General features: G+C 53.1%; 2 protein-coding genes across 2 annotated transcripts; both read left to right on the forward strand.

Moving 5' to 3' along the window:
* The first annotated feature begins 319 nt into the window (after nt 1-319).
* LOC127558301 (leucine-rich repeat-containing protein 15-like) lies at nt 320-2,255 on the forward strand. The gene has a single exon (XM_051991601.1). The coding sequence runs from the start codon at nt 411-413 to the stop codon at nt 2,169-2,171; it is 1,761 nt and encodes a 586-aa protein (XP_051847561.1). The 5' UTR covers nt 320-410; the 3' UTR covers nt 2,172-2,255.
* A 4,220-nt stretch (nt 2,256-6,475) lies between these two features.
* On the forward strand, nt 6,476-14,531 carry CPN2 (carboxypeptidase N subunit 2). The gene has a single exon (XM_051991600.1). It carries the CDS (start codon nt 9,589-9,591, stop codon nt 11,356-11,358), a length of 1,770 nt encoding a protein of 589 aa, XP_051847560.1. The 5' UTR covers nt 6,476-9,588; the 3' UTR covers nt 11,359-14,531.
* The last annotated feature ends 55,553 nt before the right edge of the window (nt 14,532-70,084 follow it).

The raw sequence follows: 70,084 nt of genomic DNA on the forward strand, positions 1-70,084 counted from the left end.
TTTTTCTGACTGTCTTGTGTACTTGAGAACTTTAGAATTGGGAAGCCGTGGGGATGAGGATGGGGAGTGGGAACATGCCTTTGAAAGCCCATCTGGCCTTGGGGGATGCTGATCTGGCCTTGGGGGTGCTGATCTGGCCTTGGGGGATGCTGATTGGCCTTGGGGGTGCCCATCTGGCCTTGGGGGATGCTGATTTGGCCTTGGGGGTGCCCATCTGGCCTTGGGGGTGCTGATTTGGCCTTGGGGGTGCTCATCTGGCCTTGGGGGGTGCTGATTTGGCCTTGGGGGGGTGCTCATCTGGCCTTGGGGGATGCGGACCAGTCGCTCTGCTCTGCAATAACGTTTCGGTGTCTCTCGTTTCTCCTCCCCCTTCCCCATTTCTCCCCCATCACCCTGCCCCTGCAGGTGCTATGGAGCTGAAGGGCTGTGTGCTCTTCCTGGCCGTGGGCCTCCAGGCCCTGGGTCTCGCCTCCTCGTGCCCCAGCGAGTGCACGTGCTCTAAGGCGTCCCAAGTGGAGTGCGTGGGAGGGCGCATCCTGGTAGTGCCCAGCCCTCTGCCCTGGGATTCGATGAGCCTGCAGATACTCAACACCCACATCCGAGAGCTGAACGCGCAGCCCTTCCTCAACGTGACGGCGCTCATAGCTCTCCGCATAGAGAAGAACGAGCTGTCGCAGATCGCGCCCGGGGCCTTCAGCCACCTGGGCAACTTGCGCTACCTGAGCCTGGCCAACAACCGGCTGCAGACGCTGCCCGGCGGCCTGTTCCAAGGCCTCAACAACCTCGAGTCGCTGCTGCTGTCGGGCAACCAGCTGCTGCACGTCAGCCCGGCGCACTTCGCGCCCTTCAGCAACCTGAAGGAGCTGCAGCTGCACGGGAACCGGCTGGAGAGCATCCCCGACGGCTGCTTCGACGGCCTCCCGGGCCTCGTCAAGCTCAACCTGGGCCAGAACAACCTGGGCCGCCTGTCGCCGCACCTCTTCCAGAGGCTGGGCCAGCTGCAGGTGCTGCGGCTCTCCGAGAACCAGCTGTCCGAGATCCCGTCGGGCACCTTCGACGGCCTGGGCAGCCTGCAGGAGCTGGCTCTGCAGCAGAACCAGCTGCGCCACCTGGCGCCCGGCCTCTTCCAGGGCAACGGGCAGCTGGAGAGGCTCTACCTGTCCAACAACCAGCTGGCCACGCTGCCGCGGGGCCTCTTCCTCAACCTGCCGCGCCTCAACCGGCTCACGCTGTTCGCCAACGGGCTGCGGGAGCTGCCCGCCGGCCTGTTCGGCCACATGCCCTACCTGCGGGAGCTCTGGCTCTACGACAACCAGCTGCAGCACCTCCCCGACGGGATCTTCGAGCCGCTGAGCCATCTGCAGGTCCTGGTGCTGAGCCGCAACCAGCTGCAGTCCATCGCCCCCGGCGCCTTCCGCGGCCTGAGCGCGCTGCGCGAGCTGTCGCTGCACAGCAACGCGCTGCAGAACCTCGACGGCCAGGTCTTCCGGGCCCTGGTGAGCCTGCAGAACGTGTCCCTGCAGAACAACCGGCTCCGCTTCCTGCCCGGCAACCTCTTCGCCGGCGTCAATGGCCTCACCACCCTGCAGCTGCAGAACAACCAGCTGGAGACCCTGCCCGTGGGCATCTTCGATCACCTGGGACAACTCTGCGACGTCCGGCTCCAGGACAACCCGTGGCGCTGCGACGCCGGCATCGAACCCCTGCGCGCCTGGCTCCTGGCCAACAGCGCCAGGCTGGGCGGCTCGGACCTGCTCCCGCTCTGCTCCAGCCCGGCCGAGCTCCGGGGCCAGGCCATCATCGTGGTCAACGTCAACGCGCAGAGCTCCAGCCCGAGCTACCCCAACACGCCCCAGTACCCGGACACGCCCCGGTACCCGGACACGCCCCAGTACCCGGACACGTCTCGGTACCCCGACACCACCTCGGTCTCCTACACCACCGAGTTCACCACGGTCGAGGAGGACCAGACCGACCTGACCACCATCGGGGACGTGGCCGACCGCGAAGGGTGGGGCATGACCAGCGCGCAGAGCGGTCTGGCCATCGCGGCCATCGTCATCGGCTGCATCGCCCTGGCCTGCTCCTTGGCGGCCTGCATCTGCTGCTGCTGCTGCAAGAAGCGCAGCCACGCCGTGCTCATGCAGATGAAGGGGCCCAACGAGTGCTGAGGCGGCCGGGACGCCGGGAAGGGCTCCGGCCGGAGGAGGCCCCGAAGGCAGCGCCAGCACCCCGGCCCGCTGGCCCGCCTCTCACGCCAACTTTCTCGCTCTCTCTCTCTGGAGAGCGAGCGGCTTCTTCCTTGGCCGCCAAAGTGGGGCGTGCTTTAAAACTGGGCTTTTCCTCTGCACGCGGGAGACAACGCTGGGTGGGGGGGCGGGGCGAGGCTTTCCTGTTTTGCTTTTTTTTTTCTTTCCTAAGGGGCTGAAGCAGCTCCGGGGGATGGGGCTTTCCCTCGGGCAAATTCCCTCAGACGTGCGGCTCCCCCAGAGAAAGCAGAGTCACGCGTGGAAGCTCCCTCCTCCAACCTCCAGCGGCTAAATTAAGAATGACTTTCCAGAGCACTGGCTAGGAACTCCTCCCAGCCCACTCAGCGAAGAGAGTCCTCTAATGGGGCTCCCCTCTGGCTCCTCCCCCATTCCCAGCCCCAAGCAGCAAATCTGCCTTCTGAGGTGGTGGCTGTGACTTGGCTCCGCCCTTCGCATCCCACCCTCCCGCACCCTCCCGAGATGGAGCGGGACAGGAGCACCGGGCTCCGCTCAGCGGCTGGAAGGCGCTTTCAGAAATCCCTCATGAGTTCTGTGCCCAATTCCGAACTGGGGATGATATAAAGACAGAGAGAAAACCTCTTTAGTCCCTTAGCAGGCCGAGCACCAGAATCAAGTAGCTGGCTGGCAAAATTAGCCAAAAATAGGCTAGTGCTGAGAGCAAGACCCCGCCATCTGGCTCCTTGGGCAATCCAGCTCCTTGCGCATCTGGCTCCTCCCGCCCTCCGCTTGGGTATTACTTGAGCGGGCCATTGGGACGAAAGTTTTGAGTTCTGCCGGGACTCCTGACCTAGAGTTCATTTGCCTTTCATGGCACAGTCAGCGTTTGCTCCTTAGACAAGTCCCTGAGTGGAGCGTGTGGCGCCATGGGAGCCGTTCAGCAGCTCCTCCCTTAGAAGGGTGCAGAGAAGGAAAGATGGAAAAAAACAAACTGAGAAGAATTTCTAGGGCTAGAACCGTGAGCAGTTTGGAGGCCAGAATTTTAAAACAACAAAGCAAGAAAGACCACATTTTAAATCTTTAAAACCCAGACCAAAAATTCTGATTTTGGGGGAAATGAAACCATCAAACGCTCGGGTTCTTTAAAAGTAGAAATCAGCACATTGGTGCCTGAAGGAGCCGGCACCAGTGGGAGGGAGTTCTCAGCCTCTCTTCAGCCTCTGAGCTGGGGAGTGGCAGTGCCAGGGAGTCTGGGGCGCCATTGCTAGGCCTGATTCCCTGAGGAGAGGCACCATAGTACACAGAGAAAACCGAGCAACCAAACTCTGCCTTTGGCGTCAGAGCATCTGGGATGGGATCCAGTCTGTGTTACTCACTGGCTCCCCGGGGGATTGTGGGCAAGCCCCTTGACTTCTCTAGGGCCGGAGTCTGCCCTCCTGGGCCCGGAGGGGCTGAGATACCTGCCAGTCCTGAATCCTAGGGCCTCCTTTTCCTTTGCAGGCACCTCCCCTGAGGTGCTGGCGGGGCCTCCAATGCCAGGTGTGGAGATGGGTGAGACGGGGACTGGCCCCTTGGGATTGCCTTTCATCTCCTGCCCACATCCTTCTCTTTGATATTCTGTCTCACTCCCCTTCTAGAGAAGAGGCATATCCAGCCATCCCGTGTTCAACGTTCATTTCTAGCTTGGGGGAAATAAAATTGTTTAGAGATGAGATTCTGTAGCTCAGCTGCCAATCCTGCGGTTTGCAGCCTCCTCTGGGCCAAGGCTGAACCCAGCAGCTAATTGACAACTTTGCCTGCGTTGCCGCCAGTTATGGCGGCTGACCCAAAGAAAGGGCTCGGCTTGGGTCTGCTATGACCTCACCTCCAACCTATTTGTGCGAGCTCGCTGGCACACGTGGCACGAGGACGGCCCTGCCCCCTGCGGCTTCAGCCTTTCTCTCTGAAGTAGGTCCCGGTGGCAAACAGGCGAGAGGAACGGAGGTCCAGATAGCAATCGATTGCTTTAGTGCCTGCTGGGTCGCGGGAACTTGGCTAGGTGGTAGAGAAGGCTAAAGGGCATGGCCCCTGTCCTCAGGGAGCTTACCTCTGATCGGGGAGACCCGGAAGTAGGACCACGCTCCTCCATTTGGCCAGTCCTGGTGCTGCGTCCAGGGCCTGCCTTAGGCCCACCCCTTCTTTGGTGGGTGGTGATTCTCTGCCCTCCACCTCCTCCTGGCTTTTGCGGGAGCTGGTTGCTCGGGACTCCCGGCACTCCAGACCTGGAGAAGCCACCCGGGAGGCCTTCTAGTCCAGACTCTTCATTATACAGATCTGGAAACTGAGGCCCGAGTTAATAAATGCCCAAAGTCATCCAGGTAGCAAGGAGCAGTCGGATCTGGGCACAACTTTCCTGTCCACACTGCTGCTGCTCTGCCAAAACCAAAGAAAAGTGGGAACATCCTCCTCCGCTTGGGGCAGGTTTCCCTTCTGAGACTGATTGATCAGGGAGTGGGAATGGTTTCTGAGAGCACTTCGAGATGAAGGCGGGGAGGAAACCGAGGTCCTGCTGTCGCACAGATGGCAGGGAGAAGAGCAAGATCCACCTAGTGGTACCCAGGTCACACACGGGCTTACCAATGTTTATTTGCTCTTGGGTCCCTGGTTGCTTGGCTACTTCCATGAAATGCTCCCCTTGCAACAGTTTCCTCCTCGAAAGGCCAGGACCGGGGGACCAGAGCCCCTTCAGGGCATGAGGGCTTGGCAGGACCTGGGGCGCTCCCTGAATTGGCTGCAGCTCATGGGGTGAGGAAGGAAGGGGACTAGCTCCATTAGCTCCAATACTGGCAAAGCGTGTCAATGTCTCCAGCCTCACATGAATCCGAGTGAGGGGGCCCGCCCACCTGCTGGCTGGGGCAGCCTGACAGAGCAGCCTGCGGGAAGCGGGGTTGGGTGGGGGGCATCTCTCCCGACCCTGCACCTGATCCCCCTCTCTCCGAAACAGCCAGTGGGATCTGAGTCCCCCATGTCACCCAGGTGATCGAAGACCCCAGGTCACTGAGCCTGCCGCCTCTGGAATGACTCGTTCTGTCCTGGAACAGCTGAGCCCCGTTTTCTAGAGAATCCCGTGTTCTCCGTACTCATTCTTTTGTGAGACTCCGGAATCCTGGCCCAGCTCTCCAGCTCTCTGCACCCGCATGGACAGTTTTATGAGTTCCTGGGGCCTTCATCAGTCTGGGCCCTCTCCCGGCTGGACTCGGCCTGAGATCAGCCGGGCCTTCGGGAGCCCGGGACAGGCCACAGCCAGGCTTAGGGCTTTGAGGTGTCCTGTGTCGGGCAGTAGGGCCCCCTAGAGTTTAAGATCCAGAATCCAGCGCCCCCCTTACCACAATGAGGTCACATTGTCAACAGAGTTCATGTGCTTTGGAGGAAAGAACTTGAATCAGCCCCGCTCCACTTGCTTCTTCATGGGCCTGAAAAGGTTTTGAAAGCTTTTGAGACATGGGTGGTCAGGGTCTTCTTCAGAGCTCCCCAGGAGACTGGGAAGACTTGTCCTTGACCCTCAAGGATACAGCATAAGGCTTGGCAGGGCCTCGGGGGGTCGGAGTTGGGGGGTGGCTGGAGCCACTTAAGAAGAGAGACCCCGAACTCTATGAGCCCATTTTCCTGGGGGAGCCCGAGCTGGGCAGGGGGGAGGGACGGCTTGGGAAGCAGTGGGCAGAGCCGGCCAGCTGTTTCCCAGGATTCTGCCTGTCGGGAGGAAAGGCCCAGGCTTCACGGCTTGCCGGCCCTCCGACTCGCTCCTCAGCCCGGTCGGCTGCAGAAACCTCCCCTGGCTCTCGCTCGCTGCAGCCCCAGGTCCTGGGGGGAGTCACCGGCTGGGGTCCTGGAGGGCAGGGCTGGGGTCGCATCTTTTGCTAGCTTCTCCTGGTGTCAGACGCGGTGTGGTAGTGACATAATAAAGGATATACCCGGAACGGAGTCGCTTGTTCATTTGGGGTTGGGTTCTCACGCACAAAGAACCTCGGGCCAGGTCGCGTGAGCTGGAAGGGTCCGCGGCTCCTGGAAAACTTGGGGGGTGGCGGGCACACAGAGGCAGGAAGAATCAGAATGGAGGCTCTGAGGAGGCCGTCCACCTCCTCATGTTACTGGGGCAGAAGTTCTGTTTCCCAGCCTGGACCCCATTCTGGACCCAAGGCTAGAGGCCCCCACATCGTCTCCTGGGTCAGTCCCTCCTAGGGGCAGCCTTTCGCCACCCCTGGGAAGCACTTTACCCCACGGTCTCATTTCCTCCTCCCAACATCCCTGGGGGGCGGGGGCTGTTGTCATTCTGCAATAAGTGTCTGTGCCCGTATTGGAGCCAGGGCCTCCCTGATCCCAGGCCCGGAGCTCTACCCACTGCACCACCAAGTCGCCTTTGGCTGCTGAAGCTTCTGGCTTAAAGTTCCAAGAGGGAAGCCAGAGAAGGCTCACGTTTCTGCATTTACTTTAATGAAAAATGGGAAGAAGTCGGCGGGGCAGCCTCGGGCCCCTGGAAATAAGCACTGTGGGGGCCTTCTCTCCCGGTGAGACGGACGGCCACGGAGCAGCCCCCGGCCGGGGAGTGGGGCGTTCCTGGGGTGGGAGGGCTGCTCGTCCCGTTGGTGTCCTCAGGCTCTCAGTTGGACAGACAGGTGCCCTTCGCCATCAGCAGGACCCGTGGCCACTCCCCCAGAGGATGCTGGTAAATGCTGGGAAGGACCTCCAGGCTGCGGGGGGAGGGCGTCCGAGGGGACTGCTTTTCCCGGAGCTCCGATAAGAGCTGTTTGCTTTTCATTGACCTCTATGTACTTAAGCCTATTGATTCTTTGGTCCTTTTGACCAAGGTCATGCAGGGGACTGGTGACTGTGCAATGGAGGGAGGGCACGGTGGGAGGGGCTGGATTGTCTGGGGGGCAACAAAGCAGAGCAATGAACAATCCCCCCAAGCATTCCGGGTCCTGCCTGCTGGGTCCTGTGAGCCCCTGACCCAGCCATTAGTCAGGCAGTACGCACTCATTAAGCACCTACTGTGTGCCAAGCACTACAGGGTGGACGGTGGAGGAGTCACAATAAGGCTGTGCCCCTGGAGCTCTGCCTACTCAGTCCCGGGGGGAGGCGTCTGCCAAGTGGCCGGGTCTTCACTGGAAGCTGGCTCCTGACATCACAGAGGAGGGAAAATGGTCCATTTATGGCCAAGCCCAGAAGGTTGGGAGCTGGGGCTGGGCTGGGGTCCTTGCTGGGCCCGGCCGCTCTTTCTCGGCCCTCAGGGTCCCTGGCAGGGGCCTCCCCGATCCAGGTCCTGTTCTGTGCTTGGGACATTGGGCGGCCCTGTCCCAGAATGACCAAGGCCTGGCTGGCCTAAGGGCCGTGCATTGGGGGAGGTGGTGCTGGGGCACACGCAGCCACCCTCCCCCCTGCTCCTTCCTTCCTCCGCCCAGCTGAGCCCTGAGCCTTCCAGGGGGGCAGGGCTCCAGACGGTGCCGGGGAAAGAGGGACAGGGCACTAAGTGGGGAGGGGTCCCCATCTTCTGCCCGCCCACCTCTGGCCCTCTTTACTGGGCTTCTTTATGGCAAGCTCAGGGAGTCGGAAGGCTGCACTCTGGGCCAGGCTGTCCCACTGTGTGCTTTCTGGGTGATCGTGGGCACCCTCTGGGCCCTGCTATCCGTGCAGTCCCCCTGGGCTCTTTCTCCTTCACTGAGCCTTTTAGAACTTTCCCGAAGGACTCAGCCAGGAGGAACAAGGCAGTAGAGCCTGGTGGGGCCCAGGCAGGGTTCAGGAGGACGGGGCCCGTCCCTCCCACCCTCCCCATCCTGATTCCCTGCAGACGCCTCTGTGAGGATGAATGGGAGAGGATGGTTTTCCTGTTCTGGGGAGCATGGGGGGGAGGTGAGCCCAGAGCCCTCATTACCCAGAGTGCTGTGGGGGCAGCAGGTTCACTGGCCTGGATCCCTCCCCTCATGGATGAGCTCCAGGGCCCTGGAGGGAGCTTCCGGAGGGCACAGGGTGGCACCCGAGGCTCAGGACCAGGAATCATTGACCCATGGCTCTTGGCTCGGGGGCTGGTAAACACTGACCATCTGACCCACGGGCAGCCCCATCCCCCTGGTCACAAGGAAGAGGAGCTCAGTGGCGCTGCTCCTTCCCACACGGTAGGTCCACCTCTCCTTGCCGGTCCTGTCCCGTCTGCTCCTGCCGAGTCCTGACCGATGAGTGTGCACAAAGGCTGTGTCCCGGAGCTCCCCGGGCCCATGCCGAGTACAGGGTGCTGGGGGGGAGAGCTAGCGGGCCGGAGGCCGAGGGGCTCGGGAAGGGAAGGATCGGGGAGCTGCCGGCCTCCGTGAGTGGGAATCACCGCTGTGGCTGCTGAGGTGCGGGGCCCCCGAGAGGAGGATCCCAGGGGCACAAGGGGAGGGCACAGACAAAGTCCTGGGGACAGGCTGCTACGTGAACTAGAGTTCTTCCAGTGTCGGCCCCCAGGACTGGTTCTCACTGAATTTCTTTCTAGGAAACTCAAAACCTTCGCCAGGTAACTCTCACCCTTCCCCTTTTCTTTTTCTAGCTTGACAGGAAGGGAAACTGAGGCCCAAAGAGGGCTCATGTAGCGAGGGAATGTTTTGGCAGCCAACATCCTTTTACCTTCCCGCCTTTTCTCTTCCCTCCTCCTCCCCAAGTTGGCAGGCGGTCCGGTCTAGGGCAGCCACATCCTGGCCTTTCCAACAGATTTCCACCTTGGTCATGTTGTACAAGATCCGACCAAAGCGGGAAGCACACGAGGAAAACAAATCAATGAAACAAACCCAAAAAGTGAAAATCCCCGAGTTTGGTCCGCGCCCAGGCTCCCCGGCTCCCAGGCTCCCCGGCTCCCAGGCTCCCAGGCTCCCCGGCTCTCCGGCTCCCCGGCTCCCGGGCTCCCCGGCTCCCAGGCTCCCCGGCTCCCCGGCTCTCCGGCTCCCAGGCTCCCCGGCTCCCAGGCTCCCCGGCTCCCAGGCTCCCAGGCTCCCCGGCTCTCCGGCTCCCCGGCTCCCAGGCTCCCCGGCTCCCAGGCTCCCAGGCTCCCCGGCTCTCCCCGGGTGCGGACGGCATTTCCCGTCCCGACATGAGACGGTGGTTGGAAAGCCTTAGCTCAGTGCCCGGCGCACAGTAGGTGCTCACTCCCGGACCTCTTCTCCTTGGGCCGGGAGGACTGGGGAAGGAGAACTTTGGGTCCTCAGGAAGGAGCCGCCTCCCAGCCGTGACTTTCGCAGCCCTTGCTAATCTTTCACCCGGGAGGTCTCAGAACGGGACAGTTTGGAGCTAGGCCGGGGCGTCAGCAGCATTAGGAATCCCTCACTAGGTCCCAAGCCCCTCGTTGGGCAATGGAGCCCCAAAGAAAGAGAGGCGGATGGTGAGGTTGGGGCGGGCCCTGCGGACGGCCCCGCCGCCCTTGGGATTGGGCCAGCCGCGCAGTCAGGAGGCGGGCCCCCGGACCTGGCCAATCCGCGGCTTGTCTTCCTTCCCCAGCAGGAGGATGCTCCCGGGAGACTACCTGCCGCGCCTCGCCCTGCTGCTGCTCGCGGCCAGGCTGCCGCAGGCCTGCCCCGTGGGGTGCGACTGCTTTAAGGGGGAGCTGGTGTGCGCCTCTGAGGACCTGGCGGACGTGCCGCCGGACATCCCCGAGAACGCCACGGAAATCATCTTCGTGGAGACCCCGCTGCCGACCCTCCGGCCCCGGGCCTTCGCCAACGCCAGCTGCTTGTCCAAGGTGGTCTTCCTCAACTGCGGGCTCCGATCTCTGCAGGCGGAGGCCTTCGGGGGGCTGCCGGCTCTCGAGGACCTGGAGGTCACGGGCAGCCCCCTGGGGGGTCTTCCGGGCGAGGCCTTCAGGAACCTGAGCGGCCTCCGCAAACTCACGCTCAACTTCAACCGTCTCCAAGTGCTGCCGGAAGAGCTCTTCCGGGGCCTGGACTCCTTGGAGGCCCTTCACCTGCAGGGGAACCAGCTGCAGAGGCTGCCCGCGGCCATCTTCCAGCCCCTGGGGGCTCTGCGCCTCCTGAACCTGGCCCAGAACCTCCTGGGCCAGATCTCGGAGCGGCTCCTGGCCCCCCTGGCCAGCCTCCAGACCCTGAAGCTGAGTGACAACGCCCTGGCCACGCTGCCGCCTCGGGCCTTCTGGGGCCTGGGCGGCCTCCGGGAGCTCTTTCTGGACGGGAACGCGCTGACGGAGCTTCCCGAAGGGCTGTTCTCGGGGCTGGGTGCCCTGGAGAAGCTCTGGCTCCAGCACAACGCCATCGGCCACCTGCCGGCGGCCATCTTCTCCCCGCTGGCCAACCTGACCTTCCTGAACCTGCAGGGGAACAGGCTCCGGGCGCTCCCCGACGGCCTCTTCCGCCAGACCCCCAGCCTGACCAGGCTGTCGCTAGCCGGGAACGGGCTGGAGAACATCTCCGGGGACGCCTTCGCAAACACCCCCAAGCTCAGCGTCCTCACTCTGTCCCACAACGGGCTGGCCGGCCTCCCGCCTGGGCTCTTTGACCACGTCCCCGGACTGGCCAAGCTCTACCTGGCCGGCAACAACCTGACGGCCCTGGATGGGCGGCTCTTCCGGAACCTGAGCGAGCTGGAGCTGTTGAGCCTGGCCAACAACCTGCTGACCTCGCTGCCCCAGGGCATTTTCGAGGAGAACTTCAAGCTGTTCAACCTGGGCCTACATGGCAACCCCTGGCGCTGCGACTGTCATCTGTCCTACCTGCTGGACTGGCTGCGGGAGTATAGTGACCGCCACTTCAACCTGCAGACCTACTGCGCCAGCCCCCAGTACTTAGCGGGCCAGCTGCTGCCCGCGCTGGAGGCCGAGCAGCTGGTTTGCCCGGTGCCCCCGGGGCCCCACGGGGGCCGGGCCTTCCTGGAGGCCGCGGAGGAGCCCAGCAGCGGCTGGGACTTGGTGGAGGAGGCCCGAGCCCCCGCCCGCTGCACCTACAGCAGCTCGGACGGGACCGTGGTGCTGGCCTGTGACCGGGAGGTCTGCCGCTGGCTCCGGGTCCAGCTGTCTCCCAGGCAGACCTCCACCAGCCCGGATCTGACGCTCAATTCCACGCGGGAATGGGTTTTGGAATCGAGCTGTGGCTCCGTGAGCGTGACTCTCTCCATTAATGCCCTGGGGGGAGGGGGCTAGAGCCAGGATAGACAAGGTCCCGCTCTGGGGCCTCTCTTCGGGGGCCAAGGGGGGCTCCGGAACAGACTCGGAGGGGATCTCGCCTGGCCGCAGGGTCAGCCCAAGGATTTCTCCCGCCCTTGGGTGCTCCCCTCGAGGCTCTTCCCTGCTGGGCCCTCCTCGCCCCGTGGCACCCTCCCCATGCCATATCAGGGCTGCCATGCTTTCTCACAGCCATTTAATAATTAAAGACCCAAGCCAGCAGGAGGGTGGTCGTTCGGCTCTGGGGTGGGAGGTTCAGAACCCCCCGTCTCTGGGGAAGTTTGGACTTGCCTTCCTTCTGGGAGACCACGGAGGCTGCATGGGAGAGGGAGCTGAGGGGAGATGGCCCCGGGGCGCCCCAGCCTGGGCAGATCTCAGGCTTCTGACACAGACCAAAGTGGACACAGCTTTGAAGAGGGAAAGGAGTCAGGACCTGAGGGGAGCCGAGCTGGGAGGAGGGGGGGCTGCCCCTTCCCCATGTGTCGTTGAGCTTCTGGTCAGCCCAGCCAGCTCCAGGGAGGTGGGAGGAGTCAGGGGTGACTAACAAACCTGATTGGGCAGCCGGCTGGTAAGGAAACATCAGGGCCCCATTGAGGGGCTGGGGAATAAAACCCTCAGATTCTCCTGGACAAATGCTGGCCTCCCTGGGCCTCCTCTGGGTGCCTCGGGCTGTGATGGATGAAGGGGCAGGAAGGAGCCCCCTGAAGCCCAGGGCCAGGCCAGGAGAGGCTGAGGTCTAGGGACTCTGCCCTGGGCAGGCGTTCCCTCAGGGGGATCCTCTCCTGGGGAAAAGCCTGCTAGGCAGGAAAGAATTCCCACTAGAACACGGCCGCGTGGGAGATGCTCCCACTTCTCTTGGGCTTCCAGGCTGCCAGAGGCCTGTGCTTACAGCAAAGTCAGGGCAGGCCTGGCTGGCCCCATTTTCCAGATGAGCTGGGGAGAGATTGATCAAAATTCACACTGACTTTCAGAACCCAAAGGGCCTCAGAGCGAAGGAATATCATGTTTACAGCTGGGGAAACTGAGGCTCAGATTTGTTCGAGGGCACACAGGTGGCAGATGTTGGGGTTGGGATTCCACATGGAGTGTTCTTCCCACCACACTGTTCTCCAGAGGCGTCCCATGTAATAAACACTGGAACCAGCTTCCTTGAACCACCTTCAGCACCGCCCTCTGGGGACAGCTGCTTCCCTGGTCCTCTCCCCTTTCCCCCCCTCCCCTGTCAGCCCGGGTCCTTATCTCTCTGGCCAGACAAGGCCCTGAGGACCCCGTGCCAGCATGCCCAGGGTATGGGCCAGATGCTCCAGCACATTGACCCAGGGGCCCCCAGGCTCATTTGGGCTCTGGGACTTTTTCCTCTTCTCGGTTATTCTGGGAAGTCTGTGGCCTTTGGAGGTAAGTGGGATTTCCTCCACTTCCCCTTTTAGCTGCTGTTGGTCCCTGGAGGAAAGAAGGCTGGTCCTGGACTGGGGAGAGACTTGGGTCTAGATTCTGCTTCAGGCATTGACATTGCCGGCTGTATGACTTTGGGCAAGTCGTGGTATGTCTCTGAGCTTCCTCGTTTCCTCACTGATAAAAGGGAGGGGATTGAACTTAAGATACTTCCAGTATCTTCCAGTTCAGAGTCCAAGATGCTCCTATTGCTGTCCGAGGAAGCTACAGAACCACTTTTAGGAATGATTTCATTCTTGGGCAAGCCGGGCCCCCATTCCTCTGCTCCGGACCCTTGGTGACCCAAGTCCCATCTCGGGAAGGCCGTTGAACTGGAGTGTCCAGAGAAGAGTAACCGGGGTGGGGAAGGTCCCAGAATCTGGGCTCCCCGTGGGAGGGCCCATGGAAGGGAGTGGATGGAAGACTAGGGGAACACAAAAGCTGGATGTTCTGTGTAGGAAGACATAGTCTGGTTCCACGGGACTCGGATCCAGGAAGCAGAGGCCAGATCAGGCCACTGTGGGGAGAAGCTTTCTAGGCGGCAGGACCCGCCTGCCTCGGGGGTAGGCCCGATGCTGAAAAGGTGGAACTGCTCAGCCCACAGCTGAGGGCAAGACTCTGGGGAGAGATTAATGCTGGCAATGGGGACTCCAACTCATCGGGGTCGGGTTTGAGTTCCTAAAGACAGAGGCTAGAAAGGGGGAGAAGAGGGCCCGGGGATAGAGCCCCGGGTCCCTGATGGAGGGGCAGAAGGAGGGATCCAGAAGGGGGGGGGAAGGAGATGGAGCAATGAGAGAGGTGGGTGGAAGGAGCCCAACCAGAAGAAAAGGGAGCGGCCTGCGGTGCCCGCAGCTGCAGAGAGTAAGCCCCGGTGTTATCCAGTGGCCCTGGGGTGCACAGCGGCCAGGGTCTGCCCAGAATTCGGGACCTGGGAGAAAAAAGGGATGGGGAGAAACCCTGGGGCTGCTCTGGGCCTTCCTCCTTAAGTACCGGGGGGTACGAGGTTTTCTGCCATGTAAGGCCATCCAAGGGCTCGGGTTAGTTACATGGATGAGGGAGAGAGAGAAAGAGAAACAGAGATAGAGACAGAGACACAGAGACAGAGAGAGACACAGAGATAGATGATAGACACATAAAAAGGGACAGAGAGACAGAAACAGAGGGACAGAGAAAGACACAGAGACAAAGAGAGATACAAGGGAACAGAGAAAGACAGAAACAAAAGGGACAGAGAGAGACACAGAGATAGAGGGACAGAGAAAGACAGAAACAAAGGACACAGAGAAACAGACACAGAGTCAGAGAGAGACAGAAACAGAGACAGGGACAGAAATAGAGGCAGAGAGAAACAGACACAGAAACTCAGAGGGAGATAGAGACAGAGGAGCAGAGCAGAGACAGAGAATATAGAGACACACAGAGACAGAGGAAGGAAGGAGATAGAGAAACACATAGACAGAGACAGAAAGAGGGAGACAGGGAGAGGCAGAGACAAAGAGGCACAAAGAATACGGAGACACAGGAGACAAGAGACAGCCTCAGAGGGAGACAGAGACACAAAGGGACAGAGGAAGACAGAGAGATAGACAGAGGGACATAGAGGGACAAATGGAGGCAGAGACAGAGAAACAGATAAAGAGAGAAGGAAGGAGAGGAGACACAGCGGAGTTTATTTTTTATTTTTGAGTAACATTATTAAATAAAGACAACATGAAAATGTCCACGCTGAGGCTGCTAACATTTGGTAACAAGCCTTAAGGAAATCCATTTTAAGTATAGTATTATTCCTTTCTACCAAATGCTGCCCCTTCATCCCGGCCGATTCCTCTCGGAATGTGGCCTGGGTGACGGGGTCCCCGTCCACATGACCTCTTGCCCCCTTAATAGATCCCAGTCAGGGCTGACTTTTGTCCCCAGTTTTAATCCAGCCCCCCCCCCTCAACTTTGAGCTTCTGGGTTCTTGTAGATGGTTCAGCTCTTCCCACTCAGCTTCTGCTTGGCTTTTATCTCTTAATGGGCTGCAGAGGTCGGCTTCGGTTCGTTCTCCTGGCTCCTCCTCCTCTCCATCCGGGCCACTCTCTGGGCAAGGGGAGGGGGGACCCCCTGGCTAATTATTCACCTCTTCCTCTCTGGTCCTTCTCACTGCCCACGAAAATGTTGGGCCCTTCCTCCTCCAGTGCCCCAAACCCAAGCGACCAAAGGGCCCAGTCCTTTGGGGAAGGGGCTACTCACAAGGAGGAAGGAAACCCTAATTCCCACCTACTGTTTCACAACACCCCGTATAACTATGACCCCCAGTGAGGCCCTCAGAGGGTAAATGACTAGCGCAGGATCACACAGTGAGTGTCTGAGGTTGGATTTGGACTCAGTCTTCCCAGCTACTCGGAGCTACTTGGCTCGCCCAGCTGCCTTTTGTCCATTGGGGGCTTGAGAGGGGGCAGCAGCTGCTGAGCACCACCTTGTGGCCTCTCCAGAGAGTGCACCCAGTAAGCCGAGATCAGGCCCTGCCCTCATTGCCCCACAAAGGAAAAGGGCCCCAGGACGGGCCGGCTGATTGGCAAGAGCAGGTGAGGCCCAGGGGGTGTTGGCCCCAGGTCTTAGCACTTCCCTTTCCATGCTGCCACCCTGGAGAGAAATAGAGCCCTTTCTGCAGTTGCAGCCTCCTTCTTCCTCCCTGTCCTCCTCCTCACCTTTCTCCTCCTGCTTTTCCTTTTTTAATTCTTTCTTCCTCTAACTCTTTTTTCTCTTTCATTCCCTCCTCTCTTCTTCCTCTAACTTTTCTCCTCCTTCTTTTCCCCCTCCCCCTTCTCCTCATGCCCTCTTTTAACATTTCATTTCCTTCATGCAATTCCTCAGGTTCAGAAGCCAGGAAGTGTGGGGAGGGAGGGGACCACTATATCTGGGATTTGGGGGCTGGTGGTTGTGTGGCAGTTAGCTTATCTGCCCAACGTGCCTACAATGAACAGCGATGACTCCCTATCTTCCAAAGCTCAGCTTCATGGCCTGGGAATTTGATGGTGTTTTCTTTTCTTTTTCTTTTTTCTTTCTTTCTTTTTTTATTTTTCTTTTTTATTTCTTTTGCTGAGGCAATTTGGGTTCAATGACTTGCCCAGGGTCACACAGCTAGAAAGTGTTAAGTGTCTGAGGCCAGATTTGAATTTAGGTCCTGCTGGCTCCAGGGCTGGTGGTTGATGGTGTTTTCAATCCTGAATGAAAGAAAATTCCTAGCTAGCAGGGACCCAGAGAAGAGTTGGTTGGTTCCTTCAGTGGGTGTTTGTGTTTATTTTTGTCATTCCCCTTCCTCTGCTCCCTGGTCCCTTCACCCCTCACCTCAATAGGAGAACAGCCCTTCCCTACCCCACCCCCACCCCTTATAGCCTCGAAGGCCGTGGGAAGGGGGAGATTTTTAAGGTTGTTAAAGGGGATGGGAGATGGTGCCCCAAGCTCAGGTGGCGGTGAGTGGGGGAGGGCCGCGCGGAGCCCTCAGGGGACCCAAGGCCGGCAGGGCGGGGTGTTGCTCCCTAAAACCTTAAGATGCCGCGGGGGCGGGACGGAGTTGGCTTCCTTGGGAGCTTCGGGCCGGAAGCCGGAGCCGGGCCCTTTCCCACCGCGGGAGGCCAGCCTGCCTCTTGCTCTCCGGCTGAAGCGACTCCTTGTCCCCCACAGGAAAATGCGGCGGGCTCCCGTGCTCCTCCGCGGCCTCCTGTGGCTGCAAGGCTTCAGGCCGACAGCCCCCCGGGGCGCGCGGGAGCCCACGAGGCGGTCTTTGCCGAGGCCGAGGTCTGGGAGATCCCGGCGGCGTGGGCGCGGCCGTCACGGACGGCTACTTCACGGCCACGGGCATGTCTCGCATCCCCAAGGGGGCCCTCGGGCGCGTGGCCGGCCTGCGGAAGCGCGAGTTTCCGCGGAACCCGATCCACATGGGGGAGGTGGGCGCCTTCGACCACCGTCGAGCTGGCGCAGCTGGAGATTTCCGGCGCGCCCGCCTTGCGGGCTCTGCCGCTGGGGAGCTTGCGCCACTTGGGGAAACTGAGGACGCGCAACCTGAAGAACAATCGCCTGGAGCAGGTGGCGGCGGGCCTCTTCTCCGACCTGGCGAGCCTGGAGGAGCTGTTCCTGAATAACAACTCTTCCCCGGCTTACACCGGCTGAGGTTTCTGCACCTGGGCAGGAACCGCCTGGAGGTGCTGCCCGGGCGCCTGCCGCGCCCCCTGGGGCTCCTGCTCATCCTGTGCCTCGGGGACAACCGGCTCCCGCTGCCCACCGGCCTCTTGGGCGGCCTGGGGGAGCTGCACGAGCTCGGCCTGCAAGGCACCGGGCTCCGGGAGCTGGGGGGCCTGGAGAAGCTGAGCCTGGAGCGCAATGGCCTGCAGGGCCTGGAGCCCCGGGCCTTCGCGAGGCCGGCTCAGCTGCTCCCGTAGCTGTTCCAGCATCTGCCTCACCTGGGGGAGCTGGACGGGAGTCACTACCGGCTGCGCCAGCTGCCCACCCCTGCCCCCGCCCCCGCGGTCCAGAGGCTGCTCCTCTCCCACACCCAGCTCCCCGTGCTGCCCCCGGCCCCCTCCTCCGGGCCTTCCCCAGCCTGGCAGCTGGACGTGGGCGGCAACCACATTGCAATGCTCTGCAGAGCTGCTCCCTGCGCCCCTGGCCCATCTCCGGGAGCTCTCCCTTAGGGCCAACCAGCTGCAGAGCGTGCCCCGAGGCTTCTTCGAGGCCCTGCCTGGGCTCGGCTCCCTCTCTGGGGGACAACCCCTGGCCCTGCGACTGTCGCCTGCGCTATCTTCATGGCTGGCTCCAGAGCAGGAAGGTGGAGGCGACGAGCACTGCGGGGGCCGCCCAGCCTGTGGCATCCCGGGCCGCCTGCAGGGGCGGAGCATCGGCTCGCTACCCCGGGCTCAGTTCGTCTGCCTGGCTACACCGGCTCAGACCGCCAGAGAAGCGACCACGAACCCAGCAGAGATCGATTGGATCTCTGGTACCGGCCCCTAAGCTGCCCCGATGGCCCAGAGCCCTCTGGGAACTGCGGGGGAACCATACAATCACCGACAAGCACGGGACTCCGTCAGCCAGCACACGACCCTCAGCCAGCACACGACCACCTACAGAAACCAGACGGCCAACGAGTGCGCAGCCTGCAACAATCGCACAACCGCTCACAACCATCACACAGCCACCAACAGGCACACAGCCTGCAACCGCCACACAACTAACCACAACAACCATGCAGCCAACAAACACAAAGTCAACAAGTACACAGCCTGCGACCACCACACAAGCAACAATAAATGCACATCCAACAAACATACAACCAATAAGCACACAGCCACCAAGCACCCAACCACTTACAACAACCATACATCCATCAAGCATACAACTATCGACAACAACCATACAGCTAACAATTATCCAACCAGTAATTCCCATCGAGCTGCCAACCATGCCCCCAGAAAGCACACAATCACCATTTCTCCATCCAATAATGACCACAGAACCTCCAAAGAAACCGCCAACAACCACCACAGAGCCAGTAGGAGCCATACAGCTTCCAAGCATCTACCCACCAAGGATCACACAGCTGCCAATCACCGCTCTAACTACCACACGACTACCAACACCATCTCAAACTAGAAAGGCGCCCACAGCAACCAGCCAGCTACCAACAACGGCCATTTCTGGAGCCCTGCCTCTTTAAGCACCTGGCCTGGTGACCCCCCAGCTCTGTCCCACCACCCCTGCAGCCCCTTGGATGACAATGGTGTCCCTTTTCATGCTTGTCTCTCCTGATGCCGAACCCGCCATTTCATCTACAACACACTCTGGAGCCCTTAAGCGCACAGTCTCCACAGGCTGTACCTGGGACCGGGATTCTCATCCCAATTCCTCCAAGGGCTTCGATGGGAGTTTCACTCATCAGCACTGCGACTCGGCTTTTGTCCTGTACCTGTCGCTACTGCTCTTGCAGTCCTGTTGTACCGTTGCCCTGGTCAGCTATGGGTGCCATTATGCAGTTACTGGTCACAGAGACTGGACCTTGGGGTCTGTGAGACTAATTGAGATAAAGGAAATATAGAGAAGTCATCAAGGTTGGGGTCCCACTCCATCCCCCAAGGCCTTTCGACAGATCTTGCTCCTGCTTCTGGTCAGAAGCCTGAACCAGATGAAGCTCTCTGTGGTTGGAGCTGAGGGTGACCGTCTTTGACATTTGATCCCATAGTAGAGTGCTGTATCAGAAAGTCCTGCATTCAAATTCCACCTGGTTAAAATCTCACTCTTACTGGCTAGATGGATCATGATGAATGCTTATTCCCAGCTCCTTGTGTGTGTTTCTTGAGTTTTAATGGGTAGATCTGGAAGCAGAGGAAAGTCAAGGTCATGGGTCTTCGGGCTCCCCTTGGTGCACACTGGTGCACATTTCACTGAGGTAATCAGTGACCTCAGGGTTGGCAGCCTGCTGACCTTACCTCTCTGGAGCTCGGGGTTGAATCAGAAGGCACAACCCGAGGGGCTGTTCGGTGCAAGGTTGCCTGGGGACATTCCTAGAGTGATGTGAACTCAGCACAATGTGGGTCCATTGATGCTCCTCTTGATGGCCTTAAGTCATCAGAAGAAGAGAAAACCGTGTGGCCATATGTGTCAACGTGGTCAAAATTTAAACCAAACAGAACCAAAAGGGCTAAGCCCTCGCTTATCCAGAATACCTCATTGTCCCAGGGTTCTAGATGCCTGAAATCGTACTGGAAACATTAAAAATTCCCTTTTTCCTTCCCCCAACCTAGATGTATGTGCAAACATGATGGCTTAATTAGGTTAAGGGTACATGTGGGCTTGAGATAAGGACTTTCTGCTGCTAAATCCAGGAACTTCTCCTTTACTTTTCTTGTGTCCCTGAGCCCATCTGGGTTCTGAACCGAGGATGGAGAAACAGCCATGTCTCAGTTATCTAGGAGAGGCATCTAAACTGTGGGTCGCCCAGATATTTCCTGTTGTTGCCCACCTCCTGGCTATTTCCCTTTGCAGGGCTTCCAAGGAGGGTCTATATTATCCCTCCTGACCCCCATTCCCAGCCTTAAGTTGTAATTTACTATTATGCAAGCCTTCTCTACTCTGATTGTACAGAAAGGAAAGCTTGGAATAGACGGAAGAGAAACTGAAAGTGACTTCAGGAGACACCATATATGTTTGTTGAATGAATAAAAATATGTGGTCTTGAACACAGAGCTTCAGGAGACACCATATATGTTTGTTGAATGAATAAAAAAATGTGCTATAGAACACAGGGCTGCAGGCTAAGTCATTTAGGGAAGAACACTGTTGAGTTGTTTTGTGGTATTGGATTTTTGTTTGATTTTATGTTCCCCTTAGACATCATTGATAAAAGTGCCTTGCACAAGTCCCTTTCCTTCTGGACCTCAGCTGCTTCATCTGTAAAGTGGGGCTGTCCAATTTAATGATGTCTAAGTCACTTCTCAAACTCATAACTTCATGAGTTAATAAAAAGTGAAAGGTTGGGGGGACCTTGAACACAGCCCCCCTACCCTTCCCTTTATGCCATTCCTGGATCTTGTGCTTTCTGAGGCATCTAGGAGGCCCAGGAGGTAGAGACTGGACCCGGAATCGGGGTCCTGAATTCGAATCCAAACAAGACACTTCATCCAGCTCTGGACCTCATCTGTAAAATAAGGTTTTTTGATAGGTTAAATTAAATAATATTTGTAAAGTGCTTTGCCGCCTTCTAGTACTTCATAAATGCTGGCTAGTCCCGGTGTGGCGGTTGAGTCATTGGTGAATTTGGGTGGGCTTGAGGAAACTGGCAGGAAAAGCAAAAGGAGATGAAAGGTCATGTGTGAAAGGTCAGATATCAAAAGCATCTGGGGCTGCAGGAGGAGAGCAGAAAGTCCAGGAATGATATAATAAGAACAAGAAGCTAGTTTCAGAGATGGTTTCCCACTGTTCGCTCCAAGTTAGCCCTCATTGTGACACTGATAAAGGAGTCTCAGACATAAGGTCTGATCTCATTAGAAGGCAGCTGTTTCCTCCCTCTAGAATTTAACTGAGAACGTCCTTACTTCCCTCGATGCTAGAGATCGAGTTTGGGGCTTAGAAGCAGCTGGCCCCGAGGGCCTAACTCTGGGCCTCACAGTTTGTTATTTGAGTTTTTTACAATGAAAATTTTGCTCTCAATGTCAATGAAATCACAGATCTTTTCATTCTCTCTCAGGTGCTGACTACTTCTTGGTACAAGTCAGGTAACCTTTTCCGGGCCTCAGTTTTCTTCTCTGTAAAATGGAGCTGTTGGTCCTTGAGGTCCTTCCAGTTCTAAAACCAGTCCCACGATTCCATGATCACGGAGATAATCGTCCCCCCCCAGACTTAAAGGGTAAAATCCTGCCACCTAGTGGCCCTCCAGAGACTCAGAGAGAATAATGACTCGGGTCCCTCGGGAGACCTTCCCAGAGGTCCATGGGCCCTTAGAGATGTACCGGGAAACTGTGTGATGGGCCCTGCCCTGGGAGACCCCGCTCGGAGCCAGGAAATCCCCCCGGAAGCAGCCGGAGAGAACGAGACGCCGGATCACTCGGCCAAAGGGTATTTAAAAGACTTGAGGTTTCATCTGTCTTAAAAAAAAAAAAAAAGTTGACTCGAACTACATTCAATCAATTGACCAACGTTGTGAAGAAGACGCGCGTACAAGAGCCTGATTTTGCCTCTGAGACGATGGGGAGACCCCAAGGTATCTGAGGGAGAGGATGCGGTGTCGGGCGGACCGAGGTCTCAGGAAACTTAACCTGGCGGCTGGGAGGGAGGGCGGGGGCGGGAGGCTGGGGCTGGTCAGTGGGAGAAGGGGAGGACTGGGGGGGGGGGGGAGGAAGTCAGCAGGACTGGGGGGAAGGGGAGGGAGGAAGTCAGCAGGACTGGGGGGAAGGGGAGGGAGGAAGTCAGCAGTTCTGGGGGGGAGGGGGAGAATGGGAGGGAGGAAGTCAGCAGGACTGGGGGGGAGGGGGAGAATGGGAGGGAGGAAGTCAGCAGGACTTGCGGGGGGAAGGGGAGGGAGGAAGTCAGCTGTTCTGGGGGGGAAGGGGAGGGAGGAAGTCAGCAGGACTGGGGGGGAAGGGGAGGGAGGAAGTCAGCAGGACTGGGGGGAAGGGGAGGGAGGAAGTCAGCAGTTCTGGGGGGGAAGGGGAGGGAGGAAGTCAGCAGTTCTGGGGGGGAGGGAGGAAGTCAGCAGGACTGGGGGGGAGGGGGAGAAGGGGAGGGAGGAAGTCAGCAGGACTGGGGGGAAGGGGAGGGAGGAAGTCAGCAGTTCTGGGGGGGAAGGGGAGGGAGGCAGTCAGCAGTTCTGGGGGGGAAGGGGAGGGAGGAAGTCAGCAGTTCTGGGGGGGAAGGGGAGGGAGGAAGTCAGCAGGACTGGGGGGGAGGAGGGAAGCGGAGAAGTCTGGAGTGGCTGAAGCTGTGAGGGGGAGGGCAGCGGCCCCGTGTGCACGCCAGGAGTTTGAGATGCCGCCCGAGGGAGACGGAGATGGCGACAGCGCCCCATGTTTGGTGGGAGAAGGGCTGGGGGGGAGCGAGCTGGGGACGGACATCGCTTTGGCCCAGAAGCCCCCGACTGGGAGCCTGCTTGGGGATCCCCTGAAGTCTGAGGGAGAGGCTGGCAGGGAACTGGACTTCGAGGTGGAGGAACGGGACTCGAAGCTCGGTTTCCTGTCCCTTCAAAAGGAAGGAAATTGCGGAATAACCTCAAGTCCTTTCTAGTTTCTCCTCTGCCGCTGACCATCTGGCCGAGAGACCCTGGCCAAGCTCTTTCCCATCTGGGTCTCCTCAGTTTCCGCATCAGTAAAACGGGAATCCCGTGCCTCCGTTCAGCCTTTGTCCCCCTGCGCAGGAAGGCCGGCTCTGGGAGGGGTGGGGGCTTCAGGGACGGCTCAAGGCTCGGTGAGAAAGGGAGTGCCCGAGAACACGTTCCAGAACGGCCACGAGGTGGCGCTGCCGCACTGCCGGGGGGCCCGGGGCTGGCTTGCTGAGACCCCGGCGCCCTCCCCGTCCCTCCATCTCCTCGGCCCGCCCCCCCCTCTGACGGTCCGGCTTCCCAAGTCCCCGAGCCCCGGCGGGGGCTCCCCTCGAGGGGGATAGCGACCAACGCAGCAGGCGGGGGGGGGGGGCGGGTTCAGTTTCTAGTTTGGGGGCAGCCCCTGCAGCCCTGCGAGCTCGGCTCCTGCTGCCAATGAAGGGCCCTCGGCCCCCGCCTCTCAGCCCCGTGTGGGGGCCCCGGGCATCAGGTGGCAGGGCCCCGGGGCGCGGGGAAGCAGAGCCCAGGACGCCCAAGTGGGAGCTTCTCATCCTCTGACCCGGGAGAAGGGCCCCGCTGCCTCCGGCTCGGGCTGTGGTGGGTGAAGGGCTGACAGGCCCCGTGCCCCCCCTCCCCCGCGGGAAGGCTGGATGTCAGGGAGAGGCCCAAGCCTCCGGGGAGACGGCCCGAAACAAGCTCAGCGAGAAGGGACACGGAGGGGGGCCAGAGTCAGTCCCCCGCCCCAGGGTCAGGAGGCCGCCTTCCCTCCCTTCTCCCTTCCTTTTACTTTCTCTTTTCCTCTCCTTTTTCTCCCTCCTTTCCTCCATTTCCTCCTTCCTTTGTTTCTCCTTCCTTTTTCCTTCTCTCCTTCCCTCTTCACCCTTTCTTTCCTCTCCCTTCTTCCTTCTCTCTCCATCTTCTTCCTTTCCTCTTTCCATCTCCCTCTTTTCTTCTATCCTTTCTCCCTCTTTCCTGTCATTTTTCCTTTCCTTTCCTTTCCCTCCCTCCTTTCCTCCTTCCTTTATCATCAACTTTTTTTATTTCCCTTCTTTCTTCCCTTCCTTCTCCCTCTCTCCTTCCTGCCATTTTCCCTTTTTCCTTTCCTCCCCCTTCCTCCTTTCCTCCATTTCCTTCTTCCTTTCCATTTTCCTTCCCTCCTTCTCTCATCTTCATTCTTTTTTTCCTCTCCCTTCTACCTTCCCTACCTCTTCTTCCTTTCCTCTTTTCCATCTCCCTCCTTTCTTCTCTCCCTTCTTCCTCTCTCCTTCCTGCCATCTTTCTTTCTCCCTCTTTCCTTCCTTCCCTTCTCTTTTCTCTCTTCTTCCTTCCCTCCATCTTTCTTTCTTTCCTCTTTCCACCTCTCTCCACCTTCATCTTCTTTCTTCCCTTCCATCCCCCCTCCTGCCCTTCCACTTCCCTCCCTCTCCCCTCCTTCTCTCATTTCTTTCCAGTTCTCTCTTTCTCTGCAGCCTCCTCTCTGTCCCGACCTACATCCAGAACATGTTCTGTGCTGATGTGTTTTTCCAAAGCAGGAGCAGGAAAGAGCAGGGTCTACGGAGATTCCCTCCCAAACAGAGGCTCAGTTAGGCGTGTGTCTGTGTGTGTGCATGTGTGTTCACGTGTTTGTGTGAGAGGGGAGAGGGAAAACAAGGGAGACCTTTGTGGAGAGTCCCCCGCTTTGTCCATCTAAGAAGGACCTTTTGGATCTGGACCGTGGGGGTCGGGGCCGGGGACTGGCTGGGAGCTGGCATGGAGGCCCGAGGAGACTGGGAGAAGTGGCCGTCGAAAGGGCTGTCCCTGGAGCCCCGGGGGGTCTGGTGGGGTGACAGAGGGCCCGACTTAGTCTCCGCCAGGGTTGTATTCCTACATATGTCCATGGGGGTGTGTGTGCAAGCACTTGTAGGTGTGCATGTGTGCACATTTGTGATGTGTGTGTGTGTGTGTGTGTGTGCGTGTGTGCGCGGAGGGCACGGATGCCTTGAGAGCCCCGCTGTGGCCCCTCACAGCCTGTTCTCGGCTCCCTGAGGTCCCGAAGAATGATGTGCTCAGGGAGGTGGGTCCCAGAGGCTGCTCTTTGGTGGAGAGAAGGGGCTGGTTCTGTCATGCTGGAGGGGAGGGGGCCCCAAGCCGAGGAAGCGGGGGAGTGAGCCTGGTGAGCTCAGACAGCTGCCCCCATGCCAGCTCAGAGAAATGGGAGGGAAGTCCCCCCATGCCAGCTCAGAGAAATGGGAAGGAAGTCCCCCCCATGCCAGCTCAGAGAAATGGGAGGGAAGCCCCCATGCCAACTCAGAGAAATGGGAGGGAAGCCCCCTGTTTCTCCCTCCCCATTTTGGGGTGATTCGTATGATGGGAGGGGCTGTTCAGCGAGCAAGTCCGCGTGATAAATGCCTCCATGGAACCTTTTGAAGCCGCCTGCTTAGCATGGATGTGCTCGAGTCCAGATGGGACTTTACTGGCTGGGGAGGCAGCTCGGAACCTCGGGCTGCGATTTCCTGTCCCGGGATAACGCCCTGTCGTCAGGGGCCGGCGTGGGGGGCTATCACATTGTTGATTCATATTGAGTGATGGTCCACTAAGACCCCCAGATAGTCTTCAGAACAGCTTGAACCCCAAGTTTTCCTGGCTCTGGGGCCAGCTCTGATCCACGGGGCTCCATTGCTTTTCTTCCTCACACATAAAATGGGGATAACAAACCTAATTGTGAAGAAAAACTTTGGAAACCGTGGGACACCATAGAAATGAGAAATTGAAGAAGGAAGAGGGAGGGAAAGGGAGGCACAGGGCAAGGTGGGGTGCAGAGGGGCTGCTATTATTCTACTTGCTTTCTTGAATGGAAATTTAATGTTCCATATTTGCATCCTCCCTGGAGTTCTGCTGGGCGCATGGCTGTGCTTTTTTTCCCCAATCTTTCTTTTTCTATTTTGTTTTTTTCCTTGTTTGCATTTAATTTTTGATAGATTTTTAAAAGAAATTATTATGATTATTTCTTAGAGGAATGACATGAAATGGCATCAAAATCCTAGTGAGCCAGGCTTCTTGGGGACGTGGAAACTATTTTGCCATTGGAAGCACACATGCATGCAACTCTTGGAGCAGAAGTTCCCTTTAGCTACAAATGGCCCAAGGACACTGAGGCTCTCATGGCTCATCCTCTCTCCTTAGACGTTTGAGGAGCTTCGATCGCCCGGGGGTGGCCACCAGATCCCCTCACAAGCACACCGATTCACAAAGGTTATGTCTTGAACAGTTTTATATCCAAGTTAAGGGAAATGGGTAGAAATAAACCACATACACGAGTCAACAGAAAGCAGTGACGTCCCTCAGGGCTTGTCCACACAGGGGCTCCGGGGTAGGTGAAGGTCCACTGTGAGGGGAGGAAGCGCCCAGAGCTCTTGGGCAGCCGCCCTGTGCCCTGGGGGGTGGGTGCGGGCTCTCCAAGCTTGGGGGAGCTGACCCTTTCCTAACCCTCCCTCTGACTTGTAGTCATTAAAGGGGTCCAGTGAAAGGGTTTGGGGGCCCCCAAAGAGCCTGAGCTCGAGATGCTGAACAGGCAACGGGAGAACAGAGATCCGGACTCAGCCACGGGCGGGGAGAACCAGGTGACCGGCTCTGCGCGGCCCTCGGAGTCTTGCTTCGATCAGGATTGACTTTTGCTGATTGATTATTGCTGAAGTAAAACTTCGGCATAAGTTGCACGGTCAGAGCTGGGAAGCAAAAGACAGTTTCTCCTAATAAAGTGGCTGCCGGCGGGACGCAAAGCCGTTCCCAAGCCCGAGGATCCGAGCACTTCCCATGGCCGAGAAGGCGGTGGAGCTGACTCCCCACAGGGTGGGAACAGACTCGGGGTGTGAGCCGCCTCCCGCACGAGCTCGCGGGCGAGGAACCGCGATGCCGCTATTCCGCGGGAGCCCGGAGTGCGACAGAGAGGGAGCCCGGCGCTCCTTCTAGCAGCCCAGTGCGTCTGAGAGGGGCGAGGTGATGGGGGACCCGATGGATTACCCTTGGAGGACCCTGTGCCTGAGTAGGAGCTTCCTCGTTTGTAAAATGCTGCAGGGAAAATAGATTGTCGGATGCACTTTTGTCCTCCACCCCCATTACTATATGCAGAAGGAGACTGCGGTCCAGGGCAGTGACTGGCCTGTGGCTCCCTGGATTCTAATGGTGTTGCTGAGCTTGGGATCCTTCTCCTCTATGCTATACTCTTTGCACTGCCCCTAAACATCTTCCCACAGCTGCAGCCATCCTCTCAGACTGTGGCTCAGCCATTCTATCAGACTGTGATTCAGCCATCCAATAAGACTGTGATTCAGCCATTCTTTCAGATTGTGATTCAGCCATTCTATCAGACTATGGTTCAGCCATCCTCTCAGACCGTGGCTCAGCCATCCAGATTGATTCAGCCATTCTATCAGACTGTGATTCAGCCATTCTTTCAGATTGTGATTCAGCCATTCTATCAGACTGTGATTCAGCCATCCAATAAGACTGTGATTCAGCCATTCTTTCAGATTGTGATTCAGCCATTCTATCAGACTGTGGTTCAGCCATTCTATCAGACTGTGGCTCAGCCATCCTCTCAGACTGTGGTTCAGCCATTCTATCAGATTGTGGCTCAGCCATCCAATCAGACTGTGATTCAGCCCTTCTATCAGACTGTGATTCAGCCCTTCTATCAGACTGTGATTCAGCCATTCTTTCAGATTGTGATTCAGCCATTCTATCAGACTATGGTTCAGCCATCCTCTCAGACCGTGGCTCAGCCATCCAGATTGATTCAGCCATTCTATCAGACTGTGATTCAGCCATTCTTTCAGATTGTGATTCAGCCATTCTATCAGATTGTGGCTCAGCCATCCAATCAGACTGTGATTCAGTCATTCTTTCAGATTGTGATTCAGCCATTCTATCAGACTGTGGTTCAGCCATTCTATCAGACTGTGGCTCAGCCATCCTCTCAGACTGTGGTTCAGCCATTCTATCAGATTGTGGCTCAGCCATCCAATCAGACTGTGATTCAGCCCTTCTATCAGACTGTGATTCAGCCTTTCTATCAGACTGTGATTCAGCCATTCTTTCAGACTGTGATTCAGCCATTCTATCAGATTATGGTTCAGCCATCCTCTCAGACCGTGGCTCAGCCATCCAATCAGACTGATTCAGCCATTCTATCAGACTGTGATTCAGCCATTCTTTCAGATTGTGATTCAGCCATTCTATCAGACTGTGATTCAGCCATCCAATAAGACTGTGATTCAGCCATTCTTTCAGATTGTGATTCAGCCATTCTATCAGACTATGGTTCAGCCATTCTATCAGATTGTGGCTCAGCCATCCAATCAGACTGATTCAGCCATTCTATCAGACTGTGATTCAGCCATTCTATCAGACTGTGATTCAGCCATTCTATCAGACTGTGATTCAGCCATTCTTTCAGATTGTGATTCAGCCATTCTTTCAGATTGTGCTTCAGCCATTCTATCAGACTGTGATTCAGCCATTCTTTCAGATTGTGATTCAGCCATTCTTTCAGATTGTGCTTCAGCCATTCTATCAGATTATGGTTCAGCCATCCTCTCAGACTGTGGCTCAGCCATCCTCTCAGACTGTGGTTCAGCCATTCTATCAGACTGTGGCTCAGCCATCCTCTCAGACTGTGGTTCAGCCATTCTATCAGACTATGGTTCAGCCATCCTCTCAGACCGTGGCTCAGCCATCCAATCAGACTGATTCAGCCATTCTATCAGACTGTGATTCAGCCATTCTTTCAGATTGTGATTCAGCCATTCTATCAGACTGTGATTCAGCCATTCTTTCAGATTGTGATTCAGCCATTCTTTCAGATTGTGCTTCAGCCATTCTATCAGATTATGGTTCAGCCATCCTCTCAGACTGTGGCTCAGCCATCCTCTCAGACTGTGATTCAGCCATTCTATCAGACTGTGGTTCAGCCATTCTTTCAGACTGTGATTCAGTCATTCTTTCAGATTGTGATTCAGCCATTCTATCAGACTGTGATTCAGCCATTCTTTCAGACTGTGATTCAGCCATTCTTTCAGATTGTGCTTCAGCCCTGCCATCAGACTGTGATTCAGCCATTCTTTCAGATTGTGATTCAGCCATTCTATCAGACTGTGATTCAGCCATTCTTTCAGACTGTGGTTCAGCCATTCTATCAGACTGTGGCTCAGCCATCCAATCAGACTGTGATTCTGCCATTCTTTCAGGTTGTGCTTCAGCCCTGCCATCAGACTGTGATTCAGCCATTCTTTCAGACTGTGGTTCAGCCATTCTATCAGACTGTGATTCAGCCATTCTTTCAGATTGTGATTCAGCCATTCTTTCAGACTGTGATTCAGCCATTCTATCAGACTATGGTTCAGCCATCCTCTCAGACTGTGGCTCAGCCATCCAATCAGACTGATTCAGCCATTCTATCAGACTGTGGTTCAGCCATTCTATCAGACTGTGGCTCAGCCATCCTCTCAGACTGTGGCTCAGCCATCCAATCAGACTGATTCAGCCATTCTATCAGACTGTGATTCAGCCATTCTTTCAGATTGTGATTCAGCCATTCTATCAGACTGTGATTCAGCCATTCTTTCAGATTGTGCTTCAGCCCTGCCATCAAACTGTGATTCAGCCATTCTATCAGACTGTGGCTCAGCCATCCAATCAGACTGTGATTCAGCCATTCTATCAGACTGTGATTCAGCCATTCTTTCAGACTGTGATTCAGCCATTCTTTCAGATTGTGATTCAGCCATTCTATCAGACTGTGATTCAGCCATTCTTTCAGACTGTGGTTCAGCCATTCTATCAGACTGTGGCTCAGCCATCCAATCAGACTGTGATTCTGCCATTCTTTCAGGTTGTGCTTCAGCCCTGCCATCAGACTGTGATTCAGCCATTCTTTCAGACTGTGATTCAGCCATTCTATCAGACTGTGATTCAGCCATTCTTTCAGATTGTGATTCAGCCATTCTTTCAGACTGTGATTCAGCCATTCTATCAGACTATGGTTCAGCCATCCTCTCAGACTGTGGCTCAGCCATCCAATCAGACTGATTCAGCCACTCTATCAGACTGTGGTTCAGCCATTCTATCAGACTGTGGCTCAGCCATCCTCTCAGACTGTGGCTCAGCCATCCAATCAGACTGATTCAGCCATTCTATCAGACTGTGATTCAGCCATTCTTTCAGATTGTGATTCAGCCATTCTATCAGACTGTGATTCAGCCATTCTTTCAGATTGTGCTTCAGCCCTGCCATCAAACTGTGATTCAGCCATTCTATCAGACTGTGGCTCAGCCATCCAATCAGACTGTGATTCAGCCATTCTATCAGACTGTGGTTCAGCCATTCTTTCAGACTGTGATTCAGTCATTCTTTCAGATTGTGATTCAGCCATTCTATCAGACTGTGATTCAGCCATTCTTTCAGACTGTGGTTCAGCCATTCTATCAGACTGTGGCTCAGCCATCCAATCAGACTGTGATTCTGCCATTCTTTCAGGTTGTGCTTCAGCCATTCTTTCAGACTGTGATTCAGTCATTCTTTCAGATTGTGATTCAGCCATTCCATCAGACCGTGGTTCAGCCATCCTATCAGATTGTGATGCAGTCATTCTATCAGACTGTGGTTCAGCCATCCTCTCAGACCGTGGTTCAGCCATCCTATCAGATTGTGATGCAGTCATTCTATCAGACTGTGGTTCAGCCATCCTATCAGATTGTGATGCAGTCATTCTATCAGACCGTGGTTCAGCTATTCTATCAGACCGTGGTTCAGCCATCCTCTCAGACCGTGGTTCAGCCATCCTCTTAGACTGTGGTTTTCATTCTAATGAGCAGAGCTGGTATTTCCTGGGTCCCCAAGTCATAAGTAACATGTTTTCTGGGTCCTCTGTGGAGGCTCCCTCCTCTGACTATCTGTGAGTTCCAAGAAGGCGAAGCTCATCATAAAGGCCTGCACGACAAAGGGAGGCTTCAAGTATCTGAGAACCTAGGTCCCAAACCCTTCCCCCTTCCCTCTTCTCTGTATCATGGGAAGGGGGGTTAATTAGGATTTGTTGAACTGTGTTTCTCACTCAACCTCTGACCACAGACAGGGCCCCCGATCGCTCAATCAAAATGGCCTTTCTCTTCTGTAGTATTATTTTCTGCTTATTCAGGAGAAACATTCACTTCCTTTGAGAAAGAGAATTTCCTCTTGAAATCCCGAGGCTGGTCCATCTTCATGGGCACTGGCCAGCCCTGAACTCTCCCTCTTCCCCTCATGAAACCAGACGCTCAGTCTGACACACAGGTCATCTGCAACCTTGGAAACCTGGTTCTAATGACATCCCCTCCTCAGCTCCCACCAGCCCTTGGCAAATTCGACCTAAATGGTCTGACCTTTAACAGTATTCTCCCCTTGTTCGTAAATATTCCAGAGGCCTTTTCTGCAGTGCGCCCTGCAGCCACTTTCCTAGAGTGGGAGGATGGGGTGATTGGGGGGAGGAAGAAGGGAAGGGAAAGGAAAGAGGAGGAAGAGTGTCAGAGGAAGGAAAAAGAGGGAAGATGGTGGAAGGAAGAGAAGGGAAGGGGACTAGGGGAGAAAAAGAAGGGGGAAGAGAAAAGGGAAAGGAAAGGAAAGGGGAGGGCATTCTAAGCAGGAGCTGCTCTACTGTCCCCAGACATTTCATAACCCCCTCTTTGTCCCCTTGACAACTTTGGGTTTAGAACTTTAGGTCCCTGCTCCATTTACATCCAGGCAGCCTCCCTGTTCTGCCTCCCTCCCTGTGACCACCAAGGGCCAGTAGCACTGTATACCCCAGGCTCCTGTGGGAGCTGAGACTGTCCAAGCCAATGGACCCAGCCCTGGGAAGTGCAGCCACTGCTCAGGCTGGAGTTGGCTCTTTTTGTGGGTGCAAAGAAATAGTCATCGGGCTTATCGGATTCATCCAATGTCTATCCGCTGGGGGCTTCACCTCCGAGCCCGGACCTGGTGAATTTTCGAAGGAGGTGCTGGCCACAGCTTCCTGAGAGGGGGACCTGCTGTGGCAGGGGCTGGGATGGCCCACGGGTACTCTGCTTCTTCAGGGTCCTTCTTCTACAGGGTAAGAACAACGTCCCTGGGGCATTCTGAGCCTGGTGGCGAGCTTGTGGTTCTATGAATCAGGGAAGCTTGTGGTTCTATGAATCAGGGGCCAGGAGGGGACTGGCTCCATCTCCATCAGCCCTGCTTCCTGTCGGAGAGGGAGCTTCCCTGTCAGCCCCCTCAGAACTGCATCACCAGACCTGGAGCTGGTCAAAGTCAGGAAGCTTGCGTCACCTCAGCTTTCTCACCAAGAGCTTCTGGAGCCAGGAGAATGGGCTGCATCCTTTGTGACTCTCAGGCTCACCCTCCTGCCTTGGGTGAAATGGGAGACTGACTGGTTTATTCTGGTTCCTGAGTTCCCTTTCCACACACATCCCCAGCACCCTTCAGGCCCTGGCAGGAAGTGAGGAAGGCATGGAGTGATCACGGGTGCTGTCCCTGGCAGACTGACATAGGTGGGGAGAAGAGAGACGAGACAATTGGCCCTGGATGAGGAGAGAGAGCGACTCCACAATCCTGTCATCTCCAAGCAATTCTGTGCAAGCAGGTGCAGACATCTGGGAAGAGCTCTGAGACCTGTGGCCAAATCCCACCTGTTTCTAGCCAAATGACCATGGACAAGAAGCTTAACCTCTCAGCTGTGTCCACATATGTGAAATGATAAACCAGGGAACACCATAATCATGCTCTCGGGGCTGAGGAGAGCCTGGTGCCTAGGACGTGCTCTGCTCCAGCCCTCATGCTCTTTTGGTTGGTGTTTGGAAGGAGGGGGAAAGCAATGGATGGTGGAAGGAGCCCCTCAAGGTCGAAACAAAGGATCTGGGTCTGAGTCGAGATTTGGAAAGTCAATTCATCTTTGTGGGACTCAGTGTCCCAATGAACAATGATCCCCCTTAGGTTTTGCTATTTCTGGCTCTAAGATCTTACCAAAAAGACAATTTATGGCTTGGGGCAAAGAGAAGTTGGGGATGCAAGAATTGGGAGTGTGCTTAGAGATCCCCAAATCTAATCTGTCTTTGTCCCTCCAATCTCTCTGTCCCTGTCTCTGTCTCTGTCTTATTTTTGTTACAAGGGAATAGCTTAATGGGAAGGGAAGTGAGTGAAAAAGAATTTATTCAGAAATACAGGTAATATAGGAAAATATATCCATGAAATACTATTTTAAACAATAAAGGTTTTATAAAGATCCAGTAAAGGAAAATGGGATGCTTTCAAACCTCCTGAGCTCCTCTGCTAGCCCGGGAGCACCTTCACTGATATCAACTGAGGCTGGCACTGCACATATAATGTTACCAGGGCACTAAATTCTGGTCTTCCTTCTTTGATATGACTTAGCCCTTCGAGTTTTCCTTTCCTACCTGCTGGATAGTTCAATGGAGAGAATTGGGTCTAGAATTAGGAAGAACCAGATTCAAATATGACACTTACTGATTACTGCAACTTATCGTCCAGCACTTATTCAGTGCTTACTCTTAAGTAGAACTCATCATCAAGCACTTACTGAGTGTTTGCTCTACATAAAACTCATCATCAGGCACTTAGTGGGTGCTTACTCTTAAGTAGAACTCATCATCAAGCACTTACTGAGTGTTTGCTCTACATAAAACTCATCATCAGGCACTTAGTGGGTGCTTACTCTTAAGTAGAACTCATCATCAAGCAGTTATTGAGTGCTTATTCTTAAGTAGAACTCATCATCATGTACTTATTGAGTGTTTGCTCTACTTAAAACTCATCATCAGGTACTTACTGGGTGCTTACTCTTAAGTGGAACTCATCATCATACACTTATTGAGTGTTTGCTCTACTTAAAACTCATCATCAGGCACTTACTGGGTGCTTACTCTTAAGTGGAACTCATCATCATGTACTTATTGAGTGTTTGCTCTACTTAAAACTCATCATCAGGCACTTACTCTTAAGTAGAACTCATCATCATGTACTTATTGAGTGTTTGCTCTACTTAAAACTCATCACCAGGTACTTACTCTTAAGTGGAACTCATCATCATACACTTATTGAGTGTTTGCTCTACTTAAAACTCATCATCAGGTACTTACTCTTAAGTGGAGCTCATCATCAAGCACTTTGCTCTACTTAAAACTCATCACCAGGTACTTACTCTTAAGTGGAGCTCATCATGAAGCACTTTGCTCTACTTAAAACTCATCATCAGGCACTTACTGGGTGCTTACTCTTAAGTGGAACTCATCATCATACACTTATTGAGTGTTTGCTCTACTTAAAACTCATCACCAGGCACTTACTGGGTGCTTACTCTTAAGTGGAACTCATCATCATGTACTTATTGAGTGTTTGCTCTACTTAAAACTCATCATCAGGTACTTACTCTTAAGTGGAGCTCATCATCAAGCACTTTGCTCTACTTAAAACTCATCACCAGGTACTTACTCTTAAGTGGAGCTCATCATGAAGCACTTTGCTCTACTTAAAACTCATCATCAGGCACTTACTGGGTGCTTACTCTTAAGTGGAGCTCATCATCATGCACTTATTGAGTGTTTGCTCTACTTAAAACTCATCATCAGGCACTTACTGGGTGCTTACTCTTAAGTAGAACTCATCATCATGTACTTATTGAGTGTTTGCTCTACTTAAAACTCATCACCAGGTACTTACTGGGTGCTTACTCTTAAGTGGAACTCATCATCATGTACTTATTGAGTGTTTGCTCTACTTAAAACTCATCACCAGGTACTTACTCTTAAGTGGAGCTCATCATGAAGCACTTTGCTCTACTTAAAACTCATCATCAGGCACTTACTGGGTGCTTACTCTTAAGTAGAACTCATCATCATGTACTTATTGAGTGTTTGCTCTACTTAAAACTCATCATCAGGCACTTACTGGGTGCTTACTCTTAAGTGGAGCTCATCATCATGTACTTATTGAGTGTTTGCTCTACTTAAAACTCATCACCAGGCACTTACTGGGTGCTTACTCTTAAGTAGAACTCATCATCATGTACTTATTGAGTGTTTGCTCTACTTAAAACTCATCACCAGGTACTTAATCTTAAGTGGAACTCATCATCATACACTTATTGAATGTTTGCTCTACTTAAAACTCATCACCAAGCACTTACTGGGTGCTTACTCTTAAGTGGAGCTCATCATGAAGCACTTTGCTCTACTTAAAACTCATCATCAGGCACTTACTCTTAAGTAGAACTCATCATCATGCACTTATTGAGTGTTTGCTCTACTTGAAACTCATCATCAGGCACTTACTGGGTGCTTACTCTTAAGTGGAACTCATCATCATGTACTTATTGAGTGTTTGCTCTACTTAAAACTCATCACCAGGTACTTACTGGGTGCTTACTCTTAAGTGGAACTCATCATCATGTACTTATTGAGTGTTTGCTCTACTTAAAACTCATCACCAGGTACTTACTCTTAAGTGGAGCTCATCATCAAGCACTTTGCTCTACTTAAAACTCATCATCAGGCACTTACTGGGTGCTTACTCTTAAGTGGAACTCATCATCATGTACTTATTGAGTGTTTGCTCTACTTAAAACTCATCACCAGGTACTTATTCTTAAGTGGAGCTCATCATCAAGCACTTTGCTCTACTTAAAACTCATCACCAGGTACTTACTCTTAAGTGGAGCTCATCATCATGCACTTATTGAGTGTTTGCTCTACTTAAAACTCATCACCAGGTACTTACTCTTAAGTGGAGCTCATCATCAAGCACTTTGCTCTACTTAAAACTCATCATCAGGCACTTACTGGGTGCTTACTCTTAAGTGGAACTCATCATCATGTACTTATTGAGTGTTTGCTCTACTTAAAACTCATCACCAGGTACTTACTCTTAAGTGGAGCTCATCATCAAGCACTTTGCTCTACTTAAAACTCATCACCAGGTACTTACTCTTAAGTGGAGCTCATCATCAAGCACTTTGCTCTACTTAAAACTCATCATCAGGCACTTACTGGGTGCTTACTCTTAAGTGGAACTCATCATCATGTACTTATTGAGTGTTTGCTCTACTTAAAACTCATCACCAGGTACTTACTCTTAAGTGGAACTCATCATCATGTACTTATTGAGTGTTTGCTCTACTTAAAACTCATCACCAGGTACTTATTCTTAAGTGGAGCTCATCATCAAGCACTTTGCTCTACTTAAAACTCATCATCAGGCACTTACTCTTAAGTAGAGCTCATCATCATGTACTTATTGAGTGTTTGCTCTACTTAAAACTCATCACCAGGTACTTACTCTTAAGTGGAGCTCATCATCATGTACTTATTGAGTGTTTGCTCTACTTAAAACTCATCACCAGGTACTTATTCTTAAGTGGAGCTCATCATCAAGCACTTTGCTCTACTTAAAACTCATCATCAGGCACTTACTCTTAAGTAGAACTCATCATCATGTACTTATTGAGTGTTTGCTCTACTTGAAACTCATCACCAGGTACTTACTGGGTGCTTACTCTTAAGTGGAGCTCATCATCAAGCACTTATTGAGTGTTTGCTCTACTTAAAACTCATCACCAGGTACTTACTTGGTGCTTATTCTACTTAAAACTCATCATCAGGCACTTAGTGGGTGCTTACTCTTAGTGGAACTCATCATCAAGCACTTACGGAGTGCTTAGCACTGATTGAGTGCTCACTGGAACTCGTCAGGCACCGACTGAGTGCTCACTGTGTGCTAAGTGGGGCATCTCTTTGGAGGCTGTGCTGCCCCTTAGGCTCTGCCCTTCTCCATGCCAGCCCTTGCCTAGTCCTTGGGGACTTCGGTGTAACGGAGATGTTTGACCTCAGCCCACACAGTGCCCTCGTGCTTCCTCCCTGCCCTCCCTTTATCTCTGGGATCCCAAGAGATCCTTCCCAATGCCCAGCCCTCTCACCAATGTACCCATATCTCTGCCCCTGCCCCAACTCCTACCCAGCCCTGCCTGCTCCTTATCACCGCCTTCCCTTGTCCCGATGCCTTCTTTTGTCAGTGTATTGCTGACCAGCCCCTCACCACTGCCCTCTCCTTCCCCCATGAATCTCTCCTTGCTCCCTCTGGTCTCAGGTGTGAGGCCGGCCCTTTTGTCAAGCTCAGACCCCCTGCTCTCGTCACCTTTGGGAGCTTGGTCCGTCCATTATATCTGGTTCTGTTCCTCCCTCCCCCCCACTCTCAGTCTTTCTTTCTCTCCAAGCTCCAATGTTTCTAAGTGGGTCCAAGACTCCGTTTAAAAAAGCAAAAAAAAAAAAAAAACCACATGTGGAGGGTCTGCCCTTAAAGAGCCCTTTGATGAGGGAAAGGATGGAAAGGAGCAGTCCAAAGAAACTGTCAACTTGAGGGCTGACCATTAGCTGAGCAAGCCAGGGTCTGGGAAGGGGAGTGGGCATCCCTCTGCCAAAGGAAGGAACGAGGTGGGCTGGAGAGATTCGGGCAAAGTGATGGGAAGAACGAAGCCTCCGAACTCGGAGAACAAGTCCCAACTGGGCCACAGTGGTGCCGAGAGGCGGCGACCGGGGGACAGTGAGACGCGCGTGTGTTCGCACGGAGCCCACACTGGGCTCTTCTAAACACGTGCATCATTGCCCTGGAGAACCGGGGAAGCAGAGGTTCCATCTCCCGAGCCCATGGATGTAGTAAGTGACGTGTGCTAGCTGCCCAGCACCCGGGCCCAGACCTCCTCAGTGACGGCCGAGAGCGATCTTTCCTTACAATTAACCACACAAAGGCCAGTTCTGATGGGAGGGTCTAAATTCCCTGAATTGAGACAGAGGTGTCCCCCACCAAGAGTCAGTCAACAACCAAGAGCATGGGAAAAAAGTGAGCCCAGAATGGCGAGAGTTCGGATCAGTCGTAGGGTTGGCCCAGGATGTGTAATTGTGAGCAAACTCTCTGCATTCGTTTTCGGATTTGTTTCTGGTCAGTAGATCCTTAATTAAGGGTCTGCGAGTAGCAGGTGTGAGAGGGTTCCAGGTTCCCAGTCACATAGGACCGGGTCCAAACGACGCAGTAAGATTTTCTCCCAAACCCCACATTGGAATAATGGGTTCTGTTTTGTACTGGAACAGGTCCCTACTTGAATAGAAAGAGAACTGAGATAGTCCCAAACTGGGTCACAGGACGGAGTCAGTGTGGTCCACTCACTCCCACAGTTAATCAGTCCTAACCCCCCACCCCGACTTCCCCCATTTCCTTTCTCTGTTGTGCTTCTCCAAAGCACCAACTCCTGCAGATGCAGCAAGGATCCTGCCCATGGGGCGGCTGGTGCAATTCACTATTAACCTTGGCTTTCCTCGTGGTCTTTTTTCCCATTTGACATGGTCTCCAGGGGTCCACTCTCTCCCAGTCTTGTGGGTCAGTCACTCCTCTTCCTCCTCTCCTAAGGGGAGAGGAGGGATCTCACTAAGCAACACGTCCCTGCAGATGACCCCGACGTAAGGCTCCCGTCTCCTTTATTTTTTCGGAGTCCATCAGTTCGGCCTCCGGATGTAGGTAACTTTCCCTCCCGAGTCCTCGGGACTCGTCTTGGATCATCGTGTTGCCGAGAACGGAGACCGTCATGGTGGAAAACCCCCCAGCGTTGCCGATACCCTGAGAGAGTTTCTCTGGTTCTGCTCGTTTTATTCTGCACCAGTTTGTCCTGGTCTTTCCGGGTTTTCCTGAGATCTGCCTGTTCGCTTCTTAGTGAACGACAGGACAGCGGGACCTCAGTCTGCACGAAAGCTCAAGTGAAGACAAGGACAGAATGACTTTCCCGCATAAGGAGAAAATCTCCAGTCCGCAAGCTAACCACCCTCCCACCCAATTCCCCAAAGGGGCAAGTGGGGCTTCCAGCTGCAGAGAGACAAGTCGGCCCCGGGGGCTCTTCCTTTCTTGACCGAACTCACTTTCTGAGAGGAACCCCAACCTCTGTACTCTCCCCATCCCAGGCTATCCGAGCTTCCGTGGGGCAGGAGGGGCTGGATGTGGAGGCATGAGCTAAAGCTCGTGCCCTTGTCCGGGGCTTGGGGCCATCGGGGACCCGGGTCCTTCACCCCCTCTGCCACTGCCCCAGCTGGGCTCCCGCCCCCAGTGCCCGGTGCTCCTTCCGGTTGTTCTGGGAGCCGGCAGCCTATTCGCTGCAGCCTCATCCTCCCGTGGGACCTGCCCGTGTGCAGCTGCAGAGTGAGGTGCAGACTCCCCAGGCCCGAGGAGAGTGGGCTTGTGCCCACTGATGGTGAGAATCCGGTCAGTAGAGGGACCCTTCTCTCCCATCTCCCTCCGGCAGGAAGAGGGAAGCTTTCTCCCGGAGATGCCCTGCTCCTGCCTGTCCCCCGGGCCTTTCCAGTGCTTCTCCCTCCTCATGGCCTGGCTCCTCTTCACCCCAGTCCTACAGAATCCTTCCTTTCCTTCCCACTCCTCACAAAAACGCTCCCTACACCAGGCCTTTAATGAGCTTCTCCAATAGGGAAAGACCCCAAGGACAGCGATGTCCATCTGTCCGTGGCAGGAGCTGATGCTGGGCGGCCGGGAGGGAGGAAGAAGCAGCATCTCCAGCTTTTTTGCCCCCATCCTTCCCCAAGGAAGACTTTCATTTCTGCCGGAAGCAGGAGGTTGGGGCCAGAGAGCACTCGTCTCCTCTCCTGTAGACACTCTCCTGTATCTATCTGCTCCCTTAAGTGCTGTGAGTTTGGGGCTAGGATGAGGTTTATCCAGCTTCGGATCACTTTGGAAATCACTTTGGGCATCACTTTGGGAAGGAGGACGCAAGCTCTGCATTCTGTACTTAAAGCTCTCTGCCTTTCCCACCCAACGCCACTTCCCCACAGAGCAGACAACAAAGGAACCCAGTTCTCTAAGCTGGGACACGACAGGACTCCGAGAAAGGCTCCATGGGATGATCCAGAGTGAAGGGACTTTCTCCGGAGCAAGGTAGCTCGGCTCAGGCAGGAGGGCCTGGATCTCAGCCTGGGTCTCTGTAGCAGCAGTGATTGATGGGCTAAGTCGTTACATCCTTTCCATCTTGCCTGGAAGGAAGAATCAAGGGCAAACCGAGGCGCTGGCCTGGCCATGAGCAGAGACATCTCCTCTGGAGAGAAAGGGGAGGGAGGAGTCCGACATCAGGAGACGCCTGGGAAGTCCCTGGGGGCTGTGGTACGTTCTGCCTTTGGAGCCCAGTCAGCCACTCCTGAGAAAAGCCCACTCCCCCCCCCACGCCCCCTGGCCTGGGTCCGCCCCAGATCTGGCACCTGAACTGGGCCCTCGCTGCAGCAAAGCAATCGTTCTTTTCCTTCCTCATAGGCCCCTATGTGGCCCTTCCTAGAGGCCTTCTCACCCCTCCTCTAACCTCCCACAGCTTCTCCACGGCCCCTCCACAATCGTCGCCATTCACCCCAGACCTCCTCACCTCCTCCCACCTGCCATTGCTTAATGTTTTACCCTCGGGGGTCCCTGGCAGAGGCCCCCCCAGACTTGGGCGTGAAACGAGCTCCCTTCCCACATCCCCAGCATCCTTCAGGCCCCGGCAGGAAGTGAGGAGGGCATCCTGGGTGCTGGCAGACTGGCATAGTGGGGAGAAGAGAGACGGGACAATTGGCCCTGCGTGAGGAGAGAGAGCTACTCCACAATCCTGTCAGCTCCAAGCAAGTCTGTGCAACAGTGTGGACACCTGGGAGGAGCCAGAGACTGTGGCCAAACCCCACCCGAGGCGGTTTCTAGCCACGTGACCGTGGACAAGAAGCTTAACCTCTCAGCTCTGTGTCCACATCTGTGAAACGATAAGCTGAGATCACCACAATCACGCTCTCAGGCTGAGGAGAGCCCGGTGCTAGGGCGGGCTCTGGCCGGCCCTCGTGCCCCTGGTGTTTGGGAGGAGGGGGAGTTGCCCAAGCTCCGTGGGCTGAGCAGAGCTGGGTCCCGGTCTCAGAGCCTCAGGGTTCTGCTTCTTCCCCCAGCCTGAGTTGGGGACCTCACCCTCAGGGAGGAAGACAAGCTGACAGGTGGCGATCTGAAGACCCGGGACCGGCCGTGGGCCGTTTCTGAGCCCGCCGCCCGCTCTCAGCCTCTTGGCCGGCACACGATGGATGGGTCTCTGCCTCTGTGCTTGATGGTGTAGTTGTCATGTACTGTAGGATGCTGAATAGGAAGAGATGGGGAGCTTCCCAGCTCACCCTTTTAATCTTGCCCGTTGCTATGGAAACCGCTGGATTGCAGTAATTACTCACCGCATGTGGTGAGCTTCCCACTCCCTGATGTCAGCGCAGATTTGGAAAATAAGAAATAAAAGTCTTGTCTTGGTCATGACAATTTTTTGCTCAAAACAAATCACTGCCAAGTTCTAGCCGGCTCTTGTCCCCCTGCCTCCAACCTTCTCTCCCCCTGGTACGGGGCTCTCTCTGGGACTCCCAGAATGCCCCCAACCTTCTTCTCTTCCCCTGGTTTGTGGCTCTCTCTGGGGCTCCCAGAACGCCTCCCTCTTCTCTTCCCTGTTGCTCACACTCAGGCGCCAGTCCAGGTGACCTTGCCCCTGGGTTCAGAGGATTCTCCACGGCTGGAGAGATTAGGAGCTGGCATCGCATCTGCCATATTTTGGCCCAAACTGCCGCGGGACGTCCCGAGTTGGTTATCATTACTCCAATGGATGGCAAGGTCAACTATTATCGTTTCCTGAAATGGCAGGTGCCGTCTGAGGCTTAAGCCCCTTCATAAAGGTGTTACTATTATTCGGGGGGTCGCTAGTAATGGAGGTGTTGGGATCCCGTGGCTGGAGCTGCCCCTTCTCTTAGCAAGAAGGCGCCTCGCCAACATCTCACTTAATCAGCTCTTCCTCCTGTGCTGGCCGAGGCTCCAGGCGGGCAGTACCAGGAGGGGACCTTTGGGGGGACAGCTGCAGAGTAAGGGCAGGTTGCTCCAGGCCCATCCATACAGCATGGGCAGGGCTGTGGGAGAGCTCCGGGAATCAGTGACAGATCCCCGGGAATCAGTGACAGATCCCCGGGAATCAGTGACAGATTCCCCCAGGAATCAGTGACAGATCCCCAGGAATCAGTGGCAGATCCCAGCTGCACAGAATTCGGAAATATACAAATCCACTATTTACTGATAAGAAATCATAACTCTGCAAGCGCCACAATCCGCCAGGAGTCCCCCGGAGAGCCCGCCTCCGTAAAGGCCCCAGCGAGGGGTCTCTTCTGGGAGCCTCCCCTGCTCCCCCTGGAAGCTTCGGGTCGTTCCCCACTGGCCACACAGCTGGCCTTCCCCAGCTCCGGGTGGTCTGCTCGGGCTGAATCGCTTTCCTTTTGTTCCCAAAGTCCCCTTCCATTCAGCAGAAGGGGATTAGGGCTCTCCCTTGCTCCTGAGTCTAGTCCCCTTTGGGGGGAAAGGAGGACACAATAGTGGGAGAACAATGTCAGGGCCAAACAACTGACATTTGCATCTTTTGTGACTCGGGGAGGGAGGAGGGAGAGGAAAGGCTCTCAATCCAAACCCCTTGGCAGGAGCTCAAGGAGACATGTCTCAGTCCCCTGGGGGTGGGTGCAGGATCGTGGGAAAGGCGAAACTCCAGGGACAGTGACGAGACCCAGCCCAGCCGGAAAGGTGTCTCCCCCTGGGGTCCCCTCATGGTATGTCTTTTGTCCCAGGAAATTCCTGGACAAAGGAAAAGTTCTTTGGACCCTGGGAAGCTTCTAGAGGAAGAGAGACATGAGACCAGAAAGTGGGGTCCCGGGGAGAATTTCTCTGTGGTCAGTGCTGAGAAGAAAGGGCTCAAATGTCTTTACCTTCTGCACACACACACACAAACACACACACACTCACACTCACACAAACACACACACACTCACACACACTCACACACACACACACAGACACACTCATTCACATACACTCACACATAGACATACACACACACTCTCACACACACACAGACACATTCACTCACACTCACACACACACAAACACACACACTCACACACAGAGACACACTCACTCACATACACTCACACATAGACACACTCACACATAGACACACTCACACACACACTCACACACACTCACACACACACACACACACACACACACACACACACACCCCATAAGGCTCTTCCCAGCAGCCCATCGGAGCTTTTAATGGAAGATGATTTTGAGAAGCAGCCAAAATCGGAGAGAGTCTTCTGGGTCCGGGTAGGACAATGAGGACAATGGGACAAGCTCTGGGCACTGGTGGGAGCAATATCTCTAATTACCTCCATTAAATATTCGGGCTGGGAGCCAGGCGAGCCATCCTCCTGAATGAGGGACCTGTGACTGCACCTCAGCTCCACGGGATCCTGAGGCACCGTTCCCAGGCCCTGGGGGGCAGGGAGAGGGGGCTACTTCAAGAAGCCAGTGGGGACCCGCTGGGAGGGATCCTAATGAAAAGAAAATGGAGCAAGTGCCAGGGCCCATCCCGCCAGGCTCCCTTTCCCTCGGGGGGCTGTTGTGTGAGCCCACGCTCACCAGGACCACAGTTCTGTTCTGGGATTGGGGGGCCTGGGCCCGGCTCGCTGCGGGACTGGCTCTGCCCTCTCCCTCCCCACCGCAGCGGGGCACACGGGGCATCTGGGTAGTCTCTGGGTGACACAGCCTTCAGTCTTAAATTGGAGATAGAAACTTGGCATTTGCCACAAAAATGAATTAACCAGTAATGGGACCAAACATCAAATGAATCTCCAGCTAAAACTCCCAGCTAGAGGTTCCTTTTAAGCAGAGAGGGAGGAAAGGGAAACAAAGTCAAACTTTTGGACTAAATAAAACCAAACCACAAATACACAAATAGACGGTTTGTCAGCAGCTGATGATGGTGAGGGAGGGGGGCTACTGGGCATGCTCCTGGAACACACCCTCCTTGGGGGGTCTGGCTTTCTCCGAGCTCCTCCCACCCCCTCCAGGGGGTGGTTTTCCTTTTAAACGAGGTTCTTGTCTTGGGAGGAATCTGAAGGAAAGATCCTTCCTTTTTTTCTCCAATGTTCTGTCCTTTCAGGGACAGAGCAAGGGAGAGCCCCTGTCCCCTCCTGGTGAAGGGAAGGAGACTTTGGGAACAAAAGGAAATCTCTGGGCACAGGACAGAGACGACTCCGGGGGCAAACCTGAAGATTGAACCTGCTTCTGGCCCCGTCTCTCCGCTAAGACCAAAGTGGAACAGACCTGGCTTTGGGAACACGGTGTTGCCCACTTGGGGAGAAACACTTACGAGAACACATTTACACGAGCAGCAATGTGGAAAGTCTTCCAGCACAAAGGAGAGGGAGCAGAAGCCCGAACATTTGTTCTTTTCCATCTAGTTCTCCACTAGGAGAAAAAGAAGATGAAAATCAGAGGGGGAAAGGAAGAAGAAGGTTCTCCCATGGGTTCATGAGGGAGAGGGTCAAGAGTGGTGGCCAATCCTGAGGTATAATGGAGTAAACCTGGCAGTTCTAGGTCCTTTCCCTAAAATGGGGGTTTTAGGAAGAAGCGACCAATGAGAGAAGGGGATACAGAAAAGATGGGATCTTCCTGAGAGAGAAAACTGCTGAGTTAGGTGAGACAAAAAAGACCAGAGATTTAGGAGCAGAACCCTGAGAACGCTGGTGTACCTGCCCACCTGGAAGACTGAGAACCTGGGAAATAAAGGACCAGGAAGGACCCAAGTCATCATCATGGTGAGGTCTTGTATTCCAAAGATGCATCTCCCTTAGGGCATAGATTTGTGCGCCGCTGATGTGACTCTCAAGTGGGGAGGCAAATTAGGAGAGCCCGTGTTGGGGGTGTTCCCTGGGTGCACCGACATTGGTCTGCGTTGGCAAACTACCAAAGAGTGGACTCAGATGTTCGGGAGGTCACTGGCCGATGCTGGTTAAGTTTCTCAGTCAGCTGTTCCTGCACATCTGGTTACCTTTTAAACTATCCCCCTCCCCTCCGAGGTCTAGTCTTCAGAAATCTTATTCATTATCTTGCCCACACTTCTGTGTGATGAAGGGAATCTGTCCTCATGAGGGATGCAGGCTATGGCCTGGGAGCAGAAAAAGTTAATTAGTTCACTTAGGAATCCAACCAATCCCTCGTCAGAGTTCAACAAATTTCCACAAACCTGTAACAGATGGTGACATTGTGGAAGGAAGACATCATGCTCAGGTCTGGGGATGAAAAGAAAACGGTGAAAACATCCCTATTCTCAAAGTGTTTACAACCTATTGGATGTGAGTGGGAGAGATATGACATATGCACAGATAAAGAAGCCCCTACTATGTACAGGCACAGAGCTGAGCAATGTGGATACAAAGAAAGGCAAAAGCCAAGCCCTACCCTTAAGGAGCTTACAATTATTTAGGGGAAATGATGAAAAACAGATATATACAAATGCAGGACAAACTGAAGATAATCAGCAAAATGAAGACTTTCTGAACTAAATTAAGAGGGTTAAATTCATTTTTTCTTCTTCATTTCTCTCTCTTTTTAAAAAGATGATAGAAGTGCAAGCTTGGGACTAGAAGTTATCTCAGAAATTGAGTCAAATCCCCCCCCCCATTTCTTTTTTTTTAAATTATCTTTTTTTTCTTGATTACATGTAAAACTTTAAAAAAAAATTTAAAAATTTTTGAGTTCCTAATTCACTCCCTCTTTTTCTCCCCTCCCTCTTTTTGAAAAGACAAACAACTTGACATAGATATACATGTGTAGTCTTGCAAAACATTTCTATAGTAGCTATGTTGCCAAAAAAAAATCAGAACAATAATAACAACAAACAAACAAGGAAAATTAAAAAATATAAAAGTCTATCTGCATTTTAGATTTCTTTCTCTGGAGTCAGCATTTTTTATCATGAGTTCTTTGGAAGTATTTCAGATGATTATATTGCTAAGAATAGTTAAGTCATTCACAGTTCTTCATTTTATAATATTGCTGTCACTGCGCACAATATTTTCTGCTTTTGCTCCTTCACTCAGCATCGGTTCATGTGAGTCTTTCCATGGTTTTCTGAAATCTACTTGCTCATCATTTCTCATGGCACATTAAAATGCTGCCACAACCATATACTACAACTTGTTCAGCCAATCCCCGACTGATGTATATCCCTTCAACTTCCAATTCTTTACTACTGCAAAAAAGGACTGCTATAAATATTTTTGTACAAATAGATCCTTTTCCTTTTTCTCTGATCTCCTTAGGATACAAGCGTAGCATTTCTGGGTCATGTTTTTAGCCCATAGTTCCAAATTGCTCTCCAGAATGGTTGGATCAGTTCACAATTCCACCAACAATACATCAGCATCCCCATTTTTCCACATCTCCTCCAAAATTGATGAATTTTTTTGGTCATATTAGCTGAGAGATGTAAGATGGTCTCTCAGACTTATTTTAATTTACATTTCACTCATTAATAGTAATTTAGAGCATTTTATATGACTATAGATAGCTTTGATTTCTTTTTCTGAAAACTTGTTTGTTTTGTTTGTATCTTTTGACTATTATGAATTGGGAAATAAAAGGATTAAATTCTGAACTAGAATGAACAGAATTTAGGGAAGGCTTACTGCAGTAGGTGGGATTTTAGTTTGGACTTAAAGAAAGCAGGGAGGTCAGTAGTCAGAGTAGAGGAGGGAGAGAATTCCAGACTTGGAGGATCAGACTGAGAGAATGACCAGAACCAAGACATGGAGTGTCTTATATAAGGAGCATTTAGTTGACCAATGTCAGTGGACTGAAGACTATGTGAGGGAAGTAAAGTATAGGGAAATTGGAAAGGAAGAAGGACTGGGAGGGAAATAAAGTATAGGGAAATTGGAAAGGAAGAAGGACTGGGATGGAAATAAAGTATAGGGAAACTGGAAAGGAAGAAGGACTGGGAGGGAAATAAAGTATAGGAAATTGGAAAGGAAGAAGGACTGGGATGGAAATAAAGTATAGGGAAACTGGAAAGGAAGAAGGACTGGGAGGGAAATAAAGTATAGGGAAATTGGAAAGGAAGAAGGACTGGGATGGAAATAAAGTATAGGGAAACTGGAAAGGAAGAAGGACTGGGAGGGAAATAAAGTATAGGGAAATTGGAAAGGAAGAAGGACTGGCTGGCTTAGGAAGGGCTCTGAATGCCAGAAGAGTCACTTCTCCTCCCTCCCATCACTGGTGTCTAAAGTGGGAATAATAATCGCCCTACTTCATAGGGCTGTTGTGAGGTAAAGCACTTTGCAGACCTTCGAGAGCCATGTCATTGCAAGCTGCTGTAGCAAGTTCATCAGAGAACTGTTCCAGACTAATGGTGCCCGTGAACTTGGCCAGATATCTGGGGATGCTGCAGAGGAGGGAACCATTCTGGTCCTTGAATCGGGAGGCTATGAGTCTCATGCTTGCTAGCTTTATGGTCAAGAGAAAGTCACTTATGTCTGGTTCCTCATTTGTAAAATGTAATTCCTTGTTTCCCAATCATGGTGGGTATCAAAGGTGATGGGGGGGAAGAACGTTGCCCCCTCAGAGAGGCTGTTTGGAATAATTCAACATTGGGTGCCAGGAGACCTGGGTTCTAGCCCACCTACAGATCAAAATTTCTCGTGCCTATGGATCCATTATGGTGGAGACAGCAGCCTCTGGAGCAGGTCCCAGGCCCTCCTGTTTAAGCAGGCTGCTTCTTCCCTTCCTCATTGGATTCTCCTAGTAGAATGGAAGCTTCTTGAGGGCAGGCCTCTGGTTTTTGGTTTTGGTTTGGTCTTTGTACTGGTAACTCACGGTGGAGTCCACCGGCCAGGAAAGCTGGTTGATGGGCTCGCTGCTTCTGAAAAATTCTCTCTTTGTGGCTATCCTGAACCCGAGGGCCTCCCTCGCCGCCACGTAGCCTGCCTAGTCCTCAAGCTGCAGACACATGGACCGTTAATTGACCGATATTGGAAGTCTTCCTCCTTGCTGCACCTGCAGGATTCATGCTCGGCTGCCATTGTGAGAGTCTTCCCAGCCACTTCAGAGGCAAATGCCACAGAGAAGGGCCAGCCTAAGAGAGCCGCTGAAATACCGGGTGTTTGCCACAGAAAAAGGCAAAACCTCACCCTCTGGCAGGGCTTGAAGTGAGAGCAAAGGGCAGCAGAATGGGACGAGAAATGTACTTTGTTGCTCCTGGATGCTGGAGGAGGATGGGACTAATGGCAGCTCTTCTCGCCGCTCTGAATGGGTCTCTATTCTCTCTATCATCTCCAGATCCCATTGTTTGTGCTACAGACTTCTCACCAGCACAAGGCTTATATTTACCAGCCATGATTGAGATCATTTTTTGGCTCACTGCTGGGCCTAGCGTAGGAGGGCCCCTGTCAAAGTTGGGAGGAACTCAATGCTAGTTTTGTTGCTAGGTGATGGCTTTTTGGGCACAGATCAAATGGGATAATTCTTTTTTTATTATTATAGCTTTTTATTTACAAGATATATATGCATGGGTAATTTTTCAGCATTGACAATTGCAAAACCTTTTGTTAAATGGGATAATTCTTGGAGAACACTAATTACTGTACCTGGCACACAGTAAGTGCTTAATAAATGCTTGATCCCTTCCCCAAAGAAACTAAGTCCCTGAGACTTAGCTGTGCCCTTCTGGGGTGAAGGGAGTCACACTGATAGGATCACGGCCCCCTGAAGTGCCGGACTGTTTGTATCACAAACGAAGGGAGGTTTGAGAAGGGGGTGGGGAAAGGAAGCTGTTCTCTGCTCCAATTTAGGGGCAGTGGGTGACGCCCAGGGGGAGCGGGCTTTGTGTCCAGGTCTCTCACTGCCTCTGGCCCATTTTGTGTTTCCTTCATTTCACACTGACCTTGTCATTATGAAAGGTTCTGGAAGACCCAAGAACGCTGGCAAAAGGGCCAAAAAGGGCATCTATGGAGCGAGTGGGGTTTGAGCAGCAGCAGCAGCAGCAGATCTGAGCGGGGGCCGGGGGATGCTGGACAGAAAGGGGCCACGGGAGAAAGATGAGACTTCTCTCTGGAAAGGAAACGTAACATGACTCATCGTACATTTACAAACGGCCTTGAAAAAATGATTCCTAGCCAGCAGGCGGAAATCTTCCCCTCCTCTCCGACTGTCCAGCAGCGATAAGTCCCAGGATTCTGTTCTGATTGTTCTGTAAGACACACGGCGGTTCTTTCTGCTTAATAAATGCTCGTTGAGTGATCGATTGGTGCTTGGCAACCCTTCCCTGCGCTGCTAAATCTGTTTTATGCCAGAGCGCCATTTTACTCCTTCTCTGCCAGCTTCCTTGGAGGAAATCCCGGCCCACGTGACTCCTTCTTTTCTCATTCTCAGATCCGCTTCTGCCGTCCTGACCTCCTGATGGAACCGCCAGGTGCCTTTTGGACCCCTCGGGTTGGTTTTACAGGTATCATAACCTCGATATGGCCCAAACTGAGCTCTGTCTTTCTAAACCTCCCCTCGTCCTGCCTTTAAAAAAAATTGCTTTCAAAGGCAGGACCCTCTGCTCAGTCTCTCAGACTCACCCCCAGGGAGGCATCCTGGACTCCTCACTATCTCTCCCCACTCCCCCAACATGGTGTCAAGACCTATACTTTCTCCTTGGTAGAACCTGTCCCCTTCTCTCCTCTGACATTGCCCCCATCTGGTGGCCTCCTGCCAGTACTGGTGGGTGCACCCCCCATTTCACCCATCCCTCCTACTCAATAACCTTCTGTGGCTCCCTATTGCCGCCAGGAGCAACACGAAATGCCGTTTTTGGCATTCAAAGTCTTTTCACAACTGGGCCCACTCCCACCCGTTCTGTCGTCCCAACAGGTCTCCCCATCTCTCCGCTCCCAGAGCTCTCTCCGGCCATTTCCAACAAGCAGAATTCTCTGCCTCTCGTCTCCACCTCCTGCAAGAACATTTAATGCCCGTGAGGCCGACATCTCCCCCCACTTTCTCTTGTTTTCCTGCCCTCCTGTGCAAGTCCTTCTTTGGGGATCCAAAGGCCTGGAGACTTTCCCCCTCTAGCTCCAAGGTCTGCATCATCCTGCTCTGTTCCCGTTACGTGGCCGGCCCATCTTGTGGGCTCCCTTTTCGTCTGCACTTAGCATAGTGCCGGGCACACAGTAGGTGCTCAGTGAAGGTTTGTCATTAACTCCTCTGGAAGCCGGGGTAGGAGGGATGAGCCAAACAACGTGAGACTGGGGAGAGTCTGGCTCTCCTCCCGAGAGATGGGCCCTGGGCAAGTGATGATGGCAGCTGAGAGCCGGGGGTGCATGGGGGGACCGCTAACCAGCCGCTGCCTCAGTTGACTTCTCTGTAGAATGAGGTAGTGGAACAAAGGGGTCTCTGGACCCTTCCAGCACCGAGCCTGTGATCCCTGCAAGGATGCTGAAGGTTTCCCTCCACCCCAGGATATTCCTCCAAGGCCAGAGGGCTAGCTCACTTCCTGAGGGATGTGGGGGTCTCCTCTGGAGGGAAGGAAGATGTCTGAATTGTCCTCTGTTTTATTTTAGACCTCCTCGGGCAGATCTTCAAAGACTCGGTGTCCATTCAGGCTCTTCCGTGGCCAAGCTTTGACTATAGGTGTTATAGATAACGTATGTATGTAGAAGGCTCACTTATGTGACTGTTGGAGGATTTTGTTCCTTCAAAAAAAGTTGTTTGAGAAGTTACTGGGGGAGTTTGAGGGAAGTTTTGAAACCCCCATTCGCAGGTGGTTTGGGTTGTGTCTTCCTTGGGAAAAACAACCCCAAAGGGAGCGTTTCTGTTCGCAGCCCCAGCCTGGGGATGGGGTGGGTGGGTGCAGGGAAGGGGCGAAGCAACAGGCCAGCCCCCCTCCCCGCAGCTTATCAGGGGAAACAAGCTGCACTTGAAAACGATGGTATTCCCCGGTGGCTGGGCGAAGCAGGAAGCAGGTGGCAGGGAGCTGACCCCGCGCGGGGAGCCGCCCCCTAAAAACAATATTTGGGCTTGCCACCACCAACGGCGTCTTGCTCTCTCTGATCTTGCCTGTGAGGACTTTGATTTCTAACGAGCTGGAGAAGGAGCTGAGCGAGCTTGGGATGAGCCTAAAGTTGGCTGGGAGGGGACTTGTTCTAATTAACTCATTTATTTAAGGACTTGGCTATATCAAGTTCCGTGTCTACACAAAGTCCACCTGCCCATCTACAAAGTTCATGTGCCTTTATACAAAGTCCATCTGCCCATGTAGAAGTCCATACGCCTTAGTTCTTCCGTGGGCGCGGGGTTCCTTGGATGGACAAGGACATTCCCTGCAGGAGTTCATCCTTATCCTTATCCGGGACCTTATCCGGACCCTGCCCGTCCCAGTCCTTCCCTGAAGGTCCACCCCCAGCCCCGGAGGTTTTCCTCTGACAGGGCTGAGGTCAGCACGGGTCTCCTGTGCCCCTGCCGCGGGACTGGCCCGCCTCCCTTTCTAAGGAAACCTGTGCTCCTTCTCGCACCCGGGCCACCCTTGGTCCTCTGGATCACCTGCGGTGCTGATTCCTTTGGAGACCAGGAGCTTCTGGGATTCACATCAGAGAGCATCGGCAGAAGAATATTTCTATCGAAATGCCCCTTGGAAGGTGGAGAGCGGGTGGGGATTTCTGCTGGAAGGGATGGGCCCTGCAGTGGACAGCTGGCCCTCTCCTTCCCGCCGACTCCGGGCCCAGTCACTGCCCTCCTGTCTCGGATACAGAGACCAGTCCAATGGATACTCATCACACTCCGGGTCGTTGACGGGAAAACAAACGTTCTTCTCTCACTTGGCTTTTCCTGTGGGGCCGATTCAGCCAGACTCCCAGACTGCTCGGGGAGCTCATGGAGGAGGCTTGGCAACGTCCGAGAGGCTGGCGAGACGATGTCACCCAAACACGTGCAGACATCTAAGAGATGCTGGAGAACCTCGCCATCGTCGGGAGCAATGAAGGAACCTGGGGAAGCCCTGGGGATAGAAATAGGGAAACAACAGTCTCTGTTCTCAAGGAGGTCACGTTCTAGTTATCGTTTAAGAGCCTCCACCCTCGAAGAACTATTGGGGGGGGGGCGGGACAGCCTGAATAAAGTTAATTTATTGTTTGCTTTATGTGCCAAGTCCTGTGGTGTGATGTAGAATCTAGACTGTTTCAGTCCCCGAGGATCTTGTGATCCAATGGAGGCTTCTCTCTGTCTGTCTCTGACTGTCTCTCTCTCTGTGCATCTCTATGCCTCTTTTTCTCTCTCTGCCTCTGCCTCTCTGTGTGTCTCTCCTCTCTCCTTCTTTTCTTTCCTCCCTTCCTCCCTTCTTTCCTTCCTTCCCTCCTTCCTTTTTCTTTGCCTCCCTCCCTTCTTCCTTCTTTTCTCCCTCCCTTCCTCCTTCTTTTCCTTCCTTCCTTCTTTCTCTCCCTCCTTCCCTCCCTCCCTTTTTTCTTCCTTTCCTTTCTCTTTCCTTCCTTCCTTCCTTCTATGCTGGCCATGATATTTTGATTTGCTTGGGGGAAGGATTAGGGCTTGCGTGTGCAAATCCTCTCTGTCTGCAAGGAACTTGCATTCTACTGGGGGGGAGCTGCATGTGTGTGCATCAGTCTAACTTCTCACTGACTGGCCTTCATGGAATAAAGACTCTTTCAGGCCCAGAGACAAGGAGAAGGGTTTCTGTATCCCTGGACCAGCAAATCTGCTTGGAAGCCAATTATTCCCCAATTATTGCTTCAGGAGGTGGGCTCTGAGTCAGGGAAGAGGGATTTCCTGCCCTTCTGAGGGCTGATCTTTCCAACATTCCCAGCCTCATCCCTATGCCGTCTTGCCCCAAGCTTGTCCGATAGTCCTGAGCTGTTGGTCCTTTCCAGAAACCTGAGCTGTTCTGTCCTTCCTGAGGGCCCTGAGCTGTCTGTCCTAGGGGCTCTTAGCTGCTCTGTCCTTCCCAGCAACCCTGAGCTTTCTGTCCTTCCTGGGAGCCCTGAGCTGTTCTATCCTTCCCAGCAGCCCTGAGCTGTCTGTCCTTCCTAGGGGCCCTTAGCTGCTCTGTCCTTCTAGAGGGCCCTGAGCTGTTCTGTCCTTCCTGGGAGTCCTGAGGTATCTGTCCTTCCTGGGGTCCCTGAGATGTTCTGTCCTTCCAGAGGGCCCTGAGCTGTTCTGTCCTTCCTGGGGGCCCTGAGCTGTTCTGTCCTTCCTGGGGGCCCTGAGCTGTTCTGTCCTTCCAGAGGGCCCTGAGCTGTTCTGTCCTTCCTGGGAGTCCTGAGGTATCTGTCCTTCCTGGGAGTCCTGAGGTATCTGTCCTTCCTGGGGGCCCTGAGCTGTTCTGTCCTTCCAGAGGGCCCTGAGCTGTTCTGTCCTTCCTGGGGGCCCTGAGCTGTTCTGTCCTTCCAGAGGGCCCTGAGCTGTTCTGTCCTTCCTGGGAGTCCTGAGGTATCTGTCCTTCCTGGGGGCCCTGAGCTGTTCTGTCCTTCCTGGGAGTCCTGAGGTATCTGTCCTTCCTGTGGCCCCTGAGCTGTTCTGTCCTTCCTGGGAGTCCTGAGGTATCTGTCCTTCCTGTGGCCCCTGAGCTGTTCTGTCCTTCCTGGGAGTCCTGAGGTATCTGTCCTTCCTGGGGGCCCTGAGCTGTTCTGTCCTTCCTGGGAGTCCTGAGGTATCTGTCCTTCCTGTGGCCCCTGAGCTGTTCTGTCCTTCCTGGGAGTCCTGAGGTATCTGTCCTTCCTGTGGTCCCTGAGCTGTTCTGTCCTTCCTGGGAGCCCTGAGCTGTTCTGTCCTTCCTGGGGGCCCTGAGCTGTCTGTCCTTCTTAGGGGCCCTGAGCTGTTCTGTCCTTCCTGTGGTCCCTGAGCTGTTCTGTCCTTCCTGGGGGCCCTGAGCTGTTCTGTCCTTCCTGGGGGCCCTGAGCTGTCTGTCCTTCTTAGGGGCCCTTAGCTGCTCTGTCCTTCCAGAGGGCCCTGAGCTGTTCTGTCCTTCCTGGGGGCCCTGAGCTGTTCTGTCCTTCCTGGGGGCCCTGAGCTGTCTGTCCTTCCCGGGAGCTCACAGAGTGTGACATGCTTCCTGGGTCTCTCATGCACGTCTCAGGATCTGTTTGGAGTTTGGGTCATTTGTGGCTTTTTTCTCCTGCTAGACGAGGAGCTCCCTGCCCTTTCCTGTTGACGTTGTCTCTCCTCCAGCCCTCACCGTTTATAAACAAACATTAATGTGCATCAATAAGCATGTCCACTGTGTGAAGGGAACAGTGATAGGAAGCAAGGGCAGGTTAAACCAAACCATGGAAGGCCTTACAAATCAGGCTGGTGACTCTTTGTTATCTTAGAGCCAAGAGGTGCGACCTTGGCTTTGGAGCAGATGGGAGACAAGGTCAGAGCCACCCTGGAGGAAGATGACTGGTGGTTGTGTGGAGAATGGACTGGAGAGAGAGGGCTGGGATTAGGGAACCAAGGAGGAGGCTGATAGAATGGTCCGTGGGACACATATTATGGAGGATGAATAGACAACTTTAAATGAGGAGATAACATTGAGAGGGAGGGAAGAGTCAAGGATAAACCCGAAGTGGTGACCCCGGGCCCTTGGAAGATATTTCCCTCAACAGAAACAGGGGAAGCTGAAGAAGAAATGAGTCCGGGAGTGAGGAAGTACAGCAAGTTCTGTTTTAGACAGATTTGAAGATGGACTTGGGTGGAAATGAGATGAGAGAGTCCAGGGGAGGTTTGGACATGGGAGTTCTTCCCTCTCTCCCTTCTTTCCTTCCTCCCTTCCTCCCTTCCTCCCTTCCTCAACACTATGTTCAGGATTCAAACCCAGGCCAGCGGTCTTCCCTTGACCCCTTCTTTTTTTTCCTTTCCCTACTCAGGGGTGGAGACAGTCAGTCTTATGGGCCCGATCTCTTGGCCGAGCTGGGCGCTCACTCACTTGGGGCTCTCTGGCCTTCTAACAGTGGGACTGGACTCTCCGTGTATAGACTCTTGTCATCAAACTCCTTTGCTTAAGATGCTGAGAGGGATCTGCCCATTGCTTCCCTCCCTAAGGGAACCTGCAGGGTTTGGCGCGTCTCTGCACTGGCACTAGGCAAGTGACTGGAGGATCCATCGACTTCATGCAGAGGCCACGTTGTACATATAAGTGCCGAGGCTCAGGGACTGAGAGTGGTCCTGCCTCAAACGGCCACCCTTGGAGTCCTGCTCTGGACCCTGCTCCTCCTGGAGAAAGGACCAAGACTTACCCCAAGGGGCACACGTTGGCCCCAGGGTTCCCCCTGAGGAAGGCGAGTGCCTGGAGTGCCCGTCCCGTGCTCAGCACCACGCAGATGATGGGGAGGACATCAGGGAGGCAGTAGTGGAATGGAGAGCCCCAGATTCAGCGCCTTGAAATCGCCACCTTGTCCTTTCTCGTGGGGATCTGCTCTTCTGTTCTTTGCCTCTCAGAGCCTCAAAATGAGGGAATCGGGCTAGATGATGTCCCTCTGAGGCCCCTCTACTCAAGATCAAATAATCTTCTGCAATTAATTAGGAAAAGAATTTTAAAAAGAGACTAGTTCAGGATTAAGACACATTGGAGTGAATGAAAGAGAGCCCTTTTAAATAAACTTTCAAAAAACGAACTCAAAAATAATTAGCCAATCTTTCAAATTTTTAAAAAACACCACTATACTTTCTCCCACTATCCTTTCTGTTCTCTGTTCTCGAGAAACTTCTCATATAACAAATATCATTTTTAAGGAGAAAAGGGGAAAAAAAAGAAAAATCAACATAACTTCATAACTTTTAGCATATTGCTGTACATTGAAAAAGTCTGAAAAAATGTGCAGTGTAACACTCACCTCTGTAAAAAGGGCTCCAGTAAATGGGAAGAACAGCAGGATAAGACCAGTTCAGATAGTCTATGTCTGGACCCTCTGCCTGCAGGACTGACTTAGAATTTCTTGAGCCAGGCAACGCAGGCTAACTGAAGCAACAGAGCACCTTGAGGAAGAAACAGGAGGTAACAGCTTCCAGAGAAGTCAAACTGTCTTAACCACCATATTTCCTTTGATCCTGATGCTGATAGCCTAGAACCCTGAACTCCTAGAGAGGCTTCCAATTCCGTGCCCATAGACATCATAGAAAGGCAGGTCAATGGAAAATGATAAGACTAAAAAGTGTAAAAAACAAGGAACTTTTTAACTCAATATTTGATAAATCAGAAAAAATATAACTTAGGGGAGAACATTTCCAGTTTTCCAGGGAAATCATTTGTCCCATTCTAGATAGATCTATGACCTTAATATTAAAGATCAGGCTATAAGAAATTAGATGAGAAACAGACCATATACCTCTTGCAGCTATAAGTAGAATATAAATTCTCAATCAGACAAGACAGAGGCAATTACAGAAGATAAAACAGAGAACTGATTATATGAAACTTAAAAGCTTCTGCACTATCAACATTAATGTAAAAAAGGGAGAGAATTAAATGGGAAAACATTTTGGAATCAATTATCTCTGATAAATTCAGCTTTTATAACTCACATTGCTCTTTTAAGCCATCCAGCAATATTCTCTGGAGTTCCATGCTTTGTTGGGAATCCATGAGGTTCTCTACTGGATCAGGTAGTACTTTATTTTATTTTGTCTTGCAATATTTATTCTTAATTGCCTGGATTATTTTACCTGATCTGGAGACCATGTTCTTGTCTGTCATTAAAATCTTCCCTGTTGGTTTATCTGTTTACTCAATTATTTACTGAGGTTTTTTTTTCCTCTGATATTTTTTATAATTTCCATCTTACAATCTTCTATCATTCTTTTTTTTTAACTAACCCTCCCCCCTCTGTGGGATTTGCTTGGAGACTGGATCTCAAAGTTGTCTAAACTTCCTCTCGTGTGGGACAATTTGCTGACAATTTATTGGCCTTTCTTTGCCCTGAGTGACTTTGGGGGGGGGAGTTTCAGGCAGAGCTGGCTACGTCTGTATTCTGGGTTCTTTGCATCAGATTTCGTGGATCTCTGCTCAGTCATACACACACGTCTTCCCCTAGTTCCCCCCGTTCCTCCGTTCTGTGGCTGAGCTCTCTCGTGGTACGTAGCGCTGCAGTAACGCTCCCCCAGTCTGAGCAAGCTTCTGACTTTGTTTTTCTGTGGTCCTGGGAAGAGGGTGCGAATTAGCGTTAAGTTCTGTGGCCAGCTTGGGAACTGGCTGGTGCAGCACTGCTATCGGAGCATGTGAGGAAGAGGATGCTCACGGAAGTCATTAGGAGCCAGGAATCAGCCTTCTTGGCTGTTCATTGAATGATGGTCTTATCTGAATTCTTCTCATAGTCCTTGGAGGAAGGTTTTATCTCTTGTATATAATTCCTATTTTTGACAAGTTTGAGAGGTCATGAGGGTCAGAGAAAATGCCCATTACTCCATCTTATTGTCACATCACCTCAGAGTCAAATGACCAAGTTAGCATTCTCAATGACAATCAGTTAAATTTTAGTTCCTTGAATCAAAATAGCTTTTAAAATGAATATAATAAATGGTTGGGTAAATTGTGGTATATGAATGTTATGGAATATTATTGTTCTGTAAGGAATGACCAGCAGGATGAATACAGAGAGGACTGGCGAGACTTACATGAACTGATGCTAAGTGAAATGAGCAGGACCAGGAGATCATTATACACTTCGACAACGATATTGTATGAGGACATATTCTGATGGAAGGGGATTTCTTTGACAAAGAGACCTAACTGAGTTTCAATTGATAAATGACGGATAAAAGCAGCTACACCCAAAGAAAGAACACTGGGAAACGAATGTGAACTATCTGCATTTTTTGTTTTTCTTCCCGGGTTATTTCTACCTTCTGAATCCAATTCTCCCTGTGCAACAAGAGAACTGTTTGGTTCTGCAAACATATATTGTATCTAGGATATACTGCAACATATCCAACATATAAAGGATTGCTTGCCATCTGGGGGAGGGGGTGGAGGGAGGGAGGGGGAAAAAAATCGGAACAGAAACGAGTGTCAATATAAAGTAATTATTAAATAAAAATAAAAAAATGAATATAATAATTCTAGAGGAGAAATAATCCAATATTAAACTACTATATTATATATATAACATTAAAATGTTCAAATAAATTTAAACATTTGCATATATTATATGGGTTAATCACAGGAGTTGTCAAGCTTTATAGATGAAGTTTGTAAGACACAGAGTTAGATTCCCCTATAATTTTAACTCTACAAAAGGGACAGGAGAAGCATTCTAGCTGGGTGCTCACTCCTTCCCTAGCCTGTCAAGAAGGATTTTTGGCAGAAAAATATGTGTCTCTCTCCTCAAGCATCTCTGACCTACGGGTAAGACATTCGGAGATGGGAAAGCAAACGCACTTTGGTGGTCCTTTTTGAAAGGGAGGCTAGCCCTCAGCTCGCACTTGCCAGCTTGGCTTCTTTCCATCAAATGCTAATTACACGCGGGCCCACGGCAAATAGTGGCTATCAGGTAAGCTCATTTATCCAAGCAAACAGCAAACAGAAATCAGAGCAGCTATTCAGAAGCCCCCATAGGAGAGTGAAAGAGCTCTTTAGTTGGGCAGGAGATAGGATCTCAGCTGCAACCAGGAGACAGGCAGGGAGAGGATACCGCTCTCTCCCATCGTCCCTACGGAGGAGTGCTGGAAACCAGGGGCAGATCGGAGAGTTGGCTTCTCGCCTGTGTTCGCAGAAGCTTCCCTTCTCTCCTTCCTGGTGTGTCCTTTGTCCCCACGGCATTTCCCCTAGGAGACTCGGGAGCCAGCTGGTACGCAGGCAGGTAGGCAGTGAGGAGCGGGGTCTCCTGCATACAGAGGCACCGGAAGGTGCCCCAGATTTTGTTGGTTTTTTGGTTGATTATGTGCTGGAAATCGATATTTTTTCTTGGATTTACAAGATTTCAGATTCTCTGTCATTAAGGTCTCTGGGGCTGACTGGGCTGTTTTTGGCCTTGATCCTAATACCCCTCAAAGGCACCCACCCCCCTCTAAGTTTCCTGCAAGTGTAGCCTCGGTCCGAGGCTTCTTCAGGAATCCAAACGATGGAACTAGTCCTGGCTCACGACCAGGGCTGGGAATCTGGTTAGGGAAGCGTTCACCTTTTCCCCGAGTCTGCTTGCTAAGACTGGGGTTCGTCACTTTGTACCTCAGACCTCCTCTCGTGGTCTGCTCAAAGAGACATAAGAATACAACTGACTGAAAGAAAGAAAGGCTAGAGGCCTTTTGCCTTAAGTTGACTGGATCCGTGCCACAGTTGGCCCCTGTTCCCAGTAGCCAGGAAACCAAGGTACCCATTTCAGAGCCTCTGGGGGGGACATGTTAAGCCAAACCAGCTCGATGATCCTCCGCTCTGGCCTCTGCCCCATGCTCGCCAGAATCTCTCCCCTATCTGCATCCTATTTCTTTTAAAGATGTCCTTTTGTCTTGCCCATTTGGGCTTTATTTCTTTCACCCCGGAAGCTGACTGGTTAGGGTTAAAATAAATGAGAGAAGATGCATCTTTCTGAAAGCCACTGGGCAGAACGGACTGTAGCCAGGACTCCAGCAGAGAACTGGGGGCCAAGTCTCGTGGGGTCTCTGGAGTTTCCCCAGATGCGACTTCCAGAAGTTGAGATCGAGCATCGGGTGGCCTGAGGACACCTGGGCGGTGGGAAGTGGCTACAGTCACCCACTGTCTGCAGTGTCCCTTGTTCTCCCCGACCAATGAGATGGCCAGATGCTGCTGCAGCCAGGGCGGTCCAGGGGGTGGTTCCCAGAACCCAGAGCTCTCTCTGTGGGCGCCAAGTCAGCAGCTCCTCAGAGGAACGAACAACTGGGCTTCTGTTGAAACGCAGACAGGATTTGTCACCCTACGCCAGGGTGTCTTTCACTCGGTGCCTTCCACCTGTCCTGCCAAAAGAGGGGAGCAGATGCTATCAGCGAGCCGGCTTCGCTCGGAGGCTGGCTCTTTGTGGTATATCCCAGCAGACTTGTGCCGTCGGCTCTGAAACTCCCCTGCGCTCGAGAGCCTGGCCTCTTGGCACTGTTCCTGTTGGTAGGCTGAGCGCCCTGCTCGGGACCCTGGCCCAGGAGCCATCCTGAAAGCTGCCGTCAGGGAGCAGCTTGAGGGCCAAGCCAGAAGAACATGGAACCTGCTGTGGATGGCCTGGGGTCAGACGGAAAGTTCTTCAGGGGAGCATTCTAGAGATCTGGGTGGACCCGTTCTGCTTTTGTTTTAAATAAATAAAAGGAGGGAGGCAGGAGGGAACAGTTATCCAAGTCACATCTTCCAGAAAGCAGGGAAGGAAGGATAAAAACTGGAGAAAGAGCCAGGATCCAAAAAGACTTTGGCAGCCTTGGGTCAAATCAAATGATAGGGGGTTTCATGGGATTACTATGTGCTTGAGTTCAAGGTAGTACCTGAGTACCAGATGGAGGGGAGGGGATAGGGAAGGAAGGAAGGTGGCAGGAGGGCACAACTGGACAGAGGTTCTCCTGAAAAGGACCTGGCTGGTTTTGGAAGCTGTGCCCCTCGTGGGTACCAGCAGTGAAGTATATGCCAGCCCAGTGACAAAAGCAAATGGCACTGGCTCACTTGTGGCTGTCACTTTGTAGGTAAGAGAAGGAACATTCAGAGGAGGGTGACCAGTGTGGTGAAGGACCTGGAGATCATGCCCCAGGACTTGGAATGAACTGCAGATGTGTAGCCTGGCAGCAAGAAGACTGAGGGGAGGGATGGGAGATGTCATCGATAATCTTACGATGCTGTCATACGGAAGAGGGATTAGTTTTGCTCTTTTCATTTTGTTCGGCCATTTCAGTTGTGTCTAACTCTTTGCGACTGAAGTTGGGGTTTTCTTGGTAATTGGTGAGTCCCTGATTGAAATGGTCAAAGGATATGAACAGACAATTTTTGGATGAAGAAATTAAAGCCATTTATAATCATATGATTATGATCATATCCAACTGGCTAAAATGACAGGAAATGATAAGTGTTAGAGGAAATGTGGGAAACTGGGACACTAGTACATTGTTGGTGGAGTTGTGAAATGATCCAACCATTCTGGAGAACATTTTGGAACTATACCCAAACGGCTATAAGACTACCCTTTGATCTAGCAGTCTCACTACTGGGGCCATATTCCAAAGAGATCATAAAAGAAGGAAAAGGACCCACAAAAATGCTTGGAGCAGCTCTTTTTGTGCTGGCAAGGAACTGGAAATTTAGTGGATGCCCATCAATTGGGAAGTTGCTGAATAAGTTGTGGTATATGAAGATAATGGAATATTATTTTTCTGTAAGAAATGATGAGATGGGGGCAGCTAGGTGGCACAGTAGATAGTGCACCAGCCCTGAAGTCAGGAGGACCTGAGTTCAAATCTGGTTTCAGTCACTTAACACTTTCTAGTGTGACCCTGGGCAAGTCACTTAAGCCCAAATGCCTCAGCAAAAAAAAAAGAAAAAAGAAAAAAGAAAAAAAGAAAAAGAAAAGAAAAAGAAAGAAATTATGATCAGGCTAATTTCAGAAGAGCTGAAAGATTTCCATGAACTGATGCTAAGTGAAGTGAACAGAACCATATGTAAAAGCAAGATTATGTGATCAACTTTGATACTTAGCTCTTCTCAGCAACTCAGTGATCCAAGACAATTGCAATACTTGGGGTGGGAAATGTCTTTCCCATCAAGAGAGAGAGCAATGGAGACTGAATGTGTATTGAAGAATAGTATTTCCCTCTTTTTTGTTGGTTTGTTTGCTTTTTTTCTCATGGTTTTTTTCCCTTTTGGTCTGATTTTTCTTTCACAAAATGACAAAGATGGAAATATTGTACATGTATAGCCTACATCAGATTCCTTGCTGTCTTGGGGAGGGAGGAAGTAAGAGAGGGAGGGAAAATTTTTGAACTCAGAATCTTACAAAAATGAATGTCGAAAATTATCTTTATATGTATTTGGAAAAATAAAATTCTATTGAAGAAAAAAATAAAAGAACAAAAGATAGTGGTCTGGTTTGCTATTTCCTTCTCCAGCTCATTTTACAGATGATGGAACTGAGGCAAATGGGGTTAAGTGAATTGCCCAGGATCACACAGCCAATGTCTAAGGCCAAATTTGAATTGGGGCCTTTCTGATTCCAGGCCTGGTGCTCCACCCACTGTATCATCTAGTGGTCTGAAAAGAATGTTAATAAATAAATTATGTATGTATACGTGTGTGTGTGTGTGTGTGTGTGTGTGTGTGTGTGTGTGTGTGTTTAGAAGGAAAGAATCTTTCACCTGGTCATCAATTGGCTCTCAGTCATGGAGAGTCCAACACCACTGGGATGGACAGAGACACGTTATAAAAGGATGATTAGCTGACAAACAGGCCAGAAGCTCTACCCCCAGTGAAAGAAGGCCCTTCCCCCTTGGAGCCACCATAAGAAGCCTTCGATTTAAGCCGGCTGTGCTGCCTCCACCCTTTCAGGACTTCTCCACATTTTCAATGGCAGCTAGCCTTCATCTCATCCTTCATTCCTGAAGAGGACCGGTGACAGGTCTTGACTCATGACTGAATTGGCTTGAAGTGAAGCAGAATTGCACAGAATTGTCATCTTCTCTCTTCCATAGTCATCCAAGTCCAGCAGCAGGACAGAAGTCAAGATGACTGGTGATGGCTCAGGATGCAGTGGAGGACCCTGCTGTCTTCCCTGTCTGACCAAACTAAGCACTCTCCAACACCTGCTTCAGGGGCCTTTATGGCCACTAAAGCAAACTGTAAACCACCCATTCACTGGGAGAAATCTTCACACCCTAGAAAGAGACACTCCCTTAATTCACCCTCAATCTGGTGTCTGCTACGGTTTTACCAGGATGGGGTTGCTGAAATTCTGCACAGGAACAGCAATATTGGAATGATGGTTGACTGAAAAACTTGGCTACTCTGATCAATACAATGATCTAAGAGCCTTCAGAAGGACTCAATGAAAATTGCTGTCTACTTCCAGAGAGAAAAGTCACATTCTGAATGCAGATTAAAGCTTATTTTTCTCACTTTGTCTTCTTCTTCCTCTTCCTTCTCCTCCTGCTCCTTCTTCCAACATGGCTCATAAAGAAATAGTTTTGCTTGATTTCAACCATATAATGGGCATCACAATGCCTGCCTTTTCGGTGGTTGGAGGAAGGAAGAGAAAGAATTTGCAACTCAACATTAAAAAAAAATGCTATCTATATAAAATAAATTAGAAAGTGAAATAGAAAGTGATGTTCAAGTGGTATCCAATCTCTCAGGACCTTATCGCCTCTCTTTCTTCTTTTGAGATCATCAAAAGATAACCACAACCCTCTCTGTCTTACTGGACTCTCTCTAGGACTCTTGCTAATGCTGTGGCTTTTAGAGAATGCTGTCACCCTGCTTCCTTTACTCTGTGAAATGAAAGCATTTCGTTGACATAGTCTTTTTGAATCTCTCATTTGTTTTTACTCTGTTACATTTCTCTATTTCTGGGCTTGTATTTCTACTAAACTCTACAACCCTCCAGTTTTACCAAGTAGGTTATTCTTCATTATAAGCTTTTATCTTTTGCCTTATGAAAGATTATCTTTTGTGTTCTTTTGTGGGAGCTTGACTGTGGTTCCTTGGGCCTTAAACTCTTTGTGGTGCCTTGCACTGTTTTTATTTGGCTTGAAAGCTCGGGACTTTGGCTACAATGTTCCTAGGAATTTTCATTTTGGGGTTTCTCCCAAAAAGTAAGAAAGGCTTATTTCTGTTTTCATTTTCCTCTACTTAGCTCCTTCTCCCCTTTTTTTCCCCTGATTCTATGAGATTGGGAGCAGTTTTCATTCATGATTTGAAATATGATATTTAGATTATTATTATTACTTTTAGTCATGGCTTTCTTTTAATCCAGTGAATCTCAACTTATATCTCCTCCATACATTTTCCAGGTCAGTTTATTGGGGTGGGGGGGAACCTAATATTTCCTCCTATTTATTCTATGGAACCCTTTACTTGCTGGCTCAGCCAAGACTTTCAGATCCTTGCATTGCATTCTGGAGGGATCTGGGCTTTGAATCCATAGTAAATTTGGGCCCCAAGCCCTGGGCTGCTAGGCTGGGCTCAGGCTGCATCTCAGATCAGCTTTGGGTGTTCTACAGTCTCAAGCCTAGCGGAGGGTTCTGGGCGCTGAGTCCTTGACCCTTTTCTACCTGTTATAAAGGTCCTTCCGTATTCACTTGCCTTTCAAGTGAATCTGCTTGGGAGCTAAGAAGATGACCCCTTGTGGTTTGGGATTTCACACCGACTGCTTGGTCAGCCGGTCTTCTCGGATCACTGCCGGGGCAGCTGGAGCAGGGGCCAGGCTCTCCGGCTTCCGCCCACGCCACCATCTTGGCTGGTCCTCCCACTGTGGCATTTGGGTCCATCAGTCGACTGACCCTTTGGTACCAGACGCCTCCTCCAACTCCTCCCTGGGCAGCTCAGTCCGTTGGGTACAGCGAAACCTTCGGGGTCTGAGACCAACAAGAAGGGGCCTCCCGGCCCGATCCTTAGCCTCTGGGACCTTTGTTTCCCGTCCGTAAAATGAGGCCGGGCCCGGCTGGCTAGCTCCGAGGGCTGTGGGGTCGCACAGATAAGACCCCATCGCGGAGCTCCCGGACTGGGCCGGGGCCAGGAGCATCGGAGGCATCCGCCTGGCATCTTCCTGCCTTTGGACGGGACTCACGGGGCTGCTGGGAATATCCTCGGAGCCCCTCCTTCCCAGCCTCTCTCCTTTGTCTTCCTCGGCACAGCCTGGGAAAGCCCGCAGTGGCCGCCAGGGGAGGGGGGGGCAGTGATGGAGGGGCTTTTATCCCGGGGCCCACAGAGGCGGAAGTGGCCTGTTTGTTTAGCTCGCAAGGAAGTTATGTTAATCCACCCCCTGTTTGTCTTTTCTTTAGAAAGCCGGGGCTCGGGCGAGCCGGATATAAAGTCCCTTCTTTGTGTGGGGGGCGTGGCCTGCCAGCGGAGATCGAGGTGAGACAAGGCGGAGGAACCTGCCCGGGGAGGGGGCGCGGGGGGCTCGCGGCTGTTTATGGTAATTAGAGGGAAATGCTCCGGGAGCATCTCGGCTGATACCGTGACGCGGCGGGCAGAAGGCCGAGGCTTTGTTCCCACCGCAGCGTTCCCGATTCCCGGGGCTGGGGGGCAGCCCCCCTCGCCCCCACCCCCTTAGCCGTCGCTCTGAACGCCCGGGTGGAAAGGCACACTGTACGGGCGGCTTGGAACGCCCCCTTCGGGGGCCCCTCCATCCGAGAGGGTCCGGCTTCCCAAGCCCGGGACACCCCTGGCAAGGCTGGCTTTGCTCCAGCTCTCCCGGGCTTCGGGAGCAAATGGCCGGACTGCCCCACGGAATTCGAGGATGTCAGTGGAAATGAGGATGTGCATTTTGTAAGGGGTCCGGCCACAGCTGGAAGGGCCGCCTCCCTCCCACCCCCCCACCCCCGTCTGGTGCCCAGTTAGTGTCTGGAAAACCCGCGTCCAGGCTCCCTGCACTTGCTTCCACGTTCAAGGTCAAATTTTCACCCCCAAGCTAAATCCGGAGGCGCCCGCCCCCGGGCAGCGCCTCGAGGGCGGGCTCTCTCCCCGGGTCAGCTTTGTGCCCGCGGTTCTCCAGCAATGGCGCTGGGCAGCCCTTCCCCCGGTCCGTTTGTGACTATTCGGAAACCGGAGGAGGACTTCTCTTTCTTTCTTTTCTTTTCTTTTTTTTAAAGTCCCCCTTTCTCTTCTCTTTTGTTCATCTAGTTTTTAAAATCTGCAGCGGAATGATCCAGTTTAGTGCTTCAAAAGAAAGCCCATTCTCTTGACACAAGTAGGAGACCCAAATGCGCAGGGTTTCTTAGGGAACCGTGGGGAACGGGCTTCAGATTCAGCCCCGGAGGGGCCCTGCTTGGCGGCTGCTTCCCGAGGCCGCAGAGAGACCGCTTGCTCCGTCGGTGCTGAGAGGGGCTTGTTCTATCTGCCCTGAGAGGGGCTGGTGCCATCCGAGCTGAGAGAAGCTTCCTGTATCCGAGCTGAGAGGGCTACCCGGTGGGCACGCGTCCTATTCTTTCAGGAAGAAGCTCTCCCAGAATATCCTTCATTAACCATGGCCAGAGCAGGTTAAAAGGTAAGGGGAGGGGCAGACCTGGCAAGGGGTCCAAGGAAGGCTTCTTCTGTGTTTACTTAGGGGCTGGGAGGGAAGGGGTGGAGACTCTCAGGTCCTTCTCAACGATGAGATTTATAAAGGAGGCGCCCGCTGGGATGCCCAGGAGGGCAAGAACCCAGGAGAGGACCTGCTGGCACAGAATAATTAACCATGCTCACTGATGTGATCCGGGTTTGTCACCAAATGATGGCAGGCGCCAACAGCCGGGGATCCACCGTGTCAAGAATTCCCGATGGCAAAAGGGAAGAGGTTACAGACCAAATGAAGGGGAGCCATAGACACCGGGAATGGGAAATAGGAAAGAGTGGGGGAGATGGTAGGAAAGACAAGTTCCTCAGTGGAACTCAGTTTCGCAGTAGAAAGGGAGCACCCCATGAGATTGGGGCGTGCCCTTAGCTGGCGGGCTAAATCCTGAAAGGGCCTTAGCACTCCCAGAGAGTTAGGGGGCAGCTGGGCGGTGCAGTGGAGAGAGCACCAGCCCTGGAGTCAGGAGGACCCGAGTTCAAATCTGGCCTCAGACACTTAACACTTCCCGATTATCAGAACCTTCTTCCTGCTTGCCCAAGGGGTTCGTTTTTATCAGTTTCTCTGCCAACCACACCTAACATTGAAGAGCTCCTCACTTATAAATTACCTCTGACTTTTCAGGGCCCTTTAAAACTTAGACACTTTCATGTTGAGATAAGGGCTGGGACTCCAGGAGCAGGTTAGTCCGGCCTGGGCCTCGTGACATGGCCGTCGGACACACCGAAGCCCAGGGAACTTGCCCACATGGAGGGTTCACAGGTGTGTGAGGGGGGATTCCAGTGCCCAGTCCGGCGCCTCTTCACAGGCAGGTGCCTCATGACCCGCTCACAAGCTGCATCGGACCTTGGGGCCCATAAGCCAATCGTTTTTGCAGATGAGGTCTCAGAGGCTGACGTGCCTAGGGCAGACAGCTAGGATGTGACTGAAGTAGAACTGGAACTCAGGACTTGGAAGTTCTGACTCACATCTGATACCACGGTCCTGAGTTGTGCGGGCAGTGAGTCACGAACCCAGAAGCCCTGCCCAGAGCGCCAGCTGGGCTTGAGATTCTTCCCCCTGCCCCTCTCCTCCTCTCCCCCCCCCCCCGGATTTCTGGGGCTTCCATCTCCTTGCTGAAGCACCGCTTCTCTTGGGGGCTGTGGAAGGCTGGGCCTGGGCCTGTGGGAGGTAGCGCCCGCGGGCGCAGCTTGGGCTGCTGGGGGGGGGGGGTCACAGCTTCTGGGCTTGTCTGCGGCTGGGAGCTCTGAGGATGGCCGGAGAGTCAGCGGGGATCCCGGGCCACAGTTCTCCGAAGGACAAAGGGGCAATTACCAGCAGCTCGGAGCCGTCTCCTGAGGACAGGTTAAGGGCCCCGGCCCGGCTTCCTTTGAACGGTCTTGGAATGGCCGTGTCGTCCGTCTCTGGCCTTAATCAAGTTATCGTATGCAGCCAGTGTCTCCTGGACCCCGGCCCTCCTCTGAATGAGAGCAGAAGGTGCGGACAAATTTCCAGCAGCGGGACGCTGGCTCTCCCGTGGGGCGATGAAAAGCACCTGTAACCTCTGCGGCCTGCGGAGAGCGGCCCGGGCCTTCCCTGCTGTGCAGGAGGAGGAGGGGGGCGGTGGGGGAGGCCGGCCAGAGACCATGTGCTGGCTCTGAATGGCTCCCAAAGCCCTCTGGGCCGGTTCTGTCTGTCCTGGGGAAGGCCCCGAACCAAGAGCTGGGGCCGGCTCCCCCTGCGGCGGCCCCACAGGATCCTCCTCTGATCTCGGCCATTGTTGGGACCTCAGAATGAGGCTCCGGGATGCTCCGAGTGCAACTGGGCCTAGAGCCGGCCCCTCTGTGGGCTTCCATGGCCCTTTCCAGCCTGAGCTCTCTGACCTCTCAGAGCTCCGGTTTCCTCATCTGTCAAAGAGGGACAACGATCCTTCTAACACCAACCTATTGGGAAAGCTCATGGGACGGGTGGGGGAGGACGGTGGGGACGGCACAAGGGGCACGGTCTTGAGTGAAATGAGGGAGCAGCCAGGCCGCGCAGCCCAAAGACACGAGGCTTTTTGTGGCCTTTTTGGGGGAGGCCAAGGGAGACCTGGCAGGTGAGGTTACAGACCATAAACTACTTAAAGATTGAAAGGACCAAGAATTGGGTATGAGAGAGAGAGAGAGACAGAGACAGAGAGAGAGACACAGAGAGAGACAGAGACAGAGAGAGAGAGGCAGAGAGACATAGAGAGAGAGAGAGAGAGAGAGACAGACAGAGACAGAGACAGACAGACAGAGAGAGAGACAGAGACAGAGACAGAGACAGAGACAGACAGACAGAGAGAGAGACAGAGACAAAGACAAACAGAGAGGGAGACAGACAGAGAGAAAGAGACAGACACACAGAGAGAGACAGAGAGAAAGAAAGACAGAGACAGAAAGAGGGGCAGAGAGACAGAGAGAAAAGAGAGATACAGAGAAAGACAGAGACAGAAAAACACACACACAGAGACAGAGATACACAGAGAGACAGACACAGACAGAGACAGAGACAGACACACCCAGAGACAGAGAGACAGAGAGATGGAGAATAGGGCTACTTGGAGAAAAGCAGAGGAGAAGCTGTTCCTTCTGTCACTAGGATCCTTTTGTGCCTTGGAGGTGATCACGTTAACTTTGGGCTCAGCCTCTCCTTGTGCAGCATGAGGGGAGGCTGGGCTGCCTCCGGGAAGGGGCCGGTGCAGCCCATCTGAGGACAGAGGAGATGAGGTGAAAGCCTCGTTACTGAAACACTGGCCAGCTGGAAGGTGATAGAGTTTGGGGGAACAGCAGGGGATAAGAATGGGGGGCTTGGGATGGCTAAAGGAACCTCTGACCGCATCCCTCGTTTGTTTTACGCATGACCCTATTTTGGTACCTTTGGAAGCTTGTGTGTGTGTGTGTGTGTGTGTGTGTGTGTGTGTGTGTGGTGGGCAGAAGGCCCCGGGCCCCCAGTATTGAGCCTGAAGTCTCGCAGAGCAAAGGGTCTTTTGACCCAGAGCTCCGAAAGGAAACTGGGAAAGACAAATTAAGAGCGGCGGTGGGTGAGGGCAGCCCAGTGGGGGGTGCGGTTGTGACTGTGGCTGGCCGGGGTGCAGGACAGAGGTGGGCGGACCCCATTTCCTCCAGGCCCTTCTCGCTCCTTTGGGCTCCGGGCTCCCACCTCCCACCTCACCTCGGGCCTTTCCCCACTGCCCGGAGCTGGGCTGCAAGGGGGAAGGGAGGGCCGGAGTGGGGGGGAGGGCTAGGTCTGAGATTACTTTCCAAGAAATGATTTGTAGAAGTGTTTGCTTGCACCAGAAACGTGGCTGGCCTTTCACACCCGAGCCAGTGTGCGGCAAGCCGGGGAGGGCGGCACAAAGGGGACCCCCTGAGTGGCTCTGAGGAGTGACCCCGGCGGCCACCGCGACCCGCTGTTCTCCACAAAGGGCCCCAGGCCCAGCCTGCCTCAGGAGGCAGGAAGAAAGGGCCCAGGAGAAGAATGGCGCGGCTGCCCACCGCTGCTCTCTTCAGAGAACCGAGTCAACGCCTTTAGCAAGAAACCAACCGGCCTCTGAAAAACCCCGGGATAATAAAGAAGTAACAAATGAGGAATAAAAGCCTATAGAAGACATCTTAACCCGGGGATGAAAAAAATGTCAACATCTGTGGGGCTTTCTGCGCAAACACAGGAGGCTCCTGAATGCGCCCTCGAGGAGCCATTGAGCCGCGAGGCCGAGGCGACCTTTCTCCCGGAGGCCCTCGCCGCCCAGCCTTTACCCTTTCCCGGTTCTGAACCAGACACAAACGGCCGCCCGCAGCCTCGCCCAGAACCGGGCCGGAAGCGTGGTCCCTGGGGGATGTTCGGGGGCTGCGGTCCGGCTGCCCGCGGCCCAGGGGTGGAAGCCGTGGGTGGGGCGGCCGAGGCCCCCTTTGACAAGCTGCCTTTAGAAAGGCCTCGGCTCCGAGACCATAATCCTCTTAGCCCGACTTAGCTGTGTTTTTACAAAACAGGGAAAAATAATGTGGATGTAATAGGCATTTTCGCTGAAATACTTCATAAAAGCACAACAGTCCTTGGGCTCCATCCCCGCTTTGATCAGGAGGATGGAGAGGGTGTGGGGGCGGCTCTGAGGGAGCTCGCGAGGCCGAGTCTCCAACAGGAGAGGATTTCCTAGTCTTTGGGGCCCGGTGGGGTGGGGGGAGTGGGGAGGGCGGAAGGAAGGCAGAGGACAAAACGGTCCCGAGCTCCCTTCTCCAGAGGGAAGGGGCTCCCAGAGGATTCCTGGCAGGGGTGATGGATCAAAGCTCAGCCTCGGGGTTCAGGGGGCCTGGAGTCACCAGGGCTCCCTTGGGACAGCTCTGTGACTCAGTGCCTCAGGACAGTCTCTTAGCCGTGG

Source organism: Antechinus flavipes, chromosome 3 (genome assembly GCF_016432865.1).
Source record: "Antechinus flavipes isolate AdamAnt ecotype Samford, QLD, Australia chromosome 3, AdamAnt_v2, whole genome shotgun sequence".
Taxonomy (NCBI): domain Eukaryota; kingdom Metazoa; phylum Chordata; class Mammalia; order Dasyuromorphia; family Dasyuridae; genus Antechinus; species Antechinus flavipes.

What these genes read in the sequence shown, in the direction of transcription:
- LOC127558301 (XM_051991601.1), top strand. Translation starts at nt 411, where the DNA reads ATGGAGCTGAAGGGCTGTGTGCTCTTCCTGGCCGTGGGCCTCCAGGCC.
- CPN2 (XM_051991600.1), top strand. Translation starts at nt 9,589, where the DNA reads ATGGTGAGGTTGGGGCGGGCCCTGCGGACGGCCCCGCCGCCCTTGGGA.